General features: G+C 42.9%; 2 protein-coding genes across 6 annotated transcripts in view; both read right to left on the minus strand.

Annotated features, from left to right (window-relative positions):
• cnnm2b (cyclin and CBS domain divalent metal cation transport mediator 2b) overlaps positions 1-11,206 on the minus strand; it is a 92,244-nt gene extending 81,038 nt beyond the window's left edge. For all 5 annotated transcript variants that reach the window (XM_060898972.1, XM_060898973.1, XM_060898970.1 and 2 more), the window contains exon 1: positions 9,717-11,206. In XM_060898972.1, the coding sequence (XP_060754955.1) occupies positions 9,717-11,172 (1,456 nt within the window). In that variant the 5' untranslated portion in view covers positions 11,173-11,206. The remainder of the gene's footprint in view (positions 1-9,716) is intronic.
• A 9,978-nt stretch (positions 11,207-21,184) lies between these two features.
• On the minus strand, positions 21,185-60,638 carry as3mt (arsenite methyltransferase). The gene is made up of 11 exons (XM_060898976.1): positions 60,451-60,638; positions 55,085-55,121; positions 49,020-49,147; positions 42,650-42,800; positions 41,877-42,013; positions 39,100-39,169; positions 38,844-38,925; positions 34,735-34,866; positions 34,449-34,591; positions 34,212-34,334; positions 21,185-22,240 (listed from the first exon to the last, which is right to left on the minus strand). Exons 1-11 carry the CDS (start codon positions 60,474-60,476, stop codon positions 22,136-22,138), a joined length of 1,134 nt encoding a protein of 377 aa, XP_060754959.1. The 5' UTR covers positions 60,477-60,638; the 3' UTR covers positions 21,185-22,135.
• Positions 60,639-60,948: the final 310 nt, after the last annotated feature.

Consider the following 60,948-nt stretch of genomic DNA (forward strand, 5'->3'; position numbering starts at 1 on the left):
GGGGCTCGAACCCAGGACCTTCTTGCTGTGAGGCGACAGCGCTAACCACTACACCACCGTGCCGCCCCGCCCTGATATATACAAACTAAAAATATACAAACTCCTGTCTGTCTAATTGTTGTGTAAATGTTAATCATCTCCTCAAAGGAACGCAAAATTTCACCATATCAACATTTACACCTGGTTTGTTTTTTGTTTTGTTTTTTAACCGAGTTATGTGGACTAATAGCCACAAACATCCTTGAGTACGTCTTTACTATAGAACACGATTTGATCTGAATGATAGCCAACACTTCTGTCAGAGCTGCTCTTATAGAAAATTAATCAACCTCTACTAACCAATCAAGAGCCAAGAATCACTCTCGACTTGACAACAAACTTTTTAACTTGAGGGAATGTCAGGAAGCGAGACGCATGTGTGATGAGGAAGAACTAGGAAGAGATGAAAAGAGAGAGAAATGTTAAACTCTCTCTCTCTCTGAAAAAAAACAGGCAGAATGCACATGCTGAACTTTTCAAGTTTGAGTTTGAGTTCATTACCGTACTTGGGGCAGTAACAAATTGTCTCACCTGGCACATATTCATACAGAGGAGCCACCACAAATCTCTTATAACAATACTGGCTGTGAACCAGATGGGGTTGAAAGGTCACTAGGTTCACAGGAGAGGACATCAATCCTCTGAGGAGGAGAAAAAGAAGGTTTAAAGCACTCTCTTGTCACACACTTCAGGCTGAATCCAAGTCTCTTTGTCTTTCTGTACTCTGTCTTGGCGCTGTTCAAGAACCTGTAGAACTGGGAAATGGATAGAAGGATCTTACACTCTTTCTTGCTTTTATGAATGTGAGTTATATTTCGCATTATTACGAGTTAAATAGTACGAGTCATATTTATTATATTTGCACAGCTGATCAAGGACTTTTATTTGAATGTACAGGAGATATAAACCATATTGCTTTATAACTGACAAACTGAATCTTGAGGCAGATGGGTTACAGCAACAGAAAAAAAACCCACACTTGGTTCAAGAAGAGAAGTCTGGGCTTCAGGAAATTGGACAACTGAAGATTGGGGAAACATCTCCTGATCTCTTGTCAATCTTCAAATGTCAGGTTTCTCTGATCCTGTACCCAATGTGGGACGCAGTCTTCTGCTGTTGTAGCCCATCTGCCGAAAGGTTTGGTGTGTTGTGAGTTCTGCAATGCTTTTCTGCTCACCGCAAGTGTAAAGAGTGGTTATTTGAGTTACTTTATACTTCCTGTCAGCTTGAACCAGCCTGACCATTCTTCGCTGACCTCTCTCATCAACAGTGTGTTTCCGCTCAAGGTGTTTTCTGACCTGCCACTCACTGGAAGTATTCTGTGTTTCGCAAATACATACATATATATTCAAACAACCAAAGTCACTGAGATCACATTTTTTGTTGGGTGTAGTAGATACAATCATTCATCAAGTCAAAGTCCCTGAAGTGCCAGGACCTGGTCTTCCCAGGCAGTCTCCTGTCCCAGTACTAACCAGCTCTTGAGGCACATGGGTGCGACACCAATCTCCATTTCAGTAGCTCTCAGCCTCTCGCCTATTATACAGCTAGGGTTACAGTGGGGGGCTAGTCCTCTGGTAACCATGAGAGTTTGAATTCCCACTCACATCTGTATTGCAGTGTGCCTTGCCAGATGGCAGTAGTTACCATTTTTATTCCAAAGAATTTCAGGACCACATCATCCATGGTACATAATATCATTAAAAGATCCAGAGAATCTGGAGAAATCTCTGTATGCAATAGACAAGTTGCTAAAAACTGATATTGGATGCCTGTGATCTTCAGGCCCTCAGGCGACACGGCATTAAAAATAGACAGGATTCTGTAGTGGAAATCACTGTATGGGCTCAGGAACAGGTCAGAAAACTATCGCCTCTGAAAACAATTGCATCACAAATGCAAGTTAAAACCAGATATAAACAATACCCAGAAACACCGCCCCCTTCTCTGGGTCTGAGCTCTTTTACGATGGACTGAGGCAAAGTGGAAAACTGTCCTGTGGTCTGACGAATCGAAATATGAAATTCTTTTTGGAAATCATGGACACTGCATCCTCCAGGCTAAAGAGGAGAGGGACCATCCGGCTTGTTATCGTAAGCACATCTGTGAAGGCACCGTTCTGGAGCAACATGCTGCCATCCAGTCTTTTTCAGGGAAAGCCTTGCTTATTATTTCACTAACACACTGTCAAACTACATTCTTTACATATTACAACTGTATGGCTCTGTAGTAAAAGAGTCCGGGTGCTAAACTGGCCTGCCTGCAGTCCAGACCTGTCACGCATTGAAAACCTTTGACGCAGTATGAAACGAACAAGTTGTTGAGCAGTTGAAATCCCTTATCAGGCAAGAATGGGATAACATTTCACTTTCAAAACTACAGCAACCGGTCTCTTCAGTTCCCAAACGTTTACTGATTGTTGTTAAAAGTAGAGAGGTGATGTGACGCAGAAGTAAACATTCCCCTGTTCCAACTTTTTTTTGAAATGTGTTGCTGGCAATAAATTCAAAATGAGCATATCAGGGAGGTGATTTGGGGCTGGTGAAATTATCTGAAAATTTTAGCCGGGGGTCTGGGGGCCGCAGGCCCCCAGCTGGTCCAGGGCAGTGCCCTGGTGGGGGGACAAGAAGCTCCTGGGTTCTGGGCTTTTCTGACTTAAAAATTGTACTAAAATGGCAAGCAAACACACAAGAAAAAACTTGTCATGATTAACAAATTCAAGCCAATTTAATGGTCAACATGCAACTCTGAGCCCCTATAGTAAATTCAATGATTAACTGACAAAAAGCCAAAACATGAAACCTAAAAATGTCATTCTAAATTAAATCATCTGCATTAGAATAAATAGAAAATTGTATAAGGAAAAACAAAATTTATACTTTCAATTACTGTAGAAGTTGAACATACCTAAATGTGCCTTTTCAAACAAACATGATGCAACATAAGAATTCATCCACAAGTCTTCAGGAACTCTCACAGAAAAAAGATGCTAGCATCCATGTCCAGTTCCAGCAGATCAGTCACTTTTTTCTGCAGTTTCTACTCTAGCAATGTCAACTTCATATACATAACTCTATAGTGTTCACTCACCAAAGGATAATCATAACTCCACAGTGTTCATTCACTTAAGGATATTCAGAACTACTGTGTTCACTCAAGAATATTCACAACTTATTGCAGTGTTCACTCACTTAAGGATATTCATAACTCCAGTGTTCAGAACGAAATCGCTGAACAAATGTCTCACAGTCTTATGTCCAACATCTGTAGCAACCTCTTTCCCCAACCATTCCCAGCAGAACTTGTTTTTCACTATTCTGTCGATTTCTTTAACACGGTTTGCATCTTTACGCTCGATCACGGAGGCTGCCATCTTTCAACTCTTTGTTTGAAGCGAGCTTGCGTACAGCTATCTAACAAGCACGTTCATTGGTTGTTACAGAGCGATGGGCCAATCACGTACCTCGTTTGAAACGAGGTACGTGATTGGCCCATTGCTCTGTAACAGATTGGGCGGTTGCCAGATTGGGCGGTTTTAAGTGCATTTCGGCGGGTTTTGAACATATTTTGGGCTGGAAAACGTCAGCAGTATCTGGCAGCACTGCTCGTTTCATCTCAATGACGGAAAAAAAATTTTTTTCAAGTTTTGAGATGAAAAAAGCGGAATTCCGCGAATTCGCGGAAAAATCACATCCCTGGCATATATTTTTCAAACAATAACTCTCAGTTTCAACATTTGATATGTTGTCTTTGTACTAATTTCAATGCAGTATAGGGTTTCCATGATTTGCAAATCATCACATTCTGTTTATATTTATATAGCAGGAGTTGTATTTAATGGATGGCACGGTGGTGTAGTGGTTAGCACTGTTGCCTCACAGCAAGAAGGTCCTGGGTTCAAGCCCAGCGGCCGGCGAGGGCCTTTCCGTGTGGTGTCCGCGTGGGTTTCCTCCGGGTGCTCCAGTTTCCCCCAAAGGCATACAGGTTAGGCTAATTGATGGCCCTAAATTGACCGTAGGTGTCAGCAGTGACATTTTTGCCAATCTTCGCATCAGTTGCTGTCATTAGCTCTAACAGTATCGGTGTTTAATACTGTTTCCTGATTGTTCACTCATAAAGTCTGAAGCAATACCAGTTTGCAATGCTTGAGGTTGGAAAGTGTACCTTTATTCACGAAGCAGTGAAGAGTTCTTGTCAAGTTATGCTTCAATGCATCTCAGTGCCTTGAGCCAGGTCGAAAAATTTGTCTCTGACTTTCTAACTAAAAGCACAACCCACTGCTACGTGGTCATTTCCTGTACGCCTCACTCACTCTTACCCTCATAAAAGGGATAATTATTGCTCTTACAAGACTTTACAGTCTTATTTATTTGCTTATGAACCGATGGTCAATTTTTCACCTTTGCACACTTTGTCTTATTTCTTTGCTTTAGCTGCGCAATTTGTTTCCACTTCAAACCGTGACTGTCTTAACTGGAAATGCTACATGAAAGTGGAAGCAGATTTGGACTGAGCGCGCTTGGTGGGAAGAGGTGTTTTGTTCCTGCACTGCTCCACAAGAGTCGATAGATTAATTAACAGTGACTTACCATACAAAGCGCTTTGAACCGAGTGTGTGTGTGTGCGCTGACCACAGCCGCCGTGACGTGAAGACTTTGACCCCCACCCCCTTAAGCAGTCATTAGAATACGAGTTCTTGCTGGTGACAGGCCAAAATTGCAAAAAAAGCTGCACACACACACACACACACACACACACAACTCGAGGTTTCTAACATTCTTCTAATGGCCCCATGTTCTAGTCACTAAGTCACACTCGGAGCACATTCTCAAGGCTAAGCAGTGTAATGTTTCGTCTCAGACCGCGCTAGACAAAGCTGCATGTTTACAACTGAAAAGAGTTTACAATAATTGCGAGAAGTTGAATGCGAGTGTCAAGCATGTCGCTTGTCGAAGGAGGTTTTACTTTTTTTTTTTTTTAAAGATAAGACATCTTCATTTTCCATTCCTTATCAAAACAGGATTAAAAGTCTTGTGGGCAGAATTTGGGCTCGAGCAATCGGTTACAAGGTGAACTCCAAAAATATTGGAACGATTTGTTTACTCTTTAACTCCACCTCCCATGTTGACAATGCTCCGCCCCCATGTGAGCAGCTAGCTAGCCGTCATCATGCTCCTTGGCCAAGATATTAACACGTTGAATAATGTACTGATTTATGGATGGGTGGTTGGTCAATTGGAGGATGTTTCAGAATGGCTATTATTATTACTACTACTACCACTACTATCCTGTGATGGATTGACTTCCCTTTCCATCCAGGATGCACTTCTGCTTTGCACGCCATATTCCCGGGATACGCTTTGGATCCGCAACGACTTTAGAAATCTCAGGGCTCTCCGTCTTGAAAAAGCACCTCCCAGAATGAATCCCGCAGACGATCTGGTGCCCTGAAGTTCTAACCGATAAACATGAGGCCATGTTCATCCATCCGTTATCTGTAGCCGCTTATCCTGTGCTACAGGGTCGCGGGCAAGCTGGAGCCTATCCCAGCTGACTATGGGGTGTCGGATCATAACAGACCTGACACACAGCGACAAGCAACCATTCACACACCTTCACACTCACACCTACGGTCAATTTAGAGCCACCAGTTAACCTAACCTGCATGTCTTTGGACTGTGGGGGAAACCGGAGCACCCGGAGGAAACCCATGCGGACACGGGGAGAACATGCAAACTCCACACAGAAAGGCCCCTGTCGACCCCAGGACTCGAACCCAGAACCTTCTTGCTGTGAAGCGACAGTGCTAACCACTACACCACCGTGCCACAGGCCATGTTCATACTCTGTCTAATTGAGGTGTAGAAACAACCAAGGATATACCTGGGTTTTGTTTTTCCTCAGGTTTGTCACTTTCTCTGATCACATGATTTAAACAATGATGTGTCGTTGACTGTTCTGAGCTCAAACCAAATAATTTGTGTGATTTTTGTCCATGACAGAAGTCAGGCCAGAAATCATCCAGTTTAAAGCCAGCTTAAGCCGACATTTCGATCTACCTCTTTAACCTCGAACAAACCCTACTTCTCTCAGTGTCGCTTTTTAAAATGACTACGAGAGTGACCGAAAAGCAAGAAAGCGACCGTGTGAGGAAACGCACGAGGCTCTTTGTCGTGATTAGTCCCTTGATAACCTAAGTCACGCTATTCCCACAAATTCCTAATGCATTCAGACACGGAGACGTGTAAACATTAACGCTGAATGAAGGTGACACCCAAACACACACAAGCTAAGTCATGGGAGGAGCCCATAGGTGCGCCTTTGAGTTACCCAAAACTTCTCTCTCTCTCTCTCTCACACACACACACACACTCACGCACATGTACAGTATGCAATGTTGGAGCTCTTTCACATTTTCAAGTTACTTCTGAAGGTCCTGACCTGATGTCTTGATGACTGGGAGAATGTTTGGTGCATTTCGGTGCACGCTAACCGCATTTATATAAACAAATCTGTGCTCTGTGTAGTCGGTAAACCGCTCACTCTGAGCACATGGAAAATTTGCAGCGGCCCTTGTCGGCTTGTTTAATGGAGAAGGGCTGTTACTAGAAAGAGTCGGCATTCATGTGCACTACTCATGCATCAAGTTCAAATAAATTCACCGAACATATTTGTTTCTGTGGTGTTCAGACTGCAGAGCGTGCCACAGACACGGCACGTGCCACAGCCACTACTGGAGGTCCGACTTGCTGAGTAGTATCGTATAAAACCGCCTGATTGAAGGAGAGATCTACAGAAGGAGTATTTGAAATGGAAGTTCTTGACACCATTCCTGGATACGTGGTCTTTGCCGCAACTGATCCAGCTGGTTAATTAAAAGTCAGTTGGATCAGGTGTGTCAGGAGCACAGCGACCTAAAAACAGTTTAAACATTGGTTTTGTTTCTCAAAACTGCACCACTGCAACAGCTCAAGTGCACTGGACATAAATCTGTGGATCGTAAACCCATATAGTGCAGGAACTCTTCTTCTTAAAGGCCCCCGTCACACTTATTCGGAATTAGCAGGAATCAAGCAGAACCAGTTGGAATGAAAATTTTTTTTAAATTCGTGCCACATTCGGGCGGGAATTTCAAACTGACCGACATTCTTACAGCTTTGTAAGAATGCCGTTCGAATACTTAGAATGTGCTTCGAACCCGCCTCGAATGATTCTTGCACATTCTGGGTGTATTAGCTTTCGGATGCGGTTCAAATGTAGTTGGAACACAGTAGGAATACCTACAACGCTGTTAGAATGAAGTAGGAATATTAAGAATGCACTTTGAATGCTGTACGAGTGCGGTTTGATTGCTGCCCGAATACCACCCGAAGTCTGGTCGGAAGGTGCCTCGAATGCTATACAAATTCACCTCAAATGCAGTCAGAGCGCTCCCGGAATAGCCGCCGAATATGTTTCGAACATCTAAGAATTCAAAGAGAATGCAGCTCGAATACTTAGAATGTACTTCGAATATCCCGGAATATACGAAGAATTTTCATTCCGACGGCATTCCGGCTCATTCGAGGCACATTCGGGACATTCTGGCAGGACTTGAAGTGGCTTGCCATTTCGATTTTTCCCTCGAACGCGATCAGAATGTTTCGAATGCTGTTGAAATGCCGTAAGAATATTTAGAATGCAGTCAGAATGCAGTTAGAATACACTTCGAATGCCGTTCGATATTTCTCCTCTTCGAATGCACCTCGAATGTTTTGAGCGTGAGCAAAACATTAGGGCCGGCCACAAGAATGGGCCCGAATGTTTGGAATGCACTCGGAATGCAGTCGGAATTTTTAGAATGCACTTCGAATATCCCGGAATATACGAAGAATTTTCATTCCGACGGCATTCCGGCTCATTCCGCCTCGAGTGTGACGACCCTATTAGTGCTCTGACATCCGAGTTTCTAGGGAACATTACAGTCGCAGTTTCCTGTTCCATTTCCATTCTAATTAATTATTATAGAGATTTTCTCCTCTCACACACACATTCACACCTATGGACAGTTTGGCGTAGCTAAATCTAACCGCATGTCTTTGGACAGCACGGTGGTGTAGTGGTTTGCACTATCGCCTCACAGTAAGAAGGTTCTGGGTTCGAGCCCAGTGGCTGACGGGCGCCTTTCTGTGTGGAGTTTGCATGTTCTCCCTGTGTCTGCGTGGGTTTCCTCCGAGTGCTCTGGTTAGGCTAATTGGTGGCTCTAAATTGACCGTGACTGTGAATGGTTGTTTGTCTCTGTGTGTCAGCCCTGTGATGATCTGGCGACTTGTCCAGGGTGTACCCTGCCTCTCACCCGTGGTCAGCTGGGATAGGCTCCAGCTTGCCCACGATGCTGTACAGATAATGGATGGATGGAAACCGTCAATGACAGCGTAACTCACTCCGGCCCAAATCTGGGTAGAAGTTATATGCACCCTACCTTCATGCCAGAAAGAATGAAAATCAGTGAAGAATTGAAGGAGAAGAAGTGATTTGTGTGGAAACTGCACGTTAGGGCTTAATTACTCCATTTCTTCGTTATTAATTCTAATTATGCAAATTTGGGTAGAAGCTATATGCACCCCAGGATACAGATAATGGATGGATGGATGTCTTTGGACTGTTAGGGAAACCGGAGCACCCGGAAGAAACCCACACACACACACAGGGAGAACATGCAAACTCTACACAGAAAGGCCCTCATCAGCAGCTGGGTTCGAACCCAGAACCTTATTATTATTATTATCCATCGATCATCTGTAGCTGCTTATCCTGTACAGGGTCTCAGGCAAGCTGGATCCTACCCCAGCTGACTATGGGCGAGAGGCGGGGTACACCCTGGACAAGTCACCATAGAAACAAACAACCATTCACACTCACATTCACACCTACGGTCAATTTAGAGTCACCAGTTAACCTAACCTGCATGTCTTTGGACTGTGGGGGAAATCAGAGGAAACCCACGCAGATACGGGTAGAACATGCAACAACTCCATACAGAAAGGCCCTCCTTGGTCACTGGGCTTGAACCCAGAACCTTCTTATTCTCATCTCATTATCTGTAGCCGCTTTATCCTGTTCTACAGGGTCGCAGGCAAGCTGGCGCCTATCCCAGCTGACTACGGGTGAAAGGCGGGGTACACCCTGGACAAGTCGCCAGGTCATCACAGGGCTGACACATAGACATAGACAACCATTCACACTCACATTCACACCTACGGTCAATTTAGAGTCACCAGTTAACCTAACCTGCATGTCTTTGGACTGTGGGGGAAACCGGAGCACCCGGAGGAAACCCACGCGGACACGGGGAGAACATGCAAACTCCACACTGAAAGGCCCTCGCCGGCCCCGGGGCTCGAACCCAGGACCTTCTTGCTGTGAGGCGACAGTGCTAACCACTACACCACCGTGCCACCCAACCTTATTATTATTATTAAACCTTTATGACTGAAACATGTTCATACTTTGTTCGCGTGCGTCATGACGCGTCATGCGTAAAAGGCGCACGAGACACACACCCGGACTGGAAACGCACGCGCGACTACTTTAAAAAAAAAAAAAAGAAGAAGAAGAAGAGAAAGAAATACTATGTCGTGCTTTTCCCACGCGCGCGCTGGGTAGTTGATGGAGAACACGAGGAAAGTCGGACGCACCTTTTTTGAACTCCTCCAGCATGGCGTCCAGCTTGGTGTCGTTGAAGACAAAGTGCAGCGGGTGGCTGTAGAACCTGGTGACGGTCTTGAGCAGCGTGCAGTCATCCGGGTCCACGAAAGCCAGATCCTTGACCAAGAGCATGTCAATGATGTTGGACCGCTCCTCCTCGAAGACCGGGATGCGCGTGTAGCCGCTCTCCATGATCTCACTCACCGTGGCGAAGTCCAGCGTGGCATCAGCCGCCAGCATGAAGCAGTCACGCAGCGGCGTCATCACGTCCTCGACGGTCTTGGTGCGCAGCTCGAGCGCGCCCTGGATGATGTTGAGCTCCTCCTTGACCAGGTCGTTGTAGGGATCGGTGACGCGCAGCATCTCCAACAGCTTCTCGCGGTTGTACACGGTGCCGATCTCCTGTCCGAGCAGGTAGTCGAGGAGCTTGCTGACCGGGTACGAGGCAGGAAACGTGAGCAGCATGAAGAACTTGGTAAGGAAGATGGTGTTCGCACCGACGGCCAGTCCGTGGCGCGAGCATATGGCTTGAGGCACGATCTCGCCGAAGATCACGATCCCGATGGTCGACATGACCACAGCGATCAGGCCGTTCCCAGCAATGTCATCCAGCAGGATGGTGAGCGTGGTGTTCACAAGAACGTTCCCTAAGAGCAGCGAGCACAGCAGGTAGTTCCCCTGGCTGCGCACAGGCTCGATTCTGCGCGCGTAGTTCTTCTCGCGCTCAGTGCCGCAGTTCTGCACAATCTGGAGCTCCATCGGATCGAGCGCCATGAGCCCGAGATTCAACCCACTGAACATCCCGGACAGGCAGAGCAACATGGAAATAAAGATCACCTGGAGCCAAAACGGCAGCAGGAACTTTCTCTCCTCCACCACGATCACTTTGGTGTCATCACCTTCATGGTACATCCACGTGCTTTCTGTCCACGGGTCGTGCGTACCAGAAGGGGTCGAGGTCGCGATGCACAGGTAATACGCTTTGCTCCTTTCGGTCTTCCTTAACGGCTTGACCTCGATCTCGACTACACCGGACGTCTTGCGGTTCAACACAATGTTGGGCAGGATTAAGATATCTGATGTCCTGATGCCGCACGGGTGTAGGTTCGATGGCTCCTCGTGGCTCTTGTTGTCGCTGTCCAGGTTGGCAACCGCGCGGCTCCGCTCGTGCTCTGTGAACGCGATCTTGGACCAGGTCTCGTTGTTGATGTTGTGCCCATACACGCGCAACTTGACCCGGGAGCGCTCGCTCACCCGGAGGTAGCCCCGGTCCATGAACGAAATGTCATCTGTGTCCTCCAGGCGCAAACCGATGATGACCGTCTCCTCTGCTGCGCCTTCTCGGGCGCGCGTCGGCGCAATTAAGCACACGGTGAAAAGAATCAGAGTCGCGGCTCGGACCGGGACAAGTGACGCCATTTTTGCAGCCACCGACGGCTCTGCCATGTTGACAAACCGCTTGAATGAAAATGGCTTTAAAAAAAAAAAAAAAAAGCAAAGAAAAAGTCAGAGCCAATCAGAGTGCGGCTTCATCTCAGCTGCGCATTCGCCTCCACGACTCCGCAAAAACTGACTCCACTTCAGTGCAAACTCGTGCCTCTTCTCCAAGTCCCGGCTCCTGGCGACTCCAACCACCAATCAGTGCTCAGGGGTGGAGAGTTGACAGCTGGAACAACCAATCAAAAGCCGCCAATCAGGACCTCGACATGCAAATGAGCTCGGGCTGAAGTTTCCGCGTGACTTTTTTTTCTTTTTCTTTCTTTCTTTCTTTCTTTCTTGTACTTAATTAACAGGTTCGTGGCAGCATCCTGACACTGTAAAGCGTTTCTCAGAATCAAAATCAAGTACACTGCTGATAAATATAATTGTATTTGTTTTATAATTAATTTTTAATTTGTTTAGGATCTTATCAGTCTCATTTTATTACATATTCATCAATCATAGCTGGTATATCACTGTTTTTTTTTTACACAATGTGACACTATGTCACTCTAATGTTTACTGTTTTAAACATTTCTGTAATATTTCAAATGTTTGTATGTTAAGTGTGTCCTTTGTTTTAAATGTTTTGTATGAGTGGAGATCACTTGGCTGCACACCAAATCTACCTTTGGGTACAAATAAAGTTATCTAATCTAATTAGAAGAATCTGAAATATCTCATCTCATCTCATTATCTCTAGCCGCTTTATCCTGTTCTACAGGGTCGCAGGCAAGCTGGAGCCTATCCCAGCTGACTACGGGCGAAAGGTGGGGTACACCCTGGACAAGTCGCCAGGTCATCACAGGGCTGACACATAGACACAGACAACCATTCACACCTACGGTCAATTTAGAGTCACCAGTTAACCTAACCTGCATGTCTTTGGACTGTGGAGGAAACCCATGCGGACAACATGCAAACTCCGCACAGAAAGGCCCTCGCCGGCCACGGGGCTCGAACCCGGACCTTCTTGCTGTGAGGCGACAGCGCTAACCACTACACCACCGTGCCGTCCTTCAGTTTTACTCAAATTAGAGTGGTGCAAAAATGAGTACACCGCACAACAAAAACTACTACATCTAGTACTTTGTCTGGCCTCACAGCACCAAGTCTTCTAGGCATGGAATGAACAAGTTGGTGACATTTTGCAACATCAATCTTTTTTCCATTCTTCAACAACAACCTCTTTTAGTGACTGGATGCTGGATGGAGAGTGATGCTCAACTGGTCTCTTCAGAATTCCCCAAAGAAAATAATTTCTTTACAGCACAAAGGTGAAGGCTACAAGAAGATCAGCAAAGCTTTACTTATCAGTCAGAATACTGTAGCAAAAGTGGTACAAAAATTTAAGAAAGATGGAACTGCAACCATCTCACAGAGACGTCCAGGTCGTCCACGGAAGTTAACACCTCGACAGGAGCGTCTTCTGATGAGAAGGGTTGAAGAAAATCGGCATGCAAGTTCATTGCAGTTATCGAAAGAAGTAGAAAGCCAAACTGGGGTGACTATTTGCCGTGACACAATACGGCGTACACTGCAGAGGAATGGCATGCATGGATGCCGTCCACGAAAGAAGCCTCTCCTAAAGTCCAGGCACAAAAAAGCCCGCCTAGAGTTTGCCAGGGCCCATGCTGACAAAGATAAAGACTACTGGGACTCTATACTCTGGAGTGATGAGACCAAGATAAATGTTTTTGGAAGTGACGGCTTCAAAACTGTATGGCGTCGCAAAGGTGAGGAATACAAAGAAAAATGCCTGGTGCCTACAGTGAAACATGGTGGTGGCAGTGTCCTTATGTGGGGCTGCTGGTGTCGGGGAGCTGCATTTCACTGATGGCATCATGAATTCACAGACGTATTGCTCTATACTGAAAGAGAAAATGCTACCATCGCTCCGTGCCCTTGGTCGTCATGCACTTTTCCAACATGACTAAACACACATCTAAGGCCACTGTTGGATTTCTGAAGAAGAACAGGGTGAAAGTGATTCAGTGGCCGAGTACGTCTCCTGATCTGAACCCAATCGAACACCTATGGGGAATTCTGAAGAGACAAGTTGAGCATCACTCTCCATCCAGCATCCAGTCACTAAAAGAGGTCGTTGTTGAAGAATGGAAAAAGATTGATGTTGCAAAATGTCGCCAACTTGTTCATTCCATGCCTAGAAGACTTGGTGCCGTCATTAAAAATCATGGAGGCCAGACAAAGTACTAGATGTAGTAGTTTTTGTTGTGGGGTGTACTCATTTTTGCACCAACCTAATTTGAGTAAAACTGAAAAAATGTGTAATCTAAGTTATATTATTAACCTTACTTTCACGTTATAAGTTAAACAGATGTTATATTAAACTTTGCCTTGTCAACATTTTGGAAATTGTGTTCATTGAGATATTGTTTAAAATGTTACTTTTCAAAGGGGGTGCACTCATTTACGCTGAGCACTGTAGTTAAGGAGTATGTGCATGAGTTAGCACTGTCACCTCACAGTAAGAAGGTTCTGGGTTCGAGCCCAGTGTGTGGAGTTGTTGCATGTTCTCCCCGTATCTGTGTGGGTTTCCTCCAGTTTCCCTCACAGTCCAAAGACATGCAGGTTAGGTTAACTGGTGACTCTAAATTGACCGTAGGTGTGAATGTGAGTGTGAATGGTTGTCTGTGTCTATGTGTCGGCCCTGTGATGACCTGGCGACTTGTCCAGGGTGTACCCCGCCTTTCACCCGTAGTCAGCTGGGATAGGCTCCAGCTTGCCCGTGACTCTGTAGAACAGGATAAAGCAGCTAGAGATAATGGATGGATGGATGGATGGACATAGTTAAGGAGTTTGTGCATGAGTTAGCACTGTCAACTCACAGCAAGAAGGTTCTGGGTTCGAGCCCAGTGTGTGGAGTTGTTGCATGCTCTCCCCGTATCTGTGTGGGTTTCCTCCGGTTTCCTCCAAAGGCATACAGGTTCGGTTAACTGGTGACTCTAAATTGACCGTAGGTGTGAGTGTGAATGGTTGTTTGTGTCTATGTGTCAGCCCTGCAATGACCTGGTGACTTGTCCAGGGTGTACCCCGCCTCATCACAATTATACAGAGTGGTTATCTGTGTGGGGGTGGCACGGTGGTGTAGTGGTTAGCACGGTCGCCTCACAAGAAGCAAGAAGGTCCTGGGTTCGAGCCCCGTGGCCGGCGAGGGCCTTTCTGTGTGGAGTTTGCATGTTCTCCCCGTGTCCGCGTGGGTTTCCTCCGGGTGCTCCGGTTTCCCCCACAGTCCAAAGACATGCAGGTTAGGTTAACTGGTGACTCTAAATTGACCGTAGGTGTGAGTGTGAATGGTTGTCTGTGTCTATGTCTCAGCCCTGTGATGACCTGGCGACTTGTCCAGGGTGTACCCCGCCTTTCGCCCGTAGTCAGCTGGGATAGGCTCCAGCTTGCCTGCGACCCTGTAGAAGGATAAAGCGGCTAGAGATAATGAGATGAGATGAGATGAAAAAATATAAATAGAAGAATCTGAATTATACAAATTTGAAAAGTGGACATATTTAAGGAGTATGTGCATGAGTTGTCGGAGTCCAAATTGTACAATATTGTCGCCTCACAGCAAGAAGGTTCTGGCTTTGAGCACAGTGGCTGACGGGGGCCTTTCTGTGTGGAGTTTGCATGTTCTGTGTTCTCCTCATGTCTGTGTGGGTTTTCTCCGGGTGCTCCGGTTTCCCCCACAGTATTTTTGCACAGAATTTTTGCTTGTGATTTTTTTTCATATTATTTTCATTGCAAACTTTGGCACAGAATGTGCAAAAATAGGTCACATTGATGAAGATGGAGAAGAGACATGCTGAAAGAGTGTGTGAGGAAGAGATATGTGTAATGGGGTAAGTCAATAACCAAGCTGTACAACGGTTAAAAGAATGACCTTGAAACGTGCAAAATCGTAGTTCAGAGACAGGTGAAGTTGAATACAATTCATCCATCCATCCATCCATCCATCATCCATAACCACTTATCCTGTGCAGGGTCGCGGGCAAGCTGGAGCCTATCCCAGCTGACTATGGGCGAGAGGTGAGAGAGAGCTTGTACACCCTGAACAAGTCGCCAGATCATCGCAGGGCTGACACAACAACCATTCACACCTACGGTCAATTTAGAGCCACCTGCATGTCTTTGAACTGTGGGGGAAACCGGAGCACCCAGAGGAAACCCACGCAGACACGGGAAGAACATGCAAACTCCGCACAGAAAGGCCCCCATCAGCCATTGGGCTCGAACCCATAACCTTCTTGTTGTGAAGTGACAGCGCTAACCACTACACCAAACAGTGCCACCCGAAAACAATTAAGGATGAGCAAAATTGATCACCACGAAGCTTATTGTAATATTGATTAAGCTTTAGTACAACAGTAAAGTACTCACCATATGAATAAACAGCTGGACAGAATTGATTTATTCCTATAAATACATTCACACATCACTACTACTTAGTTGTTTTGAAGGTCTGCTTGGATTTTGGATTTTTGTGGATTTGCGCACCTGATTACGACCGCGTGAGCCGCACGGTGGTGTCGTGGTTAGCTCTGTCACTTCACAGCAAGAAAGTTCTGGGTTCGAGCCCAGTGGTCGACGGGCACCTTTCTGTGTGGAGGTTGTGTGTTCTATGTTCTCCCCGTGTCCATGTGGGTTTCCTCCGGGTGCTCTGGTTTGCCCCCACAGTCCAAAAACACGCAGTTAGGTTAAAGGAAATGAGTCATAAACTCCAAATTTACTTGTAATTAAGCACTTTGACATGTACCGTAATTCAAAGTAGCACTACGGTAAGTTGAGATTATAATTCTGAAAGGATATTGATTATTTTCAGATTTAAAAGTGGCCAAGTTAGGGCATCGGTCAAAATACAGTACGTGTACGCCGCCATATTCATCTGCACCGCTATAAGGATACCATGAAAAGTCTAAATGATGCTGTGGGATTGATGACGTAGAAGTTGCTGAAGCTGAATCCAGGTGCGACCCCATGGTCAACTGTGGTGATTTTGCTCATGATTTTTTTCATATTTAGTGCAGTTTTGGATTTTTTTTTACCACCCACAATTTAGTGCGGGCGGCACGGTGGTGTAGTGGTTAGCGCGGTCGCCTCACAGCAAGAAGGTCCGGGTTCGAGCCCCGTGGCTGGCGAGGGCCTTTCTGTGTGGAGTTTGCATGTTCTCCCCGTGTCCGCGTGGGTTTCCTCCGGGTGCTCCGGTTTCCCCCACAGTCCAAAGACATGCAGGTTAGGTTAACTGGTGACTCTAAATTGAGCGTAGGTGTGAATGGTTGTCTGTGTCTATGTGTCAGCCCTGTGATGACCTGGCGACTTGTCCAGGGTGTACCCCGCCTCTCGCCCGTAGTCAGCTGGGATAGGCTCCAGCTTGCCTGCGACCCTGTAGAACAGGATAAAGCGGCTAGAGATAATGAGATGAGATGAGATGAGACAATTTAGTGCAGTTATTTTCACTGCAAACTCTTTTTTTTTTTTAGTCCCATATTGTTGTATTATTTCTGTGAACTGTGCTCTGTGAAGATCACGTGGTATTGCATAGCATTTGGTTGTAAAAACGGTACTGGTCGGTCAACTCGTCCGCCGGGATTGTCATGACATGGCTCTCCACTAGCTCACAGGAAGCAATTCTGACGTCATGATGGCTGCGCCAGTTGAACAAAAGAGTTCCTTATAAATTACACATTTAGTCTATGTTTATTCCACTTTAGACACATAAAAACATTACAGAAAGAAACACTGTCCGAGAATTGATATGGTGACTAGAATTCAGTTAGTTTTCAGTGATCATTTCCTTTAACTGGCTACTTTAAATTGTCCATAGTTGTGAACAGTGCTGTACTCGAGTCATTAAACCTCGAGTCCGGATCCAGTCTTGAATCCCCAGTGTGCAAGTCAGAGTCAAGTCCAAGTCATTAAAAAAATTTCCGAGTCGAGTCCGAGAACAAGACTCCAACCGCACCATTTGACGGTGGCTATTTCAGCGCCATTAACATTAGTTTGTTCCTGAACATGACGTATGAACAGGTGAATGTGCTTCTCTTTGTCAGAGAGTGTGAAGTATTCTGTCAGAGATGGCTGGGAGACGGATGTAAGTGCAGAAGGTCTCATTTCATCTCATTATCTCTAGCCGCTTTATCCTGTTCTACAGGGTCGCAGGCAAGCTGGAGCCTATCCCAGCTGACTACGGGCAAGAGGCGGGGTACACCCTGGACAAGTCGCCAGGTCATCACAGGGCTGATACATAGACACAGACAACCATTCACACTCACATTCACACCTACGGTCAATTTAGAGTCACCAGTTAACCTAACCTGCATGTCTTTGGACTGTGGGGGAAACCGGAGCACCCGGAGGAAACCCACGCGGACACGGGGAGAACATGCAAACTCCGCACAGAAAGGCCCTCGCCGGCCACGGGGCTCGAACCCGGACCTTCTTGCTGTGAGGCGACAGCGCTAACCACTCCACCACTGTGCCGCCAGTGCAGAAGGTGTGTTTATTTATACAAGTGAAGACGGTAAACAATCCAGAACGGCAGGCAAAATCGTAAAATGGTGACACAGGCAACAGGTCGAGCGAGGCACAAACAGGCTATCGTAGACTCGGTAGAATCAAAGACGAGAAACAGGAAATCAGGAAACCAAACAAGGAAATAAGGCTCGGTAATGTGTCAGCAATGCAACACAATACTTCGCAAAGTAAGTGTGTTTTCACAGTTTTTATATTGGCACGCTGACTGCGCCTTAATCCTGTACAAGTGTGAGTCGTTTACAGCACATGCGCTGTCCAGAGCGCACCCGGGAGTCTATCTGATGCACAGCCAAGGCACGCAGGTGTGACACTCTTGCATGAAATTAATACAAAAATTAATGTAGATATAAATATCTGATGCCAAATTATTATGGTCTGTTACAAAAAATAAAGAAAAAAATCTGAGTTCTCGTCTCCAGTTTACGAGTCCGAATGCAGTTAATGCACAAGTCCAAGTCAAGTCACGAGTCCTTAAAATTAGGGCACGAGTCAGACTCGAGTACTACAAGCCTGGGTGTGAATGTGTGTGTATGAGTGAGCAGAAAGGAACCGACCACCCTACTGCTGCAATTCTGGCCAAGTCAACCAAACATGCTTCACCTCAAGCCTGGATCGGGTTCGGCAGTGACGACGACATGACACTGCATCTTCTGCACAGAGCATTTTTTAAGGATTTTCCACTAGGAGACCAACTGGTCTGGGCAATACAATCACAGGCCCCAGAGTCCATGCGGCTGCACCGCTGCGGCATATTCTGTGATGCAAAATGGTTCACCAATCACCATACAGACAAACACACTACAGTGACTACACAGCTATCAAGAGCAATTACCAAGCACAATGTTACGTCAAAGACACTCAAAGTTACACAGTAATGACATCGGATTCTGACATCAGCCATCTCAGTAACCAAATTTTAGTTTTGTATTTCTTAACCAACATGATCTTGTGTGTATATCTTATAACATAGAACTTCGTTTTCCTTAATAAATGTATACTTACATGGTACTTGGTTAATTAATTGCAACTGATTGAACCAAATGATAAGACATACACTACCGTTCAGAAGTTTGGGGTCACTTTGAAATGTCCTTATTTTTGAAAGAAAAGCACTGTTCTTTTCAATGAAGATCACTTTAAACTAATCAGAAATCCACTCTATACATCGCTAATGTGGTAAATGACTATTCTAGCTGCAAATGTCTGGTTTTTGGTGCAAAATCTCCATAGGTGTATAGAGGCCCATTTCCAGCAACTCTCACTCCAGTGTTCTAATGGTACAATGTGTTTGCTCATTGCCTCAGAAGGCTAATGGATGATTAGAAAACCCTTGTACAATCATGTTAGCACAGCTGAAAACAGTTGAGCTCTTTAGAGAAGCTATAAAACTGACCTTCCTTTGAGCAGATTGAGTTTCTGGAGCATCACATTTGTGGGGTCGATTAAATGCTCAAAATGGCCAGAAAAATGTCTTGACTATATTTTCTATTCATTTTACGACTTATGGTGGTATATAAAAGTGTGACTTTTCATGGAAAACACAAAATTGTCTGGGTGACCCCAAACTTTTGAACGGTAGTGTAACTTGGTTTAAAATTTGGTCTCCCAGTGAAGCTGGTTTGGCATTGACTAGGAGACCAAATCTGGCCACTGGGAGACCATTTGGTCTCCCAGTAACTACGTTAAAAAATGCTCTGCTTCTGCACCCATTTACTGAAGCATCTTTGCACTGTTTTAACTTAACTGTGAATATATGTTGAATGTTATACTGTACCTCTGTCCAGTACTTTAATGTCCTTTGTTGCTGTAGCACCGAAAGTTTCCCCTTGGGGATCAGCAAAGTGATCAGCAAATCTATCAGTCTTATATCAATATAGTTGATCTTTCACGAAGAGATGAAATGCCACACGGTTAGAATAGTGACAGGTGGTTTGCTGTGAAAAGTTCTGCATGAATGACGGCCAGTTTATTTATTTTGTCTGGTCATTCACCAGCATCGTATTCACTGTAGGACAGTATGCAGATGTTGTGCTTCACTGGCTTCTTATTCATTGACATCTGTGTGCTGAAAACTAATGCATATCTGTCCTATTAGACCTACCTTCATTTCAAAACTACATCTCATACCTAGCCTATGATGCACACAAAACAATCAATTAACAGTCCATTTTGTAACCTGATCACCATTACAGAAATTCAGCGTGCTCTTTGCCTTCAGGCAACAACTGCATTGAAATGCCTTGAGACCTGAGTTGTACCTTTTTTTTTGTAGCCAAAGACTCCTTTAGAGAATTGTCACTAATATTCAAATGTGCACACTCATATTTTGTAATTTTCTTCAAGCCAGAGAGCTTTCCATTTCTGATCTTTCAACCAACAGAACACATTCCGTAAATTTCTAGGCCGAGTTGTTTGATTTATTTATTTATTGCAGTTTGGGATTAAAGGAGAACTGAAGGCAAATTTATCAAAATTCTCTCATTTTATTAAATATCGGAATGCATTTTTGATCGCCATTTTGTCACTGCTATAGCAAGTTATGATTGAAATACGCTCTGTAATATATCAGTCCGTATGTCAAAGCAATGGCTGTAAACGAGATTCGTTGAGACCTGTGCGAGACATCGTAGGACGGAAGTAAGACGTACAGCGGAAATCAAATGAAAGTGACCAACATCTGCCAATGTTGTCAAAAGACGCGCGCGCCCTCTTTCGAATGCTGATGTAATCAAGCCAGACGTTTTGTTTGTTTTGATAGCGATCAGGAAAGTTTGAAAAAAGTTGGCAATAATCGTCATTTAAACTCGGTTTTGTGCAATATTCCGTTTGGAAAACAGTTTTCAAAATGGCGGCACTGACAACTGGCTGACACTTCACGTTTTGAAGTCTTGCACAAGTCTCGTGAAGATCGCGCGGATAAGCGACGCCTGCCGTGGACCAAACGAACTAAATTCAACACGGCTAAAAAACGAATAGGCCGATAAGTATAATATTTAAATCGCAATTAGTTGCCAATACGAGTCACGATATAAGGTTACTAAAACCGAAAACAATTGAATAACATGTTAATTAAGAAACAAAGCAAAGTTTAAAAATGACTTCAGTTCTCCTTTAAAAGACATTCAATTCAAGGGGATAGTCCTTGAATCAGGCTAATAGCTATTAAAAAAAAAACCTCAATAATCAAATCTAATAACTTTTTGTGAATGGCGATTAATGTGATTTTCAATGCTGTAACTAAATTTAAAAAAATGTAGTGCGAGTTCGCCATTTTGTAGCATGGTCCAAATGTCTAGTGAGAATTATTGCACCCTATATAGTGGTCTCATAGTATCCCACAATGCACCGTGAAAAGTAGTATACAATCGATGATCCCTAACCAAACAAAAAAAACTCAAACAACAAATAAATAAATTATATATTTATTTATCACACACACACACACACACACACACAATTATGCATTGCCATTGTGCTGAAAGTGGGGGAGGGGAGTGTGTTGGGGTGAAAGGATGGAGAAAAAAAACACATTATAAACGGACATTCAAGTACAATTAAAAATAGTAAGAGAATAGAAAATAAGCTAAAATGGAATAAGACATAAAATACAAGAATAGAAGTGACAGTGCAGAGTGAGGAATTAATCAAAAGCCTCAAATTTGATTTAATAAAAGGCAGCGACAAAAGAAAAAGGATTCAGCCTTGATTTAAAAGAACTGGAAGACGCAGCAGACACAAAGTACTTTGCATTGATTAATGTGGGAAATTATACGCTCAGTATAATATGGATTTATCACAAAAATGCATGCATGGATTCATTATTTTGAAAACCCACCAGCCGACTGATCTGGCACGTTTTAATCGTGTGACAATAACGACGTAAATAACAGCGTGGCAGACTAGTGTCCGAAAGTGTTTCTTCATTTAACCAATGAGCTCACGACACAGTCTCCTATATAGTAATTCCCTATATAGTGAGTAGTGAATGAGTGAGGGAGCGATTTCAGACACAGCCTTGGACTCCCCCCCCCCGGACCCCGCTTTGAGAAACATTCGATGATACTAAAATGCAGCTTGAACAGTAGCATCCTGCAGGCAAAATTTTATTTTTGATTATTTCCTTCATAACAAACAGTCAGAAATGCTTGAAATACTTAAGTGCATTACAGTCATCATATTCACATACATTACTGCATTATTACATTTACATCATTTTCTTAATATGAATCCTTTTGTATCTACAACTACAATTTGATTAATACAATTTTATCCAAAAATTATTTTAAAAAACCTATGTTTAGTTGAAACGATTTTATAAATTTATGCATAATAAGACTGCCTGAATTCAGTTCCACATTTTATCCTTTGAATATTTTTTGGACCTTCACTTGCAGCAGGTCTTCTGAGGGCCACAGCACAACCCTGTGGATGGAGCCGTACGTGCACTTTTCAGCTGCTCTGCCAGTTCGAAGGGGTTCGTAGGCATGACCTGACGGGAGAAGAGGCATCATAAATCAGTGGAACAAGTGCTGACATATATACAGCCCTTAGCTTCTTAATAAACTAAGGAAATTAAACTCATTAGTACGTGCAACAGGACTGCAATAAACAGTACTCATTAAACACAGTGCCCTTGGTTTGACTGGCTGGCAGGTGGACAGGGTGAGGGGGGTGGCGCTGTTGCATGGGTGTTTATGATTCCTTTTACAGTACATTACCGGTGATACAGAATCAGCAGGAATATTAATTTAATAATTACAATGTTATAACCGAGTATTACACTCTACAACGTGATAATGAATATTCTACAATGAGTAGAAGACATAACTGGGTGTGTGTATATGTTTCTTTCCCAAAGTTGTCACAGATGGTACTCAGTAATAAAACATCAATGATAAGAGATTATACAGCTGTTAATCTAATACTTATCAGCGAAATTTCAAACTGTATGCCCGGGGTATGCTACTCTGAAAAGGACCAAACAATCAATCATAAAAGAAAAAACAAACAATGCTGTGGCTTTTCCATACAGCATACGGACAAAGCTTTATAAAATCCTGTTTTCTTGAGTGGTACATGAGCCCACCAGCATCAACAAATTCGCTTTGCCTCATCACTACAGAACAACAATGTGAGCATGAATTCATTATTCCAAATCTGGAGCCAGTCTCAAACAAGTTGAGGACATTAAAGCATATACGCAGAACCATGGCCTCACTTTTTTTTTTTTTTTATAAATGCCTGAAACCTCAAGAATGGCACAAGAATAGTTTTAAGTGTTACCAATAAATCTAATATAGTAATTTTTACGATTAAAGTGATTCATATAGGTAGCGGTCTGAGTGAATGATCTTGAGATCAGTGACATCACAGCAGGAAGTCTATCGGTCACTTCGCCATTTCCGCTATACTAAAACACAGAGCTGACTGCAACTCCGATCCTCCATTTTGAGCTAATTTATCGCCATGCCACATAGATGTGTTGCTGGCAGGTGCAGCAACATGACAGAAGGTGGATTTACGTTGCATTCACGGCCCAAGAATGTTCAAACTGCAAAGATTTGGACGCGTTTTGCGAGAAGTTCACGGGCACATTGGGCGCCTACAAAGTGGTCTCTCGTCTGCTCTGCACATTTTGCTGAAGACTCATACGAGACCTCTGAGCTGTTGAGGAGCGTTGCCTATAAGCCGGAATTGAAAAAGGGTGCAGTACCAATAATAATTAAAAAAAAACCTAACTATAAGAAAAGGAAAGCAAGTTCAGTTGCACCAGTTCTCCTGGAGTGTGAGCCGAGGGTTGTTGGTAAAACCCGGGACATGTTATCGCTCGGGCAGTGACCTCCCCGCGGTTGTTGTTAAAACCGGATGATGTACCGTCCCGGGTTTTAGTAATTGCCTGGGCCGAGCAGTAATGGCGGAGTACTCAGTATGGAGAAAATGGAGAATGAGTGGACCAGCCGTCTTATTTCTCTGCTGGATATGCTCGCCTCAGCAGCAATATATCGCCCTTATGTAGAAGAAGCGAATGAACAGAGAACTGAACGAACAACTGAAAATCAGATTTTTTCAAAACAATCAAGGCTTCAAGATCGGCCTTCAAGAAGCGAGAACACAGACGGGTAAGCTCCCACTCTCATTTGGATTAAAAAACAAAAACACAAGAACAATACTCATTGTTTCTCTGCATTTAGATTAATACATGTAACCTGTATTGTGTGTTTAAGTTACCGGTATAAGATTATTTAATTTGCTTCAGAATGTGATTGTCTCAGTTCATCTGATTATTTAATGAGCCTTTTACATTTCATCAGTGAAAATGCATGCATGTACATGTATGTTGCATAAGTTATAGCACCTATCCTGTTTTAATGAGAGTCAACCCACAATCAATGAAGTCAAATCAGTCTTAGTTGAGCAAGTTGGTAACGGGATTTCTTACTTTCACCATAAATTTTTATTTATATGACTTTGGTCTATAGCTGTCAAAGGCCTCGGCCTTAAAACCGGTTACCGCAGTGACGTCACGCACTCAGGGCTGGCTGGCTCAGCGGGGCAGCGCGAATGCCAACTTTGCGGTCGATTTTAACTCTCAAAAATATTTATTTTTTATTCCCATTTATGCAGCATACAAGAGTCAAGGATGGAGATACTATCCACTCAGAAACGTATTTAAAAATAAATGATTCTGCATAGGGGCGGCACGGTGGTGTAGTGGTTAGCGCTGTCGCCTCACAGCAAGAAGGTCCGGGTTCGAGCCCCGGGGCCGGCGAGGGCCTTTCTGTGTGGAGTTTGCATGTTCTCCCCGTGTCCGCGTGGGTTTCCTCCGGGTGCTCCGGTTTCCCCCACAGTCCAAAGACATGCAGGTTAGGTTAACTGGTGACTCTAAATTGACCGTAGGTGTGAATGTGAATGGTTGTCTGTGTCTATGTGTCAGCCCTGTGATGACCTGGCGACTTGTCCAGGGTGTACCCCGCCTTTCGCCCGTAGTCAGCTGGGATAGGCTCCAGCTTGCCTGCGACCCTGTAGAAGGATAAAGCGGCTAGAGATAATGAGAATGAGAGATTCTGCATATCTGCTTTCAGGACTTCGGTTCCTGGCTCATGGGATCTGAGAAAGACTCCCGCATACGGAAAGCCTAGGCCTGGAAGGCATGCAACAAAATGGTTAATGTTTGGCGGTCCAACCTACCCATCACACCAAAACCAAGTCTTAAGTCAACCATTGAACCGATCTCAATGTAATGTACGGCTCAGAGACTTGGATCCTCAATACGCGATTTCATAAACGTCTTGATGGCTGCTACACTAAGCTCCTGCGCAGGGTTCAGGGCCTGTCATGGCAGTCCCATCCTACCCTTGAACAAGTCTATGGTCACCTGACAAAGCCAAGATCTCACCTTTTCCAACAGTGTGCACAGTGCTATTGTTCAAAACATGAACCCCTGCTCTGGAGACTCTCCAACAGAGGCTGCCTCACTTACCCACGAACCATCCTGAGGGACACTTACAGCGGGTATAAAAAAAAAAAAATTTTTCTTCTACACACCCCGTTAAAATGAAAGGTTTTTCTGATGTAAAAATAAATAAATAAATAAATAAAAAATAATAATAATTTAAACCACGATAAATAATTTAAAAACTTTTCCCACCTTTAATGTGACCTATAACCTGTACAATTCAGTTGAAAAACAAACAAATCCATTAGGGGGAAAAACATCAAAATGTACAATAAGCTGGTTGCATAAGTGTGCACACCCTTAAACTAATACTTTGTTGAAGCACCTTTTGATTTAATTACAGCATTCAGTCTTTTTGGGTCGGAGTCCATCAGGCTGCCACATCTAGACTTGGCAATATTTGTTCACTCTTCCTTGCAAAAGCGCTCCAAATCTGTCAGATTGCGAGGGCGTCTCTTGTGCACAGACAGCCCTCTTCAGGTCACCCCACAGACTTTCAATTGGATTTAGGTCTGGGCTCTGGCTGGGCTGTTCCAAAACTTTTTTGGGGTCATTGTCATTGCTGAAAGATGAAATTCCTCTTCATCTTTCTAGCAGACACCTGAAGGTCTCATCTCATCATCTCTAGCCGCTTTATCCTGTTCTACAGGGTCGCAGGCAAGCTGGAGCCTATCCCAGCTGACTACAGGCGAAAGGCGGGGTACACCCTGGACAAGTCGCCAGGTCATCACAGGGCTGACACATAGACACAGACAACCATTCACACTCACATTCACACCTACGGTCAATTTAGAGTCACCAGTTAACCTAACCTGCATGTCTTTGGACTGTGGGGGAAACCGGAGCACCCGGAGGAAACCCATGCGGACACGGGGAGAACGTGCAAACTCCACACAGAAAGGCCCTCGCAGGCCACGGGGCTCGAACCCGGACCTTCTTGCGGTGAGGCGACAGCACTAAACTACCACACCACCGTGCCGCCCCTACACCTGAAGGTTTTGAGCCAAAATTGATTGGTATTTAGAACTGTTCATAATTCCCTCCACCTTGACTAAAGCCCCTGTTCCAGCTGAATAAAAACAACCCAAAAACATGATGCTGCCACCACCATGCTTCACCGTGGGTATGGTGTTCCTTTAGTGATGCACAATGTTGTTTTTGCCCCGAACATACCTTTTGGAATTGTGGCCGAAAAGCATAACCTTGGTTTCATCAGACCATAACACATTTTCCCACATGCTTTTGGGAGAGTTGATGTATTTTTTTTTTTGCAAAATTTAGCCGGGCCTGAGTGCTTTTCTTTGACCCAACTTCATAGTCCAGACATATGGAGAATACAGGAGATTGCGGTCACATGTAGTACACGACCAGTACTTGCCAGAAATCCCTGCAGCTCCTTCAGTGTTGCTGTAGGCCTCTTGGCAGCCTCCCTGACCAGTTTTTATCTTGTCTTTTCATCAATTTTGGAGGGACGTCCAGTTCTCGGTAATGTCACTGCTGTCCCATATTTTCTCCACTTCTTGATGACTGTCTTCACTGTGCTCCATGGTGTATCTAATGCTGTGGAAATGTTTTTGTAGCCCTCTCCTGACTGATACCTTTCAACAGTGAGATCCCTGTGATGCTTTGTAAGCTCTCTGTGAACGCTGGCTTTTGCTGGAGGATGCAACTGAGTAAATGTCTGAACTTTATTTGGGGTTAATCAGAATCATTTTAATTAATGGCAGGTGTGAACCCAAAAAGACTGAATGCTGTAATTAAATCAAAAGGTTCTTCAACAAAGTACTAGTTTAAGGGTGTGCACACTTACGCAACCAGCTTATTGTACGTTTATGTTTTTCCCCCGAACAGATCTGTTTTTCAATTGAATTGTACAGGTTATGGGTCACATTAAAGATGGGAAAAGTTTATGGATGAGATTTGGCTCAGCTAGTTAGTGATCAACGAGATGAGCGTGATCGCACTGACAGTGTCATTAGTAAAATCTGAAGCTGAACTATTTGAGCAGAGTCTAAAGACGAGGACGTGAGAGAGCTGAAGGACTACAGCGCTAACGCATCGCTCTCTTTAGGTAGAAATAAATAGCTACTGATGCCATCAGTGGAATGCAGAATAAAATAAAATGATGAACAAGTTTATGTGTCGTTATTAATAGGCCCCAAATCCAAACGGTGTTTTCTTTTGTCTGAATGAGTGTAGTGGCCATGAGTCATTCCGATAAGGTGATATTCCTTGATAGGAGGGTTATTAACACATCCTCATTGTTAAGCAGTGAGGCAGCTGTTTGGCCTTGGAGTGTCTGTGGTGCTTTTTTTGGGCCCCAGCAACATAATAAATTGATATAACAAACACATCCATGTGATGGAACAGACATAACAGTCTAATGGGAACAGAAGTGGACAAAATACCCGACTTCATTACTTAAGTCAAAGTACAGATCCCACTGGTCAAATTGTTACTCCAATACAACTGAAAGTTGTCCAGTCAATTTTTTACTTAAGTTAAAGTACTAAAGTATTTGCTTTTAAAAATACTTACGTATTAAAAGTACATTTTCTGTCAATGCATCGTTGTATTATTGCCACAATGCTTACAAAACCTAACGCTGTTACCAAAGACAGAAATGTGAATTCACAAAATGAACGCATGCTGTACATCATGGTGGTTTAACGTTAAGCTAGCTAGTCAGTGACGCTCCACCTGACATGCTAGCAAACCCTTTTCAAACTCGAAATCATATTAGGTAGCGAACACTAGTAGAAAAGAAAGATTTCTACATTGTTTATTTGGCAAGATTATGCTAAAACACATTTCTGAAAGGACTTCAGATAAGTTAACGTTATTCATGTTAGCGTAACTCCGTTTTTACATGCTAACTGACAGTGTCCAAGTTAACTAGCTATGTGTTAACGTTAGCCGTGGACAAGGCTACGGCAACTAGGCGGGAAAATCCATAGAAAAGTCATTTGACTAACCAGACTGCATAGCTATTGCAACGTTCTCGCTAGCTCTAAAAGCACAGACAACTTCATTGCAAGCTTTCTCTTGGAATAAAATGTTTACATCCATCAATATGCTTCTGCAGGTTGGACGGCGAGTTTTTGTAGGCCGTGATGTGGTTCGTTTTCGGCAAACATTTAAACGAAACGAATCTTTAGTCCTTTCAGAAAACTGGAACAGGCGTTCACGGGCCATGGGTGTGTGTGCATTCCCCAGAAGAACCGCCTCCTTTCATTCTGCCATCAACTGATCGTGTTAAAGAATGCTGCTGAGAAATCACGGAACTTGATTTTATACAGTCTATGGACGTGACGTGACCCTAGTGATTACTGATCGGCTGTCTCAGTGTCACCTGCGAAAAAACCCCATCACATTTTAGAAAAGAAAAAAAACATCCACTTTCAAAGCTGCTTCATAGTAACGAGGACCTTGACAGAAATGTAGTGGAGTGAAAAGTACGATATTTGTCTTTCAAATGGAGTGAAGTTAAAGTCATAAGTTGCCAAAAAAAAAAAAATGCTACTAAAGTAAAAGTACAGATACTCAAAAAGTGTACTTAAAGTGCCATTCCACCATTGGATGTATTCTTTGGCATAAAATACAATATATTTTGACAACATATATAAATGGTATCACTAGATAGAGAAATCTTTTAGCTTCAAAATGATATCAATCATAAATTTTTTGACAACGACAAGTATATTAATTTTGCGACCAAAGCCACCTACCCTTTTAATTTCCGCACGTGATGTCATCGGCAGGTTCCCCTTCTTGTGTACCATGTGACGTGGCACATATGATCAGCAATGGCGGATAGAACGCGATAAAAATAATACCAAAAAATCTAGCTAATACCAATAAATCTAGCTAACTGAAAGATTAACTCAATTTTTCGCAATTTTTTTGGCCCCCATATACGAGGAGAAATGACTCTCTCACTTTGGGGGTTTCCTGGTCTAAAAATATACCGATACGTGGTACACAAGGGGAACCTGCCGATGACATCACGTTTCACGACCGCGCGGAAATTAAAAGGGTAGGTGACTTTGGTCGCAAAATTAATATACTTGTCGTTGTCAAAAAATTATGTTTGATATATCATTTTGAAGCTAAAAGATTTATCTGTCTAGTCATGTTGTCATAAAATATATTGTATTTTATGCCAAAGAATACATCCAATGGTGGAATGGCACTTTAAGTACAATACTCAAGTAAATGTATTTCGTTACTGTCCACCTCTGAATAGGAGTTACAGGGTGCTCAGGAGTTGCTGTTACTGGCAGAACTCTTGTTAAACTCAGGCAGGGAAATGAGGACAATATGGAAAATTCTAACATCGTACTATATGATAAGGTGGTGTCTCGAATTGCTATTTTTTTTCAATACAGAACAAATAGGCATGTGTTGCTTCATTTTTTTTTTTTAAATCTAATTCTCCCCATGAACACGGAGTAATGCCAGAACAGATGTGTGGATGCGTTTTTGCAATTACTGAACAGATTCAGTCCACTAAACACTTCACTCCATCACTCACTAGCCATCAGCACTTAGAAGGGAGAAAAAGTGCTTCCATACTCCAGATCTTAAAGATTTGGGGGAAATCATGAAGTTCCTGCACACTGCTAATCAAACCGTTGTTTTTCCTCAAATTAATACACTAGAATGCTGGTATGCTAGTGCACTAGCTTGAGAGTGCTTAGATGCGTCATTTTTAACCGCCCAAAGATTAGAGTGAGATGGAGACGAAGCTACTTTTCCAGAGAGACGCTTTTCTGCTCATTGTGAGTATTGTCCAGTGTCGGTGCATTTATTATTGCTTTGTTACTCACCTGTATAGAGAAACTGACTGGGATGTTAAAATCCATCTTCGTTCCAAACTTTTTTACCCGCTTCCTCATTAAATACGGGTTGGGTGTTTTTTTTAAAAATATATGAACATGCTGAATACAAATCCCGAAACTTAGTTTTTATGCCTCCGCCACCGTAAGCATACATGTCAACCTTTGGTCAATCAAACCTGTATAACCAACCTCCAAAATCCGTATTTCCCTTATAAAACCTGTATAAGATGCAAATTAAAATAATTTACCTAAAATTTGAATGATAATTAACAATGATGTATCCCAGTTACTTTTTATTCAATATTAATAACAATAAACCTTCAGAATGAATACAAAGCTCCAATGTTTGACAAAAACACAAAGTGTTATCAGCGTAGTTACGAAGGAAATACTTCGTTGTTTGGAGACAGGTTTCACCGAGAGGCTATTATGCGCGAGACTTCATATTAGCCACAAAGTCAGGAAAATCTGTTCGTAAAATTACGTTATAATGACCAAATACAATGAAAAGTATTTTTCCAGTCTCACCTGTGAAAGGTAATCCCATGTGATCTCGTTTGGACGGTAAACCTGTTGGTACAGTTAAACGCAGCACATGAATGAGGCATCTTTATTCTCGGCTACTGTCTAGACGCTATACCAGAGACGGCTGAAGAATCTCCACTTTGCCACATCCAATATGGCGGCGAGGATGACGTATGATTCTACGCAGAAGGCGGCGTCTATGTTTATATGTCTATGACTTCACGGTTGGCGGGATTCTCGCAATGCGGTGTGCACATGATCAAAAGTGGAACGAAGTCTCGCTACCACAAGATAACACGCGATTTCATAAGACTTTTTACTGGCTGTCTGTGGTGTACAGTACGTTTGTAAATGTTATGCGCGCTTTTATCATCGTGGGAATTGATTATAGCTCTAAATAAATATTGAAGTTTTTTTTAAAGAATCCGTATAACTTTATTTATACGCCCGTATACTACGTTTATTGAATCAAATCCGTATAAAATACGGACATTCCGTATAGGTTGACATGTATGCGTAAGGTGCAGGAGGCATTATGTTTTCGGGTTGTCCGTCTGTCCGTGCGTCCGTCCGTGCATGTGTGCCTCCATCCCGAAACCTTGTGAACGCGATCTCAAAGGCTAATGAAAGGAATTTCACCAAACTTTCACCATTTGTGCGCTTTGGGACAAACATGAACTGATTAGATTTTGAGATCAAAAAGGTCTAAGGTCAAGGTCACTGTGAGGTCAAATGTCTGTCCAAGAACCTTGTGAACACAATATCTCCAAGGCTGATACAAGTAATTTCACCAGGTCAAGATTACTGTGAGGTCAAATGTCCATCCCCAAATCACAACTTAATAAGGCGTGTAGTCTACCAGGTGGAGGCATCCCCATCGACGCCGTTGGCGTCGAGTTCTATCTAGTTCATAATATGTCTCGACTGTTTTGTTGGGACTTCATTCACAAACCTGTATGAAACCAAATATCACGGTTAGCGCTGTCGCCTCACAGCAAGAAGGTCCGGGTTCGAGCCCCGTGGCCGGCGAGGGCCTTTCTGTGCGGAGTTTGCATGTTCTCCCCGTGTCCGCGTGGGTTTCCTCCGGGTGCTCCGGTTTCCCCCACAGTCCAAAGACATGCAGGTTAGGTTAACTGGTGACTCTAAATTGACCGTAGGTGTGAATGTGAGTGTGAATGGTTGTCTGTGTCTATGTGTCAGCCCTGTGATGACCTGGCGACTTGTCCAGGTTGTGCCCCGCCTTTCGCCCGTAGTCAGCTGGGATAGGCTCCAGCTTGCCTGCGACCCTGTAGAAGGATAAAGCGGCTAGAGATAATGAGATGAGTTCTACATTATTGAGTCAAAACATTACAAAAACATTTTAGAGACCAAACATTCGTTTTCCAGCACAAAATTAAATGTTACAGGGGAAAAAAAAAGTTTGTATCTCAGCACCATATTCCATAAGAGAGCACTTTTCAGATTAAAAAAAAGAAAACATAATGAAGACGCGAGTGTGACAAAGTGTTCAGAAGAACTGTGGCTGGTTCTGGAAGATGCTCAGTAAAACTTACAGCTCATTTCCTTATTAAACTGCACTCACTGTACCTGACACGACTTTTTTTTTTTTTTTAAAGCAAAGGGTTATATCTCACACCAAATGTTGACTTTGTTTCATTTCTTATGGCTTACGGATTACTCTTTATAGTATTTTTTTTTTAATGTTTTAATGTTGAAACATTTCATTAGGTCTACAGCATTTTTTACATGTGCCAAAAATTCTCTTCACAGTACTGCATGTGGTGAAGTCATCAGAAATGACTCCATGCATCACTATATTTATGCCATATACTGTAGCTTTATCCTAAACCATGTTCTGAGTGCATCGTGGAATTCAGGGAAAATGTGTTGGTTTTTTTCCCCAAGAACTGACTTAACTTGAAACGTTATAACTCTCTTATTATCGCAGCTATTCCCTAACAATTACCATTTCTAATTTATTAGTGAACCACAGATCATTCTTTTATGCATTTACTCTTAAATTTAATGCTTAGTTCCTGTTATCACTTATGCTAGAACAGCTATAACCAGCTAGTTAACAGTTATTCTACGAAATCGAGTCGTACATGAACTGATAGTCGATGAGGTGCATAGTGTCAAGTCGGCTAAAAGCCATGTACCACGAGACTGAGTGGAATAACTTATTCTATCCACATTCACTGGATTTTGAGAAACAGAGCATTTTTAGTTTTATTTTTTGCAAATTCGATTAATTAAAAAAAAAAAAAAACCTTATGAAACGTCCGACAATCATTTTCGCTGAGAATGTAAACAAACCGGCGAAACGACAAGAGCAATTTGTGAAAAATGCTACAATAATTATTGAAAAATAAGAGGACATGTTCTTACCATCAAATACTTTTATACCATATTTTGTTACGGTTTTTGTATTTTTGGGGGGTTTGTTTTCGAGTAGTTTTTATTTTGCCCTCGGTTGGTTTAGCAACACGCTCCGACATTTTGTTTTTCTCTACTCATGGTATATGAGCTGATAGCCTAGTAGTAGAGTCGCCAATCAGAGCATGTGACTGCTCATATCCAGTGAATGAGGATAGAATAAACTCGGCGATATTTGTTAAACTAAACACCATCTTTTTTCAAGTTAATAAGACAAATAAATAAATAAATAAATAAATAAATAACAATCTCTCCATCCTGAAGATGTCAGTGTTACAAATCTCTTGCACTGGAGACTTGTTCCATAAACACTCCCCCCCCCCAAAAAAAACTTCACCGTATGAACAAGTTTATCCCTTGTGAACAAGAGTGCTCTGAGAGCACATTATCCCCCACTGGCAGCTATATCTATCTATGCTATAAGTGCTTAATACACCCTCATGAAATTGTTGAAGTACAAGTTTGGTAATCAAGGGTCATAACTCTGGTGAAAAGTGACCGAATTGAACGAAATTGTAATATGTGCATTACTGACATTTCGCAAACCTTTTGCCGAATTTCGGAAAATTCCGGCAAAAAGTGAGAGGAGTTGATTTCAGAAGACGAGCACACTTTCATGAAATTGTCAATGTACAAGTTTGGTAATCAAGGGTTGTAACTCTGGTAAAATGTGACTCAATTGAACGAAATTGCAATCTGCGTATTACCGACATATAACGAAGAATCCTGCCAAGTTTTGTGAAATTTCCCCAAAAACTGTGAAAGGAGTTGATTTCAGAAAGTGAGTACCCTTCCCGGGACGGACAGACAGACGGACAGCCTTCGCCACGACGTAATCCCTCTTCGGGCCTTTCGGCTAGCGGGGGATAAAACAGGTTAACAGAAGTTTTTAAATCTAATTATTATTAGTCTTCAGTTATGTGGAAAATCCACGTGGAAAAAAACTGAAAAGAAATTCAGTTCATATGAATGTAGTTGTAAATAAAAGGTGTAAACACTAACCGCACCCACAAGCCTCATCTGAACCTTTGTTAAGATTTTGCAAGTGTTAAACCGCACTGAAGATTCCACATTAACGGTCATTTTAAAGATTAAATTTTCTAATAGCTCCGAGTTTACCAGTTGGGATCACCATGGTGGGACACTTTCCAAACACCCTTTCTGCTCTCTTATTTTTCTATCAGACACCCATCTGTACAAACCTTGGGTTTGGCCCCACACGATCCTGATGTCTGTGCTCGAGTCTGGAACGTGAACTCTTCAGCAAACCTGGAGTTCTTTAAAATGCTGGCCATATCTCCATCCACCTCCTTTGCCTCGTTCACCTTCACAACATATTCTTCAGTAACTATTTTGGATAATGTATTGAAACTTGTATATTGCTAATATTAGGCATGCTTGATGTATAATTTTTGTCTGATGGTTTCATCATTTCATACCTTAAAAGTATACTGAGCATCAAACTCAAATTTCTCCTCCAACCCTGTAATGTTTCCATCATACATTACAAGACAGGGCTCCTTCTTAGAACTCTTCGGTAACTTGAAGAGACGGTACGTAGCAGAGACGAACTTGTAGTCACCTAAATTCAAAACAAACAGTGATGGATGTGTTTAAAAAAAAAAAAAAAGAACTTCTAAGAAAGTAGTAATGAAAGCAAATGATAATGAATAAACCACAATAGCTTAGAATGAAAACGCAGGTTCAGAACTATGACCCTTTTACCTAGAAGTTTCTCGAGCTCCTGATTGTCCACAGTAACGATACTAGCTGTGACAAGTCTGGGTTTGCAGAAGCCAACCTCCTCAGCCAATCGCACAAGATCCTCCCACCAAAGAGCTCCACTCAGACACTCGCCTGAGGTAGAAAAAAAATGCCATCTTAATTCCTCAGACATAGCAATAATTGAGAAGCCATGTTACAATGGTTAGCGAAGCAGCTTTGGGACCAAAAGTTTGCTGGTTCAATTCCCTGGACCAGCAGGAATGGCTGAAGTGCCCTTGAGCAAGGCACCCAACCCCCAAATGCTCCCCAGGCTGACTTGGGTATGCTGTATGTCGCTCTGGATAAAAACATCTGCTAAATGCCAATACAGTGGTGCTTGAAAGTTTGTGAACCCTTTAGAGTTTTCTATATTTCTGCATAAATATGACCTAAAACATCAGATTTTCACGAGTCCTAAAAGTAGATAAAGAGAATCCAGTTAAACAAATGAGACAAAAATATTATACTTGGTCATTTATTTATTGAGGAAAATGATCCAATATTACATATCTGTGAGTGGCAAAAGCATGTGAACCTTTGCTTTCAGTATCTGGTGTGACCCCCTTGTGCAGCAATAACTGCAACTAAACGTTTGCGGTAACTGTTGATCAGTCCTGCACACCGGCTTGGAGGAATTTTAGCCCATTCCTCTGTACAGAACAGCTTCAACTCTGGGATGCTGGTGGGTTTCCTCACATGAACTGCTCGCTTCAGGTCCTTCCACAACATTTCGATTGGATTCAGGTCAGGAGTTTGACTTGGCCATTCCAAAACATTAACTTTATTCTTCTTTAACCATTCTTTGGTAGAATGACTTGTGTGCTTAGGGTCGTTGTCTTGCTGCATGACCCACCTTCTCTTGAGATTCAGTTCATGGACAGATGTCCTGACATTTTCCTTTAGAATTCGCTGGTATAATTCAGAAGTCATTGTTCCGTCAATGATGGCAAGCCGTCCTGGCCCAGATGCAGCAAAACAGGCCCAAACCATGATACTACCACCACCATGTTTTTACAGATGAGAAAAGGTTCTTATGCTGGAATGCAGTGTTTTCCTTTCTCCAAATATAACGCTTCTCAGTTAAACCAAAAAGTTCTATTTTGGTCTCATCCGTCCACAAAACATTTTTCCAATAGCTTTCTGGCTTGTCCACGTGATCTTTAGCAAACTGCAGATGAGCAGCAAATGTTATTTTTGGAGAGCAGTGGCTTTCTCTTTGCAACCCTGCCATGCACACCATTGTTGTTCGGTGTTCTCCTGATGGTGGACTCATGAACATTAACATTAGCCAATGTGAGAGAGGCCTTCAGTTGCTTAGAAGTTACCCTGGGGTCCTTTGTGACCTCGCCGACTATTACACACCTTGCTCTTGGAGTGATCTTTGTTGGTTGACCACTCCTGAGGAGGGTAACAATGGTCTTGAATTTCCTCCATTTGTTCACAATCTGTCTGACTGTGGATTGGTGGAGTCCAAACTCTTTAGAGATGGTTTTGTAACCTTTTCCAGCCTGATGAGCATCAACATTTTTTTCTGAGGTCCTCAGAAATCTCCTTTGTTCTTGCCATGATACACTTCCACAAACATGTGTTGTGGAGATCAGACTTTGATAGATCCCTGTTCTTTAAATAAAACAGGGTGCCCACTCACACCTGATTGTCATCCCATTCATTGAAAACACCTGACTAATTTCACCTTCAAATTAACTGCTAATCCTAGAGGTTCACATACTTTTGCCACTCACAGATATGTAATATTGGACCATTTTCCTCAATAAATAAATGACCGAGTATAATATTTTTGTCTCATTTGTTTAACTGGGTTCTCTTTATCTACTTTTAGGACTTGTGTGAAAATCTGATGTTTTAAGTCATATTTATGCAGAAATATAGAAAATTCTAAAGGGTTCACAAACTTTCAAGCACCACTGTATTTAAATAATACTGGCTGGCTTTTTTTTCGTGGTAGATCACACATTCAGCTGGCATGGAATATATCCGATATACCCCGAAAAAAAGCCAGCCAATATTATTATACGTACATACACATTCCTTTAGGTGTTCAACGTGTCTTTCTCTTTCAAAATTCTCTCAAAATCTTCTGTATTTAATGAAGCAAACCTGGTGGCCATGTTTCTTTACAAACTGTCACAGTTGCTCATTCACGCGGAAGTTTTATGTCTCCGACGTGTGACATCATGTTGTCTTGACAACCATGCAATATCGTAAACCATATTCAATGCTCATTCTCCATTGGGTAGAGTGATGTAATACACATAGGATATGTGATATGCTAACAATATTGCATGCTATCAAACCAAATTAATGCAACCCGCTAGAAGGGACTAGGACACCTTTTTATTCCATCTTAAAAAAGTGTCCTGTATGTATAATAATACACAATATATGCATATGCAAATTAGGTGAATGAAACCAGACCATAAAACTGAATTAAAATTCTGTAAACTTTAAATTAATCCTGCTTCAAAACTTCATACATGCCTGTATGTGATTCATCAAAAACAATTCCTCTTACCGATTCTTTGTAACTGAAGTTATCACGGACATAGCAATGTGCTGCGGCCCAGTGCAAAGCAGAGTAACTTACAACCTTAACGTTGATCGATTTCCTAGCAAAGTGTTTTATTTCCCTAATACAGTACCACGGCAATTTGCCAACACTAACGATTCATATTAAAGGAACAGTCCACCGTATTTCCATAATGAAATATGCTCTTACCTGAATTGAGACGAGCTGCTCCGTACCTATCTGAGCTTTGCGCGACCTCCCAGTTAGTCAGACGCAGTCTGACGCGCTGTCACTCCTGTTAGCAATGTAGCTAGGCTCAGCATGGCCAACGGTATTTTTTGGGGCTGTAGTTAGATGTGACCAAACTCTTCTGCGTTTTTCCTGTTTACATAGGTTTATATGACCAGTGATATGAAAAAAGTTCAGTTAAAAAAATTGAAACGTACCGTAGCGATTTTCTATGCTATGGAAAGTCCGCACTATAATGACAGGCGTACTAACACCTTCTGCGCGCTTCGGCAGCGCATTGATACGGAGCTCAGGCCAGGCCTCATTCTACACGGGCTACAACAGCGTGGCTTCATAGACACAGAGTGCGTGTGCTTGACTGGCCTGCTGCTAGTCCAGATCTGTCTCCTATTCAGAATGTATGGCGCATCATGAAGAGGAGAATCAGAAACAGCGACCATGGACTGTTGAGCAGCTGAAGTCTTGTATCAAGCAAGAATGGACAAAAAAAAAAAAAAATCCAATTGCAAAACTGCAACAATGAGTATCCTCAGATCCCATATGATTGAAGAGTGTTATTAAAGGGAAAGGTAATGTAATACAATGGTAATAATCCCTCTGTCTCAACTTTGAGTGTGATGCAAGGATCAAATTCTAACTTTATTTATATTTACAAAAATACTATCAAGTTGGTTAGTAAAATGGCTGAAAATCTTTTTTTGTACTTTTGTCAGTTAAATAAAGGTTAATGTGAATTAAAACAAAAAAACAAATAAAAACAACCCCACACACAGATTTTTGTTTTTCTTGCATGTTGGAAAATATTCCAACTTTTCTGGAAATGGGGTTTGTACACTAGAGTTTAGCAAGTTATCACGACTTAGGAAGATTCTGTACTTTCATTTCTGCTGTTTTGTGTCGACTAGTGTTTTTTTTTTTCTCCAGTTTTGAATAAACAGTCAATGCGGATATATTTCATTACCATTAAACAATTAATACGCGTTTATTTATCAATACCAAGTTTAACATAGTGTATTTCAATGCTAGTTAATGCAGTAAATAATGGACTACATTCAGTGTGCATGAAACTCTCAGTATGTGAAGCTCCTGTGTTTTATCCATGGATGGATGGATACTTTGCAGGAAATTACAAGTTACAGCAGCATCAGCCATACTCAGGATTCATTCATCAACCATACGTGGACAAGAATAAATAAATAATAAAAACACAGATCTATCCACAAAGTTCACAAACTTCTAGAATACTAACATTTAAAAATGAAGCTAAAAATAATAATTTGAATTATTCCCTTACCCCACAACACTTTGTTGGCTTTAAGGGATTCTGAAATCAGGGCACTGCTGTAAATGTCACTGAAATACAGCTCTCCCCCTTCCTGAAAAGCAAACAACAACATATTTAAACATTTTTCACATTTCAGAACTCTCTGGAGAAAACGGGCACTCTGGAAGTGGCTGAAATTTTACTGCACATTACTAGATTTAAAAAAAAAAAAAAAAATTATGACATTAATTCATGTTTTTCCTGTTATGCATGAAAGCCGTAGCACCTTCAGTACATGGTAGGCCTCTCTCAGGACACGAGCCTTGTCAGGTGAAAGGTTCACTACACAATTTGAGCTGTGGGTTTAAAAAAAAAAAAAAAAAAAAAATCCCTAACGTCAGAGCTTTATAGTGGCTCATAATATTTTACATATAATTATACTGTACATATTTTCATGAAATAGATTCAGTTTTAATTTAACTTGCTTGTGTACCTAAATAAACAGTTAAAACTTAACGATGACATAAAAGTAGGATCATTCTATTCATTCACTGGATATGAGCAATCGGGCACTCTGATTGGCTACTCTACTACTAGGATACATCAGCTCATATACCGTGAGTAGAGAAAAACAAAATGACGGCGCGTGTTGCTGAACCAACCGAGGATGAAATGAAAACAACCCCCCCCAAAAAAAATGTTAAGTATTTAAAAGAAACAGATATAGCTAAAAGAATATAGTCCCCCCCCCAAATATCTCCTGTTCCACACTCCAGCCCAGTCAGTGGTGGTAATGCACCTTTAAGTTGGTTTGCCAACTGCCAAAAAAAAAAAAAACCCCTAACGAAGAAGAAAACCCCAAAAATACAAAGAAAATATTGACAAAGTATTGGATGGCAAGAATGTTTGGTTTTTTTTCTTTCAAGAATTATTATTACAGCATTTTTCACAAATTGCTACTGTCATTTCACCAGTTTGTTTACATTCTAAGTGGAAATGATTGTCAGATGTTTTGTATAAAAAAGTTTTTATTTATTGAATTTGCAAAAAATAAAAATGCTCCATTTTTCAAAATCCAGTGAATGTGGATAGAATACAAGTTATTCCACTCACTCTTGTTGTACATGGTTTATAGCCGACTCGGTGCTACGCGCCTCTCGGCTATCAGCTCATGTACGACTCGATTTAGTGGAATAATTGTTAATTATACTGTACCAACAATATATAATACTGTACCAAAATAATTCACTCTGGTCAAAAGCTGAAGTAAATCAGGTTCATCACATACTTTTTTTTTTTTTTTGGGGGGGGGGGGGGGGGGGGGGGATCATTTTAAGACCATTTTCATTGTGGAGGTTACACGTTTGAAGACAGTCAGCTCCAGAATTATTGGCATCCTTGATAACGGTTATATTTTCCTTTTTTGTAGTTAATTATCTTACGGGGCAATGAGACAAACCCAAACAAAGTTAATTTATTCTAACAAAAATACAAAAATACAATAAAAATAAAAGGGTTCTGGAAGAGTTTAGTTTTTGCGGCCAATTAGTTGAATCTCTCACTGAAAATATGAAAAGACAAACGTAAAGGGTTATTTTAATTCATTCAAATAAATAACTATGCCGAATATTTTCACACGAACTCTTCCAACTTGAAGATTTATTACATTATTATCGAGGATCTGAATTTTTACAAGCACCCATCGAGGCAAGTGATTGAATACAGTTCCAGGTTCTGCTGAATACAAAATGAACACCATAGATTTTTTTCTATAGGCTTTTAATTTCTTAAAACCAACAGACACGGTACCAGGTCCAATAGAACGCTTCTATAATTGACATCTGGTAAAAATTTTAATTTTATTTTTTTTAAAAATGCTGTTTTGGTAAGTTCAATACTTACTAAAATTTTGTAGTATCTACATATATGTTATTTACCAGCTGGGAGGTCCGTATCATGAAATACTGTGACCGAGGTCTTGAAAGTACTGAGCGAGGCCCTCTGGGCCGAGGTCAGTATTCAAGGCCGAGGTCACGGTATTTCACCATACGGACCGACCTTAAGCTGGTAAATAATATATTTATTTTTTTCTTTACCAAATTCTAACAGAAAACGAGAGCGCCTGAAAGGGAAAACCGAGCCGAGCCGCCATTTTGAATCCTCATTCACGGCTGTAATGCAAATGGCTTCCTCCTCGGTATACAAGTGCACTTCCATGGCAGGAAAAAAAAAAAAAAAAAACATTTTGCCACCTATGTAGTTCCCTATTTATACAAAATTGAGTCATTCAGGATTCAGCCATGTTTTTGCTCGGCGTTAGCAAGTTACAGGTTTTTAGCTTTCTCCTGAAATGTTTCATTTTATTTCTTCTTCCTCAGGGCAGTAAAACTCACTTTCGCTGTGAAGACTGTCGTTATCGCTATCCATGCTGTAAAATTAATGCTATTCTCCTGAGAAATGCTCACAAAAATTTATAAGATTTTTGATAAGCTTATAAATAAATCTTATTTAAAAAAAAAAAAAAAGATAAATGTTGACAAAAAATGCTACTATGTTTGTTGTTGTGAACGAGAGAGTCGCCAGAGGTCCATAACCGGGGTCCGTACCGTAGGATATGGACCTGCTCATCAGCCAATCAGAGCGCAGGATTTGATGGAAACCACACCACGAAAAAAATTATTTATAGTATTTCTATTTATTTTTTTTTTGGTCCAGCTGTAGTCAGTATTGCTGAATGAAAAAAGTGGCATCCCTGTCCACGGGTCTACTGCAATCATGGTGTTCTCCTTTGGTTTAGCACAGTTTACTCAAGTACACCAACAGTCCCAATGTTACTGACACTGGAAATATATTCTCTGAGCTGTTACATATCCATACAGACCAAAATAATGTATATTGACCTGATAATTGTGGCACTATTTTGATTAATTTTGGGTGTGTCTGTCTACGCAAGCCACACCTCCCAGCACCCAAGGGCTTAAAAGGTTAAAACATCTGTGCTCAGTGTGATGACATGACATATTATACCACAAGCACAAATAAAGATGCGTGTAAAAGCCTCACATGATTATATCGTAAGAGTTCTCCTCCAGCCCTGCGTCCCTCAAGGCCTCCATGTATCCTTGAACAAAGTCGACATTTGGCTTCTCATACCCAAACGCCTTCATGTGATGGTCTATATACTTCCTTGCAACCACAAGCTATAAAACAGAAATCTCACATTAATAGTGTCTTTTCAAACACAGCTGGAATGTATTTATTTATACCGCATCACTGTTGAATTCTCTAATCTGATTGCTCAAAACATGTTGATTAATTATTTATAACAGCAGCTCTGACGGGTGGCACGGTGGTGTAGTGGTTAGCGCTGTCGCCTCACAGCAAGAAGGTCCGGGTTCGAGCCCCGTGGCCGGCGAGGGCCTTTCTGTGCGGAGTTTGCATGTTCTCCCCGTGTCCGCGTGGGTTTCCTCCAGGTGCTCCGGTTTCCCCCCCAGTCCAAAGACATGCAGGTTAGGTTAACTGGTGACTCTAAATTGAGCGTAGGTGTGAATGTGAGTGTGAATGGTTGTGTGTCTGTGTGTCAGCCCTGTGATGACCTGGCGACTTGTCCAGGGTGTACCCCGCCTCTCGCCCGTAGTCAGCTGAGATAGGCTCCAGCTTGCCTGCGACCCTGTAGAACAGGATAAAGTGGCTACAGATAATGAGATGAGCAGCTCTGACTGTAGCCGTAAAACACAAATCACCTCATTGTCCTGGCCAGGTTGTTAAATTGCACTGAGAGCGCCGACACCACACTCTGCCCCTTTGATAATCAATCAATCATTAACCAGACCTACCTGATCTTCTGTCATATCGAGTCCAGTGACGTGTCCATTCTTGCCCACCAACTGACTGAGCACATAGCAGTCACGTCCACTGCCGCAGCCGAGATCCAACACCCTGTAACCCTCCACACACTCGGGCACTACCAGACCACAGCCATAGTACCTGACAGAAAAGACCAAGCGCCACTTAGCTTACCAGGAGGGGGAAATCGCAAACATTTCAGGTCATCTGGATCATTAAGGAAGAGAAAACAAAATACAAAATGTGAATAGTGGTGTGACACGGTCTTGTAATGTGGAACTAGCCAAACTGTTCATTCCTAATGGGAACAAGTCTAATAATCATACTACGTTAACGGTCTAAATGAGAATAGTCGAAAAAATAAAATACAAAGGCAACTAGAAAGGGACTCGGTAGAGTGCACACCGCCATCAAAATCAAAATTCACTTGAACCTCGGACACCAACATTGGGAACAGACCAATACATAAATAAATAAAAAAAAATCCTGTACAAAAGTATGAGGCATGTGTAAAGAAATGCTGTAGGCCAAAAAAAAATGGCTTAAAATAATGAAATGAAATGTTTCATCATGAAAAATAACCAACCAACCAAAAAACCTATATACAGCAGTAAGCCATAATAAATGAAACAGTCAATATTTGGTGTGAGACGACCCTTTGCTTTAAAAAAAAAAAATAAAATCGTAGTCTCCGGTACAATGAGTGCAGTTTTATAAGTAATGAGCTGTAGGTTTTACTGAGCATCTTACAGAACCAGCCACAGTTCTTCTTTGACTATCAGACTTGCTTCTTAATTTTGCAGCAAATTATTCCATCCATCCATTATCCGTAACCGCTTATCCTGTGCAGGGTCGCGGGCAAGCTGGAGCCTATCCCAGCTGACTACGGGCGAAAGGCGGGGTACACCCTGGACAAGTCGCCAGGTCATCACAGGGCTGACACATAGACACAGACACCCATTCACACTCACACCTATGGTCAATTTAGAGTCACCAGTTAACCTAACCTGCATGTCTTTGGACTGTGGGGGAAACCGGAGCACCCGGAGGAAACCCACGCGGACACGGGGAGAACATGCAAACTCCACACAGAAAGGCCCTCGTCAGCCACTGGGCTTGGACCCAGAACCTTCTTGCTGTGAGGCGACAGTGCTAACCACTACACCACTGTGTTGCCCCCTTCCAGTAGCCTTCATTAGGAAAACAAATGTTTGGAATTCTAAAATGTTTTTTGCATTGACTCGATAATGTAGAAGTCCATCCATCCAGCCATCCATTATCTCTAGCTGCTTTATCCTGTTCTACAGGGTCGCAGGCAAGATGGAGCCTATCGCAGCTGACTACGGGCGAGAGGCAGGGTACACCCTGGACAAGTCGCCAGGTTTAATGTAGAAGTCATAAAATAGAAAATCTATAACAAAAGTTTGTATGGGGGGGAAAATAAAAAATAAGAAAAGGGGGGGGGGCAAAGGCTTTTGCACAGTACTGTATATATCTGGAGTTGCATCAAAATCCAATTCATTCTTCCTTGGCTCATGACTCACCTTTCGTCAATATTTCATCATTCCTTTTTGGAGATATTTTGGGAACAAGCAAACAAAAACAAATAGGTGAAAACATAACCTCCTCCAACAAAGTTGGTGGAGGTAAATTACATAACTTACAGGCGCCAACCTTCAATATAAAGTAGATAAGGGTTGTTTTACAATCAATCAAGGTACAAAGTTTGTGTCGCAGGGGTCCAAAATTCAAATTGATTCAAACTGGTTCTTGTCAGGGCTTTGAACCAGAGTTTTTTTCCTATTTGTCCGTTCCGAACAGAAATGGAATTTTAACATTTCCGGTTTTGGGTTCCACCATTAAATAGACGTTCCCGAACCGGTTAGAACAAAAAAAATTAGTTCCCGGAACGGTTAATTACGTTCCCTGTCAGCTGTTTAACAAATGGCTATAAAATTATGTCTCTGTCTCATCCAGCTTAAGCCAAATGTAGGCTAATTCTATTACAACCTTCATTAAATAAGACAAGAAATAATTCAAAACAATTATTATTTCAAATGTTGGCGATTTGGATTCTCAGTATGTCTTCCCATCTACACAAACTGAAAAAGTGCCAAAAATGAAAGAGAATTCGTTTAGTGTGTTACCAAAGGCTAGTCAGGCCCTATGCATTGATAGGCTAACAGAGGTTAACGTCATTTAATGTTCGCGAGCCTCTCATTAACGTGGACAAATATATTGATATCGTGTTTGAAATTGACGTTTTTGAATAACGATAGACTGCAATATTTACCTCTTATTATATATCTATTATAGCTTATTATTTTTAATAAGCGTTTCTGTTCCGGAACATAAAAAATAATAAAGTTTCTGGTTTCGTTTCTGTTCCATGTGAAATAGAAAAAGTTCCCGGTTTTCGTTTTCGTTCCTTGAACCGGTTCAAAGCCCTGGTTCTTGTACCAGTTTTTAAGTGAAGGACAAGTTAAAGAACAGATTTCAGGTAATTTTTTGACATGCGTGTATGGCAGTTTTGTGTAATCTGCTATAAGATAAAGAAAAGTAGCAAAAATGTTATCAAAGACTCCTTGTCAAAAACTAGCTGATAGAAATAAAATTCCAACAGTTAAGAAATTGTTAGTAGTCCATAACATTCACCTAATGTTATAGCAAGTTCATGAACTATTTAGGGTTTTTTTTTCTAAGTAAATTAAGTGTAGCTTTAAGCAGGGCTGGGAGAAACAAATGAAGAAGTGATTCTCGGAAAGGACATTTTTTTTTTGACAATTCAGAATCCACTACCTTCCATAGTGCTTTTAAATATAAGCCTGTAAGCTTTGTGTTAGTCGTCTCTAATATTTATGTCCCAATATCTTGACCACATTTTAGGATGAAAATCATTTTAGATATGTTATTTTATATTGAAAAATTAGCTGTCTCGGAGAGGACATTTTTTGACACAATTACATACTAATTTGATCAAAATAGTCTGAAAACTTACTGGCATTCGACATTAAAACTTATCTATGTTTCCAATGATATGGAACCAAATATTTGTTTTATGGTATAAAGAATGATTTAAGTGCATCCCTTTTGGAGCTACCTGTGGTCAAAAAAGCACTTTTTCTAAATGACACGAGTAATTTTGCTAAATATGACACATATTGCCATACATTCACCAAAAATAACATTAACACCAAATTTTTTTTGCATGGTAAACAGAGCTATCACAGGGCTACAATAAACAATCAAGTTTATTTAGTCAAGCCTTTTGATATTGAAGATAATAAGTGTTAAATGTGATTTTTAGCTTGCGTACCCTGATTGTAAAACAACCCATAATATATACAGAGGTGCCAACATTTCTAACAAGAAAATTCTCACAGGCAGAGAGAGAGAGAGAGAGAGAGAGAGAGAAAAATCCATCACAAAAACCCTAGAGGAAGTAAGTTGGTGGATTCAAATGCAGTCGTAAGAAACATTCAACAAAAACCCAACAGTCCCAACCACTTGCATTTAACTGCCTCAAGACCGAGGGCTGCGAATCCACGAGCCAAAATTCTCCCAGATAAAGTTAAAGTAACCACTACCACAACCAAGTGCACATCTTTTCCTCAACACTTCCTTTCTTTCTCCTTCGGTGAATTTTCTTCATCAATTAAAAATCATAAATGCTATGGCGAAACTGTAGAAGTTATCCCTTTTAATTCTATCCACATTCACTGGATATGAACAATCGTGTGCTCTGATTGGCTACTCTACTACTAGGCTATCACTGTCATGATCCGTCCCAGACTTCCACTCCGGAGATTTACCATCTCCAGGTTCAGTGCAATCAGGATCCAGGATGGGACTTCCATCTTGCCGGCATTCACTTCCTGGTCTGCTCTGCTGTGTATAAATAGGCCGTTCTCAGAAGGGGGACTTTGCCAGAACATCTTGTCTGTTTCTCACGTCGGCTCTGTGCCAATTTTTGCTCTCTGTTTTGCCTAGTCTTAGCCATAGTTTTTTGCACTCACGTTTTGTCAGTTTTTCATGTTTTTTGCACTACGTTTTTTGTTTGGATTATTTTCGCTATTTTTGTTCGTTGACTCTTTTTGGACTTTACTTAAATAATCTTTTATTCATTGGATTTTCTGGTTTGTGTTCTGCTATTGGATCCTAACTCACCACATCTTGCCACCCATAACAATCAGCTAATATACCGTGAGTAGAGAAAAACAAAATGGTGGCGCGCGTCAAGTCAGATATCTTGCTTTGTTATCAACCATTTAAAAGAAACAGGCTCCAGCTCGCCTGCGACCCTGTAGAACAGGATAAAGTGGCTAGAGATAATGAGATGAGATATAGCTAAAATAATATAGTTCAGTCGGTGGCGGTAATGCATATTTACACTGGTTTGCCAACCACAAAAAAAAAAAAAAGAAGAAAATGGCGGCGCGCGTTGCTGAACCAACAGAGGACGAAATAAAACCCCCCCAAAATACAAAAAACCCCACAAAATATGGAAAAAAAAAATTTGGTGGTAAGAACTTTTTTTTTTTCTTCAAGAATTATCGCATTTTTCACAAATTGCTCCTGTCATTTCGCCGGTTTGTTTACATTCTAAGCCGAAATTATTTTGTTGGACGTTTTGTATGAAGTTTTTATCCATCAAGTTTGCAAAAAATAAAAATGCTTTGTTTCTCAAAATCCAGTGAACGTGGATAGAATAAGCAGATATTCCACTCAATCTCGTCATACCTGGCTTACAGCCGACTCGGATATCCGCTCGTGTACGACTCGATTTCGTGTCGATTATCAAGTATTTAACTTGGAAGGATATTTACAGTTAGACCCTGGTCGCACTCCAGCTCACGATGGGTTTGCGAATACTTGGAGATGAAAAATTTGTTAGCATCGCCACCAAATGTGCAATACACGACGACTGTTCTCGGAGCTCCACGGGTTGTTTTTTGGAGTGTGTCTCGTGAATGGCCAAAAACGTCGCGAAAATTTCAGTGCATGCATTGAAATTTTGGTGCCGATGTTTTTGTCGGTAAACTAAGCAGCGAACACTCGCAGATGGGTTTGGGAATAGTTCCCGAAGCTTTGGTAACTGTCTTCAAGCCTCTTGATGTATTTGTCTCGAAACCGTGTCCCCGATGCTCACAGGAACCTCATCAACACAGAGCCTAACCTTCGCCGAGACTTGCGTATTTATATTCAGGGATCCTTCTGAGTGAGTTCTGCGCTCTTGGGACCCAGTCATTATGGGAAACACCTGATGCTGATTTGAGTGCAATCATCACGTGCATATAATAAGGACGCTGTTTTCACAGAGACTTTGCAAGTATTCTGTCAGGTATGTGGCGGTAGACGTGCAGGAAGAATGTATTAGCAGGCGTGATATTTACAAAAACAAAACACAAACGAAACCAGAAGCAGAGTCATAAACATAGCTAGAAACAAGCGTGACAGTGATTGTAATACTTCGCAAAGCTTCTGTCCCCTTATACGTGCGTGCTGATTGCACTCAAATCAGCATCAGGTGTTTCCCAGAACGGCTGGGTTGTGTGAGCGAGCGTGGCTGCTCGAGCGTGTGAAGGCGTGACGGTCAGGTTTTCATCCTGCTGTGTGACCACAACTTTTAGCTCGCCTGTATATCGCCATGCATCGCCACCAAAACGCCTCATCTTCATCGATAACCCATCGCGAGCTGTAGTGTGACCGTAGATTTACATGTTAAGCCAATATCTCACTGGGCTGCGACAGCCTGCAACTAGTTGGAGACAACAATTGCTATAAAATATGTGAATTGGCGGCAATTTTCACTTGGAATCACACTGAATTGATATTCGCATATTTTACCGCAATTGTTGTCTCCAACTAGTCGCAGGCTGTTGCAGCCCGGCTTTCCCTCGGCAGGCAGGGAAGTAGAGGAAGCCTCACCGGAAACTGACTTGAGAATGGTTCGCGATGGCTTTGCGACACCAGCGACACATTTGCGGCTATTTTGAGAGAAATTCTGTCGCACTAGTTTTTTGAACATGTTCAAAATTTCAGCGACGAAGGCGCGACACTTTGCGAGTCATGCGAGGAAATTCAGAAGCCCCGTGAATGTTTCAAGACATTTTTGAAACTCTCTCGTGAATGACGTTTGCAAGCTGTCGCAGCCCAGTGAGATACCAGCCTTAATTACATACTACATACACACAATACATTTTGAAACTATATTATTAAATATTAATAGTGCTGTAAAAGATAATTTGCTATGTAGTGCTAAAGATGGGGATCTTCGTCAAGATAATGATACAAGATCAGTGTAATCCTGGAAGTTTAGAATACGGTTTATGGTTTTGAATGTCTGGAGACAGAACCTACTTTGCCGTGACGTCCGGGTGAACTGCAGCCAGAGCTTTTCGAATGTAGACAGGGATGGGTTTTGGTGAAGGGACACATGCATTGCTCTGCAAATCAGAGCTTTGCTTCAGTTTTTTCCCGTAGTATTCCTGCAACACAAATTTCACAAAAAGATGTTGAAATATTTGGTGCGAGAGACAGGGTTTATGTTTAAAAACAAACAACAACAAAAAATTTTTTAGAGCCAACAATTTTATCACACATCCATTATTTGTAGCTGCTTATCCTGTTCTACAGGGTCGTGGGCAAGCTGGAGCCTATCCCAGCTGACTATGGGCAAGAGGCGGGGTACACCCTGGACAAGTCGCCAGGTCATCGCAGGGCTAACACACAGAGACAAACAACCATTCACACACTCATTTTTATAACACATTCCCGTTCATTTTCAAAATCTCTCTTTATGCACATGTGTGTTTTAAGAGAAACAGTTGTAAACAGTCTTAAAGTCCCCAAAAAACTACTGTGCTTTATGTTGGCCACTACAGGTGACCCATAAGAGAAGGTTATCATGTCTCAAGGTGGCACGGTGGTGAAGTGGTAAACAAGAAGGTTCTGGGTTCGAGCCCCATGGCCGACGGTGGCCTTTCTGTGCGGAGTTTGCATGTTCTCCCCGTGGGTTTCCTCCGGGTGCTCCGGTTTCCCCCACAGTCCAAAGACATGCAGGTTAGGTTAACTGGTGACTCTAAATTGAGCGTAGGTGTGAATGTGAGTGTGAATGGTTGTCTGTGTCTATGTGTCAGCCCTGTGATGACCTGGCGACTTGTCCAGGGTGTACCCCGCCTTTCGCCCGTAGTCAGCTGGGATAGGCTCCAGCTTGCCTGCGACCCTGTAGAACAGGATAAAGCGGCTAGAGATAATGAGATGAGATAATCGTCTATGTATTTATACTAAAAAAAAATAATTATCCACCTCAGGTTCAGTGAATATCGGTGATAATTATACATACAGGATACTTTTTTTGATGGAATAAAAACGTGTTCTATTGCCCTCTAGCAGGTTTCATTCATTTGCTTTGATAGCATGCAATATTGTTAGCATTTCTGTGTTCGCCGGGAAAGAGAAAAGACACGCTGAACACCCGAAAGGCTACCAAAACCTCATTAGATATTCTTCACACATATTTACAAGAGAAAAACATACCAATGGACATCGAAAAACTGGAAAAGAGACACAGTAGAGATGTAAAACTTCCACACTAGCGAGTGACTGACAATTTGTAGATACAGTAAATCCTCTAATACTGGCCTGTATTCCATTACTGGCCGGGACTCTAATATTGGCCGGTCTCGCTGTCGGAGGAGGTAAATAATGGCCGGACTCTAATACAGGCCGGGGCTATAACCAACGATGTTTCTGAGATCATAGTGGCCTTACACAATCGTTCCGATCTGAAAGACAATTGTGATCAGTGGCGCCGCCAGGCGTATGGCCGTACGCACTAGGCGTACCTTGGGGAGAGAGATATATATTTTTTAATTATATAATTGTTACCTGAATGCTTTGGCAATGCAACATAATTTGAGAAAGAGAGAGAGACGTGTGTGCGCGCCGGCGCATTTGTGTGCTCCAGGAGTGGGCGGGGTGTGCGTGACCAAGAAAGCTCATTGGTCAATGCAGATATACTTTTCTTGCACCACTGAGATTCTCTCCAGTTTTGAGAAACGGAGACAGACAATCGTCAGTAGTCAGAGCTTGTGCGAGAACTTATTGAGAAGCGAGTCAAAAATGAGTAAACGAACCCTGAAACAAACGAGCTTGTTTCAGACTTTTACGAAAAAGTCCAAAAGCAGTGATCCAGGGGTGTCATCTGCTTGCCAGTCCTCTCCAGTATCAGCTAGTAACACGGCACCGGCAGCTTCCACTCCTCCGCAACCGAGCAGCAGTACGCTGCAGCTGGATGCTAGCTCAGTTCCTTTGAGGGAATTGCCTTCATCTACCTCTGAGTTTGAAACTAGCCATACATCCAGTGAATTTCATATAAGAACACCTACATCTCCCCATGTCCCTTACGATCAGAAGTAGATGGTTGCTCCACCTTGCTGACAAATGAGCCATCAGATAGCTTTACTAATGAGCCACGAGTCAGCCCGCTATCACTGACATCAGATTTATCACACATAGGTAAACTTCAACCAGATGCCTTAAAATGTGTACCGGACTCTGTAAAGCTCAATGTCCTACAGAACCGCTTCAAACCAGACAGAGGGTGGGTGGCTCCTTCTACTCTGATTTTCGGTAAACTCAGAAAAATACCCGAGGAGTTTTTCAGCGAGTCTATGTACCCCACGTTGCGCTACAGTGTGTGTCAGAGTCGTGTGTGCGGTAGTGCTGAGCAAGTTCACTAGATTCTAATCGAGGCTATAAAGAGTTTATTGTCGTGTGTAGTTCACATATGTTGTTCAAATATCAGCCTGTGTTCATGGAAGGCTATTGTTCAATTTCAAGTTAAAGTTCTATCGTTGTTTTGTGTATAAGCCTATAGATCGACTCTTCATAGAAACTGCAGCACGCAAGCGTTTTTTTTTTTTTTTGGGGGGGGGGGGGGGGGGGGAGAGATTACACCGCTAGTGCGTACCTTACAGTTCAGGCACAGGCAGAACAGTTTCCGTTAACTTTTTATCCCATTTTTTTCAAAACTTTGTTTTGCAAGTCGGTTTGGCCAAGATTGCAGCCTGTGTTGTCTTTTTTTTTTCGTATTGCCGTGCAGAAAAATTGCAGCTGCTGGAAAGGATGTCTGAATTACCGGTATTTGTTGATAATGTTCTGTATACCGTTATGGTAACTGTACTTTTTCAATAAATGAACCTATTTTATAGGTTCAAATAGACACAAAATCTCGTTTTTATTCATTCCACTGGTAGTCTGTTTTGCTCAAATAGAAATAGAGGCCTGCCTCTAATTCTGGCCTCCTTCCAATAATGGCCTGGACCAAGATGCACTTGAGTGAAATAAAGGCCCCGGCCTATATTAGAGGATTTACGGTAAACATGGCCACCAGATTTGCTTTGTTAAATACGGAAGATTTTGAGAGAATTTTGAATGCGTTGAACACCCGAAAGGAATATGTATAATAATAATAATAATATTGGCTGGCTTTTTTCATGGTGTATCAGATATATTCCATTCAGCTACTCCTCTGACTCGTTCAATATCATGCGAGCTGAATGGAATAGATTAGATTAGATTAGATAGAACTTTATTGATCCCTTTGGGCGGGTTACCTCAGGGAAATCAAAATTCCAGTAGCATCATTACAGGATAAACAGAGAATAGAAAGAGAGAAACTTCTAGATAAATTAAATTAGGTATTTGCATATACAAATATAAAAAAAAAAGAATAAGAATAACATACGGGGAAGAGGAAGGGGGGAAAAAAAAGTCAAACAGAAGAGGTATTGCACATTTATATTGCACATTGTCCAGTATTGCTTTTTGTCAGGCTAGGCTGCTCCTTCCCGTCCTCTGTCCTCCTGTTACCCCTCCTCCCCCCCAGAGAGGAGTTGTCCAGTCTGATGGCATGAGGGACAAAGGTGGAGTTTTTAAGTCTGTTCATCCTGCACTTGGGAAGGAGCATTCTGTCACTGAACAGGCTCCTCTGGTTGCTGATGACGGTATGCAGAGGGTGACTGGCATCGTCCATGATGTTCAGTAGTTTGTCCATAGGCCTCTTCTCTGCCACCGTCACCAGAGAGTCCAGCTTCATGCCGACCACAGAGCCAGCCCGCCTGATCAGTTTGTCCAGCCTGGACGTGCTGCCCCCCCCCCCAGCACACCACGGTATAAAACAGGACACTGGCGACCACGGACTGACAGAACATCCTCAGGAGTTTCCTGCAGATGTTAAAGGACCGTAGCCTCCTCAGGAAGTACAGCCTGCTCTGTCCCTTCCTGTATAAGTGGTTGGTGTTGTAAGTCCAGTCCAGCTTGCTGTCCAGCCACAGCCCGAGGTACTTGTAGGAATCCACAGCCTCCACCTCAATCCCCTTGATCAGAACTGGTCGTGACCTTGGTCTGGACCTCCCAAAGTCAATGACCAGCTCCTTGGCCTTCAAGGTGTTGAGCTGCAGATGGAATATCTCTGATATACCACTCAACGCCAGCCAATATTATTTAAATAATAACCACGACTTCGTCTTGGTTATTGTTCACTGATCTTCACTTCACCTTCAGCAAATAATTGTTAAATAATAGCCATACAGTTGTGCTCATAAGTTTACATACCCTGGCAGAATTTTTGCTTTCTTGGCCTTTTTTCAGAGAATATGAATGATAACACAAAAACTTTTTTCCCCACTCATGGTTAGTGGTTGGGTGAAGCCATTTATTGATAAACAACTGTGTTTTCTATTTTTAAATCATAATGACAACAAAAAACATCCAAATGACCCTGATCAAAAGTTTACATACCCCAGTTCTTAATACCGTGTATTGCCCCCTCTAACATCAATGACAGCCTGAAGTCTTCTGTGGTAGTTGTGGATGAGGCTCTTTATTTTCTCAGATGGTAAAGCTGCCCATTCTTCTTGGCAAAAAGCCTCCAGTTCCTGTAAATTCCTGGGCTGTCTTGCATGAACTGCGCGTTTGAGATCTCCCCAGAGTGGCTCGATGATATTGAGGTCAGGGGACTGAGATGGCCACTCCAGAACCTTCACTTTGTTCTGCTGTAGCCAATGACAGGTCGACCTGGCCTTGTGTTTTGGATCGTTGTCATGTTGGAACGTCCAAGTACGTCCCATGCGCAGCTTCCGGGCTGATGAGTGCAAATTTGCCTCCAGTATTTGCTGATAACGTGCTGCATTTGTGCTTCCTTCAACTTTGACCAAGTTTCCTGTGCCTTTGTAGCTCACACATGCCCAAAACATCAGCGATCCACCTCCGTGCTTTACAGTAGGAATGGTGTTCCTTCCATCATAGGCCTTGTTGACACCTCTCCAAATGTAACGTTTATGGTTGTGGCCAAAAAGTTCAATTTTGGTCTCATCACTCCAAATTACCTTGTTCCAGAAGTTTTGAGGCTCGTCTCTGTGCTGTTTGGTGTAAATTTTTGTTGGTCTACCTGACCGTGGTTTGGTTTTAACAGAGCCCCTGATTTTCCATTTGTTAATCACAGTTTGAACACTGCTGACTGGCATTATCAATTCCGTGGATATCTTTTTGTATCCCTTTCCTGTTTTATACAGTTCAACTACCTTTTCCCGTAGATCCGTTGACAATTCTTTTGCTTTCCCCATGACTCAGAATCCAGAAACGTCAGTGGCTGGATGAAAGATGCAAGAGTCTGTCTGGATCCCAGAAACTCACTCAGCTTTTATACACACACACTGATTACAAGCAAACAGATCACAGGTGAGGACGTTACCTTTAGTAGCCATTCAAACCCATTTGTGTCAACTTCTGTGCATGTTATCAGGCCAAAATCACCAGGGTATGTGAACTTCTGATCAGGGTCATTTGGGTAGTTTCTGTTGTCATTATGATTTAAAAAGAGAAAACGCAGTCGTTTGACAATAAATGGTTTCAGCCAACCACTAAGCATGAGTGGAAAAGATGTTTGTGTTATCATTCATATTCTCTGAAAAATGGTCAAAGAATCATAGATTCTGCCAGGGTATGTAAACTTATGAGCACAACTGTATATGTTTACATGCAAAGATCACACTAATTTTAATACATCATAGATAACATTAACAGGTTTATCCTTCTTGCCCCGATTGCGTGGCTAGTAACGATCTCTTGAACTCCTGAAATTTGGAATCTAGACAAATCTGGACAAACCATGCCACTTCAGAGACCTAATATGACTAGACTAACACTTAATATGTATGATTTTTTTTTTTTGAGAAATCTATTAGTGTCCTCCAAGTGGGAGAAAATTAAATCTGCTTCAGGCCATTATTAATCCAATCCAGCAGGAGCTGTACAGTAATGTTTTACCGTTAGGATTATTTACTGGTTTTTGGTGTCATTTTTTCTCTCCCACATGCTTTCACTAGAATTACCCTCAGACCCATAATCAAAACGTTTACCTTGACATGGTCATAAACGTATGCAGCAGCTGCTTTGCTGTGAAAAAGAAAACATGTTACACAGTTATATCACACGCCTCCGTTATACTCTCAACATTTGTAGACCGACATTCATCCAAACATTACACTTAATTATTAAACAAACTAACTAGAGTGGCGGCTACAATAATCAATAGTCCATAATTATCGACACCTTTTCAGATTTACCAATAAAAAACAATTTTACAAAGGTGAGTTTCAGTTACAACAGTTATTATTGGTTATTTAATCAACCGGAAGACCTGCCTCGCCCTTCGATCTTGTCGTCTGATGACGCAGCTTGTTACCGGAGATGGAATTTTTTTTTTTAGCACGATCGGCAATTTGAGGAAAACCCGGATATTACCTTCATCACAGGTAAGCATGGTGGAAAGATCATGGACAGGTTTTTAAAAATCTGATATTTTAACCACTTTTTGTTAATCACAAACAAATAAATGTGTTCCACGTGCTGTTTCAGAGTTTGTGTTGTCAGGATTATTCTGCAGTGGAGAAAACCTATGAGAGTAGGAGTGTACAAACTTTTGACTGGTACAGTGTATATAGAGCAGCAGCTACAATTATCGACACCTTTTCAAATTTATGAATTAAAAACAATTTTACAAAAGTGAGTTTCAGTTACAACAGTTATTATTGGTTAATTAATCAAACGGAAGACCCGTCTCCCATCGCCCTTTGATCCTGTCGTCTAACGACGCAGCTCGTTACCCGAGATAGAATATTTTGAGCACGATCAGCAATTTAAGGAAAACCCGGACGTTATCATCATCATCGCAGGTAAGCATGGTGGAAAGATCAAGGACATGTTTTTACTCATCAAATTCACCGATATTTCATGATCTCTTTGTCGAAACCTACTTTGTTTCTGACTCTTTCATTCAACAGCCGCCATTTTGTATCGAAACGCGTGTTTGAGAAGTCACATGAGGTGTCGATAATAGTGATCACTTTCACCGGTGTCCACCATTATCGACACCCTGTGGTGACATTTACAACTGTTATGGATCGATCTTTGTGTAACATTGTTGAAGTCGATAAAGTACTTTAAAAAATAAAGTGCTGCGATTTTTTTTTCCTGATTCATAACAGAATGGAATGTTTATAGAGTATTTGAATCCAATTGCAGTAAATAGAATTAAACAAGAATTAAATTCCGAGTATATAAAAATTACATGCTTGAAATATTCAGATTTTTCTATTCCATTCAGAAAATACATATTTTTATTTTTTGCAGTTTGTTGTAAATCTCTGCCACATATTACAATATCAGTAAACATTTTATATTTTGGTTCGAGGAATGAGATGCGACCTTTGACCTGGATTTTCATGTGGTTACAAATTCCGTCGCCTGTTGACATTTATTGGTAAACTACACAACTAGAAATGAATACAAACAAAAAAGAAGGATTAACAAAAGGTGATCTACGAAAATACTTCGAAAGTGGAACAAAAAGATTTGATGCAGGTTCAACATTATCAGTTCATTTGTTTACAAACGTTAGAATTACTTCCAAATTTACGTAAACACATATCCATATATTTATAAAAAAGGATATTTTGTACTAAATATAAGTCTATGTAAAACACATTTAAATAAAAACTATGTTTTGTTAACTTAATATCACATACTGATTTATTCTTTTTAGTATAATCATCTGGATGTTGATGATCGTGGAACGGCGTCGACAACCGCGGGCGAAAAGGTGTCGATGATCGTGGAACGGCGTCGACAACCGCGGGCGAAAAGGTGTCGATGATCGTGGAACGGCGTCGACAACCGCGGGCGAAAAGGTGTCGATGATCGTGGAACGGCGTCGACAACCGCGGGCGAAAAGGTGTCGATGATCGTGGAACGGCGTCGACAACCGCGGGCGAAAAGGTGTCGATGATCGTGGAACGGCGTCGACAACCGCGGGCGAAAAGGTGTCGATGATCGTGGAACGGCGTCGACAACCGCGGGCGAAAAGGTGTCGATGATCGTGGAACGGCGTCGACAACCGCGGGCGAAAAGGTGTCGATGATCGTGGAACGGCGTCGACAACCGCGGGCGAAAAGGTGTCGATGATCGTGGAACGGCGTCGACAACCGCGGGCGAAAAGGTGTCGATGATCGTGGAACGGCGTCGACAACCGCGGGCGAAAAGGTGTCGATGATCGTGGAACGGCGTCGACAACCGCGGGCGAAAAGGTGTCGATGATCGTGGAACGGCGTCGACAACCGCGGGCGAAAAGGTGTCGATGATCGTGGAACGGCGTCGACAACCGCGGGCGAAAAGGTGTCGATGATCGTGGAACGGCGTCGACAACCGCGGGCGAAAAGGTGTCGATGATCGTGGAACGGCGTCGACAACCGCGGGCGAAAAGGTGTCGATGATCGTGGAACGGCGTCGACAACCGCGGGCGAAAAGGTGTCGATGATCGTGGAACGGCGTCGACAACCGCGGGCGAAAAGGTGTCGATGATCGTGGAACGGCGTCGACAACCGCGGGCGAAAAGGTGTCGATGATCGTGGAACGGCGTCGACAACCGCGGGCGAAAAGGTGTCGATGATCGTGGAACGGCGTCGATAACCGCGGACAAAGGTGTCAATAACCGTGGACAAAGGTGTCAATAACTGCAGACAAAGGTGTCGATAATTGTGGACAAAGGGGTCAATAATCACAGACAAAGTTGTCAATAACTGCAGACAAAAGGTGTTGATAGCTGCGGAACGGTGTTATGTGATCTGATACACCAAGTAATCGGGAATCAACTCATTTTTTCCCAGTGGAAGTTTGAGTAATTATTCCTGCACAATTTACATACTGAAAGTCTTTTCTACTTTTGCAACAGCCAAAAGATTGTTAAGGTGTCGATATTTGTAGCTGACGCACTTATCAAAAATTGATGAGCACATCAGTGAGGTAATGTGGATTTAATAAAAGTGTGGTGTAACAGGAACCACGCTCGGGTCCACGCAACAAATCCCACACACAGGAACCAAGCTCGGTTCCACGCAACAGATCCCACACACAGGAACCACGCTCGGTTCCACGCAACAGATCCCACACACAGGAACCACGCTTGGGTCCACGCAACAGATCCCACACACAGGAACCACGCTCGGTTCCACGCAACAGATCCCACACACAGGAACCACGCTCGGGTCTACGCAACAGATCCCAAACACAGGAACACGCTCGGGTCCACGCAACAAATCCCACACACAGGAACCCGCTCGGGTCCACGCAACAAATCCCACACACAGGAACCACGCTCGGGTCCACGCAACAAGTCCCACACACAGGAACCACGCTCGGGTCCACGCAACAAATCCCACACACAGGAACCACGCTCGGTTCCACGCAACAGATCCCACACACAGGAACCACGCTCGGGTCCACGCAACAGATCCCACACACAGGAACCACGCTCGGGTCTACGCAACAGATCCCAAACACAGGAACACGCTCGGGTCCACGCAACAAATCCCACACACAGGAACCCGCTCGGGTCCACGCAACAAATCCCACACACAGGAACCACGCTCGGGTCCACGCAACAAGTCCCACACACAGGAACCACGCTCGGGTCCACGCAACAAATCCCACACACAGGAACCACGCTCGGTTCCACGCAACAGATCCCACACACAGGAACCACGCTCGGGTCCACGCAACAGATCCCACACACAGGAACCACGCTCGGGTCTACGCAACAGATCCCAAACACAGGAACACGCTCGGGTCCACGCAACAAATCCCACACACAGGAACCCGCTCGGGTCCACGCAACAAATCCCACACACAGGAACCACGCTCGGGTCCACGCAACAGATCCCACACACAGGAACCACGCTCGGGTCTACGCAACAGATCCCAAACACAGGAACACGCTCGGGTCCACGCAACAAATCCCACACACAGGAACCCGCTCGGGTCCACGCAACAAATCCCACACACAGGAACCACGCTCGGGTCCACGCAACAAGTCCCACACACAGGAACCACGCTCGGGTCCACGCAACAAATCCCACACACAGGAACCACGCTCGGTTCCACGCAACAGATCCCACACACAGGAACCACGCTCGGGTCCACGCAACAGATCCCACACACAGGAACCACGCTCGGGTCCACGCAACAGATCCCAAACACAGGAACACGCTCGGGTCCACGCAACAGATCCCACACACAGGAACCTGCTCGGGTCCACGCAACAAATCCCACACACAGGAACCACGCTCGGGTCCACGCAACAAATCCCACACACAGGAACCACGCTCGGGTCCACGCAACAAGTCCCACACACAGGAACCACGCTCGGGTCCACGCAACAAATCCCACACACAGGAACCACGCTCGGTTCCACGCAACAGATCCCACACACAGGAACCACGCTCGGGTCCACGCAACAGATCCCACACACAGGAACCACGCTCGGGTCCACGCAACAGATCCCACACACAGGAACCACGCTCGGGTCCACGCAACAAATCCCACACACAGGAACCACGCTCGGGTCCACGCAACAAATCCCACACACAGGAACCACGCTCGGGTCCACGCAACAAATCCCACACACAGGAACCACGCTCGGGTCCACGCAACAAATCCCACACACAGGAACCACGCTCGGGTCCACGCAACAAATCCCAAACACAGGAACACGCTCGGGTCCACGCAACAAATCCCACACACAGGAACCACGCTCGGGTCCACGCAACAAGTCCCACACACAGGAAAGAGTTGAGTTTAATCCAGCAGGTCATTATTTGATTTGAGTCGCTGTAATTTTGGACCTGGGAAGGATGCGAGTATATTTTTGATGAACTGAAACCTCACAGAACAAATAATAAAGACAATAACATGTCATAAACCATTCGCACATGCTGTCGGAGTGAAAACAACCCTGTAACTGCTGTAATGCTCAGCCAGTAAAGTTCATTTCCGGAAATTCCCGGCTTTCCTGCAGCCTGAGCAGCCGGACCCCGCTATCCCCGGAAAGCGGTGGGAGAAGCAGCCGGACCCCGCTCTCCCCGGAAAGCGCACAGTCTGCAGGCGGCGCGCGAGCTTCAGTGGCTGTTCAGTGCATTACTGGCTGCCTCCTTCCGGCCCAGAAGCCCCGCCGCGCTCTAATCAACACCAACAGCAGCTTCTGACCTGAAACACACTGTAAACACACTTCACCTCATGTCACAGTACAAGCTCGAGTTTCCGGACTGTTAAATCTTACAGTATCTCTTCCAGCCTGTAACACTTCTCTGACTCTTACACGCGTCTCTGACTGCAGAGGAACTCAGGCGCACACGGAGGAGTTAAAGCTCCAAATCAGCTTCACTGAACCTACCTGCCCGCCACTCCCGTCTCCGCCATCTTGCGCCGGTTCTCAAACTGAGCCGATTCTTAAACTGAGCTGATTTCAACCTAAACTGATTCTCACCCTGAGCCGATTCCCAAACTGAGCCGATTTTCACCCTTAGCCGATTCCCAAACTGAGCCGATTCTTAAACTGAGCTGATTTTAACCTGAACTGATTCTCACCCTGAGCCGATTCCCAAACTGAGCCGATTCTCACCCTGAGCCGATTCCCAAACTGAGCCGATTCCCAAACTGAGCCGATTCTCACCCTGAGCCGATTCCCAAACTGAGCTGATTCTCACCCTGAGCCAATTCCCAAACTGAGCTGATTTTAACCTGAACTGATTCTCACCCTGAGCCGATTCCCAAACTGAGCCTATTCTCAAACTGAGCCGATTTTAACCTGAACTGATTCCCAAACTGAGCCGATTTTAACCTGAACTGATTCTCACCCTGAGCCGATTCCCAAACTGAGCTGATTTTAACC

The sequence above is a fragment of the Neoarius graeffei genome, chromosome 18, assembly GCF_027579695.1.
Source record: "Neoarius graeffei isolate fNeoGra1 chromosome 18, fNeoGra1.pri, whole genome shotgun sequence".
Lineage (NCBI taxonomy): Eukaryota > Metazoa > Chordata > Actinopteri > Siluriformes > Ariidae > Neoarius > Neoarius graeffei.

Coding starts and splice junctions, on each gene's coding strand:
- as3mt (XM_060898976.1), bottom strand. CDS start 60,476: ATGGCGGAGACGGGAGTGGCGGGCAG. Junction 34,867..38,843: donor AGCCAACAAAGTGTTGTGGG/GTAAGGGAATAA, acceptor TTTCTACCTCAG/GCGAGTGTCTGAGTGGAGCT. Junction 22,241..34,211: donor CGTGTGGGGCCAAACCCAAG/GTTTGTACAGAT, acceptor TTCTCCCGTCAG/GTCATGCCTACGAACCCCTT.